Here is a 68,240-nt window from a genome sequence, read left to right as displayed (position 1 = left end):
TTGACAACGTATTAGTCTTCAAAGATTTGTGCAGAGCTTCTTCTCAATATGTAATTTTCGACCCCTTAGTGTGTCTTGGATCCTTGTATATATAGACTTCCAAATCCATACCTTTGGATTGATTTGGCCTTAATTTGTGTCTTGATTCGTCTATGGGAGAATTAGGCATATTTTGTGTCTTAATTTCAGCCACCTTCCTCATATTAGTCGAAATTTATAGGCCTTGTTGCCTATTTGTGAGCAATCTTCAATTCTTGCTTATTTTGTGGAGATGTTTTAGCTTTCTTTCCAGTTTTGAGAGATTTTGGGCCCCTTGGCGATTTTAAGGGGGATTTTCTCCTTTCTGCCAAATTTTGGGAATGTTTTAGACTTTCTTTGCTTGATTTGTACCACATGTCGTTGATGACTTGTCCATTTGTGATGAGTTATATGCCACGTGGAGTTTTGTGATGCATCATTTGTATGCAATGAATTTTACATGTCTACATAGGGTTTTGAGTATAGCACGGAATCATGTGAACTCCCTTCGTACTGCGCCTTTATGGTGCTTGTGATCATTTCTTGCAGTTGTTGGATAGAGAGATCCCATGAGCGTGGTAGCTCAGTCCACCTCCAGCTTCTATTCGGCTTTCTCCACCAGAGGCTCCTCCTTTTCGTCAGTTTCCTCCTTTGGTGGATCAACCTTTGGGTTAGCTTTCTCATTGTGCTACGCCTCCAGACGGTTGACAAGTGTAACAATTTGCAAGTCTTTTTCCTCCACAGTCTTTGTCAACCTTGTGATTGCTTCGCTCATTTATGCCAACTGCTCTTCAATTGAAGTCACACCAGTAGTCATGACTTGCATGCCTACAGGATACAAGCTGCTGCTTAAGTCGGCATCGAAAGTCAACAACTCGGAGTACCGCCTCGGGCTTTCTTCCCTTGGTGCCCTTAGCGAGGCCAAGGTGATCACGAGCTTGTGCCTCAGGTGCTCTTGCTCATTCGGCAAAGTTGATGTAAGGTTGGAAGGCACGGCAGAGAGAGCTTTTGCCTTGCTTCGAGTTGTGACGCCCAAAGTGCCACCACTTGCGGCAATGATGTTTTTGTTCTTCGCGTTGGTTGCGGGAACAACTTGATCCTTTCTTGATGACATGTGTGTTTCTTGTGGATTTGAAGACAGATATGAGAGGCTGAGAGGTCCCACTAGGCGTGCCAAATTTGCAAACATGAAAATTTTGTAACGAATGAAACAAGAACATATGCACAAAGTAGATTTGTATTGATGAATTTGTAGCGTTACAATCTCTGTTTACAATTTTCCTCTGATTCAATCTTCCAATTTGATGTAGATGCGTAGGTTGTTAATCCAAGGGTTGCAATGACTTGATCTCGGATGAACGATTGCTTCAAGTTTTTAAGCTTGAAACAACGCTTGGATGATCTTTACCTCAGGTTTAGGGCTACAACAAAGGTGATGTTGATATAGGATTTCGTTGATTCAAGGATCTTGGCGACTTAATCTTGAAACAAACGTCGTTACAAGTTTTGAGCTTGCAACAAAGTGTTGAAGGAATCGGCACGAGTGCTTATTGATTCTTCAAGGGAATGCTTCGGCTTTGGTCGAAAGAAAGCTTCGGCTTTGGTCGTACATTCTTCGAAGAGAGCTTTGACAACATATTAGTCTTCAAAGATTTGGCAGAATTTCTCCTTTTGTGTGAATTTCGGCCTTTTAATGTAGAAATTGTTGACATTTATGCTTGTCTGAGGACCTTGTATTTCTAGACTTCTCAAAGCTTGCCTTTGGATGGATTTGGCTTTTATTTGCGTCTTGATTCGTCCATGGGAGAATTTAGGCATGTTTTGTGTCTTAATTTTAGCCACTTTCCCTTGCTTGGCCGAAATCTATAGGGCTTTCTTACCTATTTTGCAAGCAATCTTCAATTCTTGCTTGTTTTGTGAAGATGTTTTAGCTTTCTTTCCGGTTTTGGGAGCAATTTGGGCCCCTTGCCGATTTTAAGGAGATTTCTTCTCCTTTGCCGCATTTTAGGAATGTTTTTGAGCTTCATTTGCTTGATTTGTACCACATGTCATTGATGACTTGTCCATTTGTGAGGAGTCATATGCCACATGAAGCTTTGTGATGCATCATTTGCATGCAATGAAATTTACATGTCTACATATATATATATATATATATAGACACACACACACATACTCAACTCAAATTGAATTTGAATATATTGGAAGAAGACTAATGGTATTTTTGTTTGTTTAGGCCTAAATCCAACTAAATCAAATAAGAAAAACTAAAAACGATAGTTTTTTTTTTTTTTTTGATAGTTTTATCTAGTTTCTTCTATGTGATGGAGTGGAAATAGGACTTCAAGTTGCCACTCAAAGAACTCTAGCTAAACCTGGCAACAAAATAAGCAAAACTAAAGTCTAATTATCAAAATTTTCATCGTTGCCAGTGCCGTTATGTACCCAAAACATTTTAGAATTTAAGATATTGTTATAAATAATAAATTTTAATGATCTTATTTGTATAGTAGTGTATACTAAACAATATACCATTATTACACACTCTATCGTGATATACTTCTTTTTTTTTTTCACTATATGATGATTAGTAATTACTAGGGAGCTTTAGATATACGGACAAAACATTTCACTATATTTCAAAGAACTCCACTAATTTTAAAACGTGTCAAGGAGAGACGAAGATATGAAAAACAACTAAAGCTCAGTCCAAAAACATGGAAACAATGTTTAAAATACCAGATATACCCCTAAGGCTTTAAGGTTGTTAATAGAACCCAACCCTCACAACTCCAACAAAATTAATGTGTCATAAGCTCAACCTAACCCTTATTCGACCATTTTTGCATAACCAGTTCAACCAATCCTCGACCATTTTTGCATAATCAGTTCAATCAGTCTTCGACCTTTTTGCATAATCAGTTCAATCAGTCATCGACCATTTTTACAAAATCAGTTCAACCAGTCCTCAACCATTTTTGCATAATCAGTTCAACCCTTCTTCAAGCATTTTTTAATAAGCAGTTTAACCCGTCATCAACTATTTTTGCATAATCAGTTCAACCTGTCCTCAACCAATTTTGCAAAATCAGTTCAATCAGTTCTCAACCATTTTTACAGAATCAGTTCAATCAGGCATCAACTATTTTTGCAGAATCAGTTCAAATATATGCAAAAGCAATTTTGGTATGCTTTTTAGTACGACCAATTTGTAAATGCATATGCTTACATTTAGTTGCCTATTACACTATCTCCAATGGTGACCTAAAACCTAAAAATATTTAGCCCAAACAATTTTTCTACTCCAACCCTTCTGGCCTAAAATTTTAGCCTCAGATTATCAAAGAATGAATTAAGGCTATTTTTTTTTAAATTAACTTTAAAAAAAAAAATTATGTAGACTATCCTAAATTAATTTTATGAACATTTTAACCTATAAATATTTGAATTCCGATAAATTTTGAAAAACCACTAAATCAATACATGAAAATCATGATAAACCACATAAACTTAAAAATAAAAATAAAAAATAAAAAAAATAAAAATAAAAAATAAAAAAAATAAAAAACAATTAATAAACCATATAAACTTAATACAATCGAAAACTCATATAGACTACATATTTTTTATTTGCATCTTAGTTATACGTGTGTGGGTGTAAAGGGTAAGTATTGAATTAAGTAAGATTATTAAGTTTGAATTAGTCTAGATAAGCCACTGCCTTCGAGATATGGTTTGTAGATTTTTCTCTAATTTTGTGGGACATTTGCTACTACAGACACCATCGCCAGCTTATTATGCGTGCTCGGGCGTGAAATAGGGTTTAGGAGGGATATATAGTGCGTGGGCGTGATTGGAAACCCTTCCTGAATACTAGTTAGGAGCTCCTTTAGGGAAGATGCTCTAAATGCCATATGATACTCCTTCAAATACTCTGATACCAAGATAGAAAGTCAAAGGGTATGATTTTGCTCGATGAATTTACAAAGGAAGAGTTTTAACCACAATAGAACTCTTTTAAACAACCTGATAATTACTAGATAATTACATAAAATAGATTCACAAATTAAAACTTGATTCTTCACAGGATTAGGATCGACTTTGGAACGAGTCTCACAGTGCTGTGCTTCCAGCTGCAACAGCTTTGAAGCTGAAGGTTTTCAATTTAAATTTGGCGGGAGATTATGTTGTTAGCCTTATAAGGTTATACAATTAAAACACAAACGAAGGAGAGACAAACTTGATTCCAGTTGTAATCATGGTACTTGAGCAAGGAAGGAGAAGGGGCACGACAACACCAATGTCTTCTATAAACCGAATACAACTACTCTATGGGAAGTATTATGTTGTATGTTCTAGGGCTTATAGGGACCGGTGTTTTAAATAGGCTAAAAGTTAGGGTTTCCATCCATAAAGGAAACCTAAACTTTACTTTCTTAGCCTCCAAGTCAAGTATCATAATCATATTTAATTAAGGATTCCATCAATCCTCTTTCCAATATAACACCTTATATAGGATTGTTATCTTCAAGAGATCAAATCATAATCAACATTATTCTCTAATATTACATTCCTATTACATATAGTAAACCACTTAAAAGTTCATTTATATTGGATAGATCCAACATTCTCCCACTTGGTCTACAAAATATTACATTCACGTTTATACTTGAGATTGGAGACTAATGTCACTTTAGTGGCCATGTAACAGTGATTACATCTCCTCCTTAATGCAATTTATGTCAAATACATTTCTTAACATGGAACTAACAAGGTTGTAGGGTTGACACAACCCAGAACCTTCATAATCACACATGCTAAGATCCTCATTCACATGAAACACAAATTACGATCAAAAGATGAAACTTTAATTAAACTTTAAATTAACCAAAATGCCTTACTTTATATCATCTCAGGTCCACCTTAGTATAACTCACAAGTTACACTTTATGCTCCTTCGAAACCTTAAATCTGCCAATACAAATATCATTCATCTAATGAAACCACCATAACCTACAAGTGTGAATACATCTCCAAAACAATCATGCATCATTTTCATTAGATTTGTAACCAACGGACACAACTGAAAATACCAAATAGGCACATGTCCAAGTGAAATATCCCAAAACTTCATAAAACAAATTAATTCAACACCTGTGAGCAAGATGAATTAATATGTTTTTGACATTGATCTATGCACCATACCAGTTACTTTCATAGTGATTTCCAACACCTACGAGCAAGATTGAAATCCTCACAACTGAGGCAGTGCACAAACCATGCCATGCCATTTAATATGCAATTTGATAACAACTTGATATCCGATATATATTTCATCAGATAATTGACTAGCACGCGAAAAATGTGAATTAATGAATCCAACTGGAGATTAAATTGAATACATGGATTCTATACATACCTTATAGGTCATCTGCAAATGTAAGGCATTATTAATACAAAACTCAAGCTCCCACTGATCTGCAACATCGTTACTTAATTTGCAAATCAATACTTAAATCATACTTTTGAAAATATGCCTTTGGGAATAACCTTACTTAGTCAAGTCAATGAATGTGTATTACCTCAATGAAAGGTACAACTAAGCATGAAAGCATTCACTGCTATTACACAAAAATATGCATCCAACAACCATCTTATATGTATTAATAAGTCCACATTTATGCTAAGTCCGTATGAGCCCCAAAACAAATGATGAATCGAGAAATCTAAATGATTGCAAGTAATAGAAATATGTACACATGTACCAAGTAGCTATTCATGCAACTTAAACATACTATTGTTGTTTGAGTAACACAAATTCATGGAAGATAGAATAACGCTTTAATAGATTCATGCAAGTCCACTTAATGCTCAAAATTCTAGAACAACTCCCACTAAGTTTTCAGAGTTTATACTTGCAAATAAGTTAATGAGTGTGAAGCCCAATTTTCGTTCACTAATTCTCCCACTTGGGCAAACACTCGTTAATATATTCTTTCAAAGATGTACCCAAAGAAAATTGCTTTATATTTTAGATATAATAAATAGACATCACAACCAACATAGTCAAACAGAATTTCAACAATGAGTTACACTTACTTTAGAATTTATCACAATTAATTTCAAACTTGAATGCTACCAAATTTATAATGATCAAAATAGACTCACTAATCTTCATAAAACAAAAATATAGAGCTGTTTTGGGTCAAAATAATAGTCTAAAGTCACGTCTCAAAAAGACCAACACAATCTGCCAGTAAAACTGTCTATACGAGTATGGGTTACTAGTAAATTCACCATAATTAAAATAAATGGAAGAAAATTACGAAAATTTGCAGACACATAGTAGACATCTATATGTTGAACATGTCCACAATTCAGGTCATTTGGTGACCATTAGATGTGTCATTCACCCGATTTAAATCACAACACGCAATCTACCAGAAACAATTATATGCATCTATCATGAATTTATGCATCCATAACAAATTCAATTTCATATCATTTCAATTTCGAAGTCCAAGGGAAACTCAAGTAGTCAAATTTCATCCTCTAAACCGACATCATAGTTCAAATTGAAAAGATTTACAAGCATAAGACTTAAACAATGCGTACCTTAGCAATCCTTGATTAACCTTCATGGGTCCAATACTTTGCATCAACAAGTATCATGAAGAGACACAAAATACGTCATGATGCAACCGTTTTCCATGCCTTAAAACTACAACCCATTATGGGCTCATAGTGGAAATATTTTAACTGATGGCATGGAACTTTATCCCCAATAAACTTCATGAAACTAAATTAATTTACACCTGTAGGCAAGAAAATTAACTAGTTTCTAGTACTCGATTCTATGTCACAAAAGTACCTTCATGAAAACTTCAACACATGTAGGCAAGATGAAGATTTTCACAACTTTTGTGAAATAAAACCCATACTATGCCATCTTAATTAAACTAAAAGAAGTAATCCACACCTGTAGGCAAGAAGATTATCCCTTTTATTCTAATCAAGATGCAAAGTTGACCGAAGTAGCTCAAAAACACAGTCCCATCATCAACTAAGTCGTTGCAGCTTGCTTTAGTTGAAAAGACATTTATCAACTCCGCCCTGAAACAATACAAAAGTCACATGGATTAATTAACCATACGTGACAAAATTATGATAACCTGATTCGAGTTTCGAGTCTTGCTAACAAATGGCACTAATTCCTTCACGACTCCCTTTGACATTAAATTAATCTCAAGAAACTTGACAACATACTTGAAAAAGATTAATAACATATAGAACAAGTTTTATTCCACCACAAGAATGTCAATACTTATCATCATGAAGTCAATTACTTAATAGAAATACTTTATGTAATGGGAAAGAACAATACATTCCTTTAATTTAAAAGCTAAATCGCTCAAATATATATCAAACGGGTTCCTTTCCTTTTATATATTTCTTTCCGTAGTACAAAACTACTAAACATAGTATTAAAATCATGCATTAGCATTGTAAATACCAAATTAAATAAAAGGAACAAACAAAATTATTTTCTTCCATAGAAAACATCTCCAATATATGCCCTACATTAGCTTTGAAAAGTTTCTTTTCTTCTCCCCTTATGGCACATAAAAATTTACTAATGAAAATCCTGTTTAAATTCTTTAGGCATAGGAATAACCACAAACAATAATACATGTTTGAAATTCATGCTTATCAATTAAATTGCATACTTTGAATGGATTACATACCCCATACCTTCATATGTTCACCACTTCTTTGTAAACATATATATAATCACATGACCACCATAATTCTCATACAAGAATAAATGAGAATTGTCACATAATTACTACAAACCTAATTCATTTAGTATTCTTGTCCGTGTCACTGGATGCTTTTTGTCATTCTCAGTCAATCCACAAGTTATATATCAATTTCATAGTTAACTAGTCATGTACAATTAAATGACTATATTGAGATAGGAAAGCAAAATTGTAGACAAAACTAATTTGATTAGTCATGCAAATTCCTTATTGAGTTATCATTATAAAGCTTACTTGAATTAATCCCAATCATACTTAAGTACTAGTATACTGCATTACTAATCTACACGTGTGTCTTTACATGAGATCATCTCAAGCTTAAAGCAATATAGGACAACCCAATCCCTTTAATAAAACACACCATATGTCAATTTTGCTCCATGTTTGCATATTTAAAATTGAATCCATATTAGATATTTCCTACAGCAACCAATGACATGGCTATTTAATTCAGTCTATATATATTTCCTACACATAATCATGTAATGCAAAAGGAAAACAGAACCTGCAATAATCTGTGAGGCATTTGAAGGGTGGTTAGTGTCCCCTTGTCGCCTGTCCACCCAGGACGCACCTCACACAGGTGTTCTCGCGTGTGGTAGTAAAAAAAACCCCCTAAACCTGCGGCTGGAGCTTTTGATTCCGGCAAGCTCGCTCTCATGTGGCATTAACAAAATTAGCCGCGAACAAACAAGATAGATTTGACATTTACATACTTCTTGGCATGTCTGCATTTGCCATTTGCCGACACTAATGTAATTATTTCTTGTTAAATTGGAGTATCACCTCAAGCCATTTTGTAGAGAACAAATCACTGAATGTGTAATAGAAGTTTATGGCAACCAAATTATATCATAACGCTACCTTTACTGAAGTAATAATTCAAATAAATTCCAAAACCTTAAATTTATCATTGCTCTTCCTGATCGAAATGAAGTATATTATTAACATATACCAGATTAAAAATTGATAATCTCAATTCTTAGTCAAATACATAAATCGTGTGCCTATTTTTATACAGTTGCCAAACATAAAATAATTTGATCCATATTCATGACATACTTAACTGAAACATGGTATTCGATGTATGTACATGCTCTACAATAATTAGCATATCACTCATGCGAGTATATCTTTATCTTATTACCAATTTAAGCTTTCAGGGATCAACCCAAATTATATATCAACCAAAATACCCTAAACCATCATGAAAATCAGAGTCAATGAAACAAATTATTTTGCTTTGGTAGATGACTTCGTTCTGCTTGCTAATTGGAGGGGACTCTTCAGTAAGGTCAGAACAAATATAGCACGCTTACAAAAATTGAGATCATCAGTGGCACATGGTAAATCATTCCAACCAAAACATTAGCATGAAAATTGAAATAGAACGAAACTGCTATTCTTCTCAGTGCCTTGTTCGTGGTTTTATACTTGTGACTTCATGTGTCCCTGACGCAAGTTATTTTCAATGGCTTAATATGGCTGGTCAAAAGGAATCACTTTGAACTATATTTGAAATAGAAAAACCTCCCATGATTTCCATTGTAAAAAAGTTATGATAGCATGATTTATAGACAAGGATTGATGCCACGATTTGCTGCTATATCCTTGATTAATTTTGTTTTTGGATTCGTGCCATAAAATTATTAAAAATTCTTTACTAAAACCGAATGGTTATATAACCTTTTTACAAATATCAATTGCACTGATTGATACAACATGGTGGTGTTGCCAAGTATATGCAATTATATGCGGAAACGTACTGATCCTGTTTCAAAGGAGGTCCGGCATGGTGGTGTTGCCAAGCATATGCAATCACAACTTGGATTAAACACATGTAGTATGAGAATATTATCACTACAACAAAAATGGCCACTCTGCACAATAAATTATAGGGTATATTATCAATTTCCCCCCTGAACTTGTGACCATTGGCCAATTTCCCCCCTGAACTTTAATTTTGGCCAATTTCCCCCCTCAACTCTCATAATTAGTCAATTCCCCCCCTGAACTTTAATTTGGCCAATTTCCCCCCTCAACTCTCAAAATTAGTCAATTTGCACCCTACTGTTAATTTTTTTTTTTTTTAATTTTCCATCTATTCTTTTCTTAATTTTCAATCTTTCTAATAGCTTCCAACAAAGTACTAAAATTAACATAAACTCACCTGCATAATATAGGGTAAAATGTACAAAAACATAATACAGTTAGTATGTGACATGGGTTGATTATAAGAAAAAGTTATGAATCGGGTTTAAAGCATGTAGAAGAAGAAATAATAATCCTAAACTCATGGATCAAACCTATTTCAATAAAATGGGTTATTCTTAATAAGGAGTCGAAAATTATGAATAGACTAGCCATTTTTTTACTAAAGCTCGATTCTCCGCAATTTACTTGAACTTAGCTTTCACTTTTATAAAGAAAATTGTATTCACATACAAAAATTTACACATCAATCCTTTTTGTTATCAATTTTGTATAGTCAAAAATCAAATAAAATTACTCCATACTGATTTATTATGACTAATAATACTATCTATGATAAATTGTAAAATTCTAAATTTTAATCTATTTGTAATAGGATAAAGATATAGGAACATGATTAACATACATCTTATTTAGTTTCTTACACACACTTGTTTAATTATGATCAAATTAAAAATTTAACAGTAGGGTGCAAATTGACTAATTATAAGAGTTGAGGGGGGGAATTGGCTAAATTAAAGTTGAGGGGGGAAATTGACTAATCATGAGAGTTCAGGGGGGAAATTGGCCAAAATTAAAGTTGAGGGGGGAAATTGGCTAATGGTCACAAGTTCAGGGGGGAAATTGATAATATACCCTAAATTATATGCGCCCTTTGAGGCCAAAGAGCACCAACATATGTGTCCATAGACCAATAGCAACAGTGCAGCAACTTTATTTGTATTTGTGCCCTCTATGGGCGTCACCTTTGCTAAAAAGACACAATAGACTGTTTGGTGCTCAAAGAGGTAGGCACATATGGACCCCTATTTGTACCTTGTTTCTGACAACTTGTCAGATAACATTTTCCAGACAAGTTGGCACTTCATATTGTAATTGTGCCAAATGAATTAAATATTAAAAAAAATCAAAATTTGAAACTAAAATTGAGGAAATGAAATTTTTTAATTTTCTTAAAATGAAAAGACCTACAACACATTCCCAATCTCACATACATAATGTAATGTTCCATGTTTTATCTCTAATACAATAAAACTTGAAAGCACATATTTTTGGACAGATGCCTTTTCCCCAGCAACCCTTGCGCCTCATCAGAAGCCATAACAAATATAGTCGAATTCAAAGCAAAATCAGTCCAAAATTACACCTAAGATGGAGTTAAGTTAAAATCAATACGTAAAAGTTTCAGATCTGCCATATCAAAGATTCACCTCTTTTTCCAACTTGGTGGATAGTGCAATCATCTTCCTGAAATCCAAATGAAAGTGAAAATGAAATAAAAAAAATGAAAGGACCTATTTCCAGTCATGTTCAAGGACCAAAACTTTCAATCGGCATTAAGAACTCAATAGCAGTGATGCATTGCTACTTTGTTATACCAAATTACAGCGAACAAAATATGCAACTAAACTGAGCAGCTAAACCATCATCACTAGCAAACAAGATGTACAAAACAATAAAAGTTTGGACAATCATTGTTATGACATTAATTTCTAAGATAGAAACTGCTAAGAACATTATAGCTAGGTTCTGCAACTCACAAGCTAATAAATAAATATTTTGAAATCTAATTTTCAGCTTTAGTGAAGTCTTTCATGTTTCCATACGGAAAGATAAGATTCATGGAGCTGTTTAGTTTCTTAAGACTGAGGTTTCCTCACTGTTCAACCTCTCCTAAGAGCAACCTAAACACTTAACTACAGCTAAAAACTTGCAACAAAGCCCTCAAGTGGGTACTTGTAGGCTGTACCAAAGTAATATATAGTCCATCCCTCTAAAATCCTTCCCCACTATTAGTTGTGTATAAACAGCTAAGAAGCTACAACATAACAATAGCATATGTTCATTTCTAACAATAAAATCATCCAGTAAGAAGCATACTCCTTATTAGACATCGTAGTGTTTTAAGGAGTGAAAACTCAAATCCGATCTTCACACTTCTGCATGCACTTTTATTATCAACATATCATCATCATCAAGAAGTTAAATGAAGATAACAAATTAAATTTATGTTCATTTGCTAATAATGAAACAAGTAACCAACATACTTCATAAGTGATGTTTATTTGCCCCAGTTGTCAAAACCACAGCTTTCCTGCAAGGCATCAAAGAAGAAACCTCTTTTCCTTGAACGCGAAAACAGTTAGGATTAAAAAGAAAAAATTGACGGGCATGGTAACAGTACAAGAAATCAATCCAATGCAATGAGACAAATCCGACAAAATTCACACCGAATGCCACATGAATTTTAGTTATTGAAATTTTGAGAAAGACTGAAAATTCGTCATAATGAAAATCTGCTTATCAATGAGAGTGCACAACATTGTAACATTAGATCAAGAAAATAGTTTTGATTGGTTTTGATAGGAAGCATTGTAAGTTAATCCCAAACATTTAATTCATGCTTCCAAAATTAACAAATTCTACAACTGCAAGAGAAACTCTACTTAAATATCTTAAATGCCAAAACCAAAAACTGCCCTTGTCTGCTGGAAGATAAGATCCTACCATCTTCTCTATATTCTCCACCAGTCACATTCCCGTATCTGCATTACCAAACACATAAAAACAAGGCAATCAAATCTCCATCCAAGAAAACAATTCAACATTGTTATGACATTATCTTTCTGTTTGCTCCACAAACGAACTAATAATATATGCAGCATTTGGACCTCTCATTGCCAAAGTCATGAGTAGTATAAAAAATTAAAACCATCGATCTAATTCATTAAATTTGATCAACAAAAAAACACACAAAAAACAAGCCAAGCTATTAGAAATCGAAAGAGGGCTACATTTAGGGTTAGGGTTTCTCGGGTTCTTACCTAAATCCAAGAATTTGAACCACTTTCTTACAGTTCAGCTTGAATTCAATCTCCCAAACAAAACCACTAACCAAATCTTCAACATGCCAAGTTAAAACCGAATTAGTCCTGAATCTCAAGAATTTTTCAAATCTAAAAGTTAAAATTGAAGAAACCCACTTACATAGATAGGAAGCTCACCATGAGAGGATCACTTTTCTCTATTGGATCGAGATCTAGTTTTGGCCGAAACTTGGCCGGCGAGTCCGGTTTGGTCGTTTTAGAGGGAACAGAGAAGGAAGAGACGGAACTAAAAATAAGGAAATATGAAGGATAAGTGTGGGTTAAGGGGGGGGAGAGAGAGAGAGAGAGGGAGAGAGAGATGGATGGATGTGGGTGGGTTGAGGGGAGAGATAGTGGGGTTAAATATAAAGGGTGTAGTGGATGTGGATGTAGGTGGGCGGGGAGAGAGAGTGGGGATAAATATGGAGGGTGTTAGTGGGTTACGGGGGGAGAGAGAAAGTTGGATAGAAGTAGGTGGGTTAAGCAAAAAGAGAGTGTTGGATGAATGTGGGTCACAAGTTTTTGAAAATAATAATAAAGAACAAAGAATTGTGTCTTTAAAAGTAAACTATGGACACAAATAATATATTAGAATCCATTTTTTTCAATAAAGCTATCAGATAATGTATTTGTGCCTATTTTTTCTTACAATGGGCACAATCCATGATGCCCTTTATGGAATGAGAACTGTAATGGGAACTGTTTCAGTCTTTTGGTGGTCAAACAGACATAAAATTCTTAATTGTATCCTTTGTTTTGTACCCAAAGCTCATTTTTGTTGTAGTGTATGTAATCCAACATTAAACCTAATAGGTTTTAATTATATAATTAGTGACTCTAATACCAACTATTAGCCTTATAAGGTTATACAATTAAAACACAAACAAAGGAGTGACAAACCTGATTCCAGTTGTAATCATGGTACTTTAGCAAGGAAGGAGAAGGGGCACGGCAACACCAATGTCTTCTATAAACTCTTAGCCGAATACAACTACTCTATAGGAAGTATTATGTTGCATGTTCTAGGGCTTATAGGGACTAGTGTTTTATATGGGCTAAAAGTTAGGGTTTCCATCCATAAGGGAAACCTAAACTTTACTTTCTTAGCCTCCAAGTCAAGTATCATAATCATATGTTTATCACAATTAACATTATTCTCCAATATTACATTCCTATTACATGTAGTAGACCACTTAAAAGTTGATTTATATTGGATAAATCCAACATATGTTTATCACCATCTATCATCCACCCATGACATGATATGGCTATAGCTCCTACCATTCACAAGTGAGCATTATGGATTTTCTTTTTTTTCTTTTTCTCTCTTTCCTCTTAATTTCTACCAATCACAAGCAGGGGCAACGCCACTAAAATTGTGCATTTGAAACACCAAAATTATCTGCCCTTCAACACCATTGTTGAAAGGAGTGATTTTCACAATTTTCTTTTCGTACATTCCTCCTTTTTGTTCCTTATTCTTTTACATAAATAAGGATGAATCAAGGAGAAAAAAAAAAACAATAGAGTGAAAAAAGGAGAAAAATAAAGCGTGTAAATGACTACATTGTTGCAAACTAAAGCTTTTGAGTTCCCTCTAAAACACTCAAATTATTTTCCAGCATTCTAATGTTTGACATGAATAACCAAAACATGTAAAGCAAAGTGTTCTGTGAGATAAATTTTTATGCGTAACACGACGTAACATTACAAAGATTGCATGGCCTAATTATTGTGGTGTGCAACATATAGTTTGTGGCCATCTGATTTTAAGTTACTGAGAGCCTTTGAAAATCACTTTTAACCCAACTTACAACAATACTGCGCGCTTACTGTTGTTGTGTTGTTATATCATTTGGTGCACGGACCATGTATCTGATTGGACATATCAAGCCATAAATTTGTGTTAGCAGTAAAGTTCATATGAGCTGCCAGGTAAATATATCGATACTAGCCAAGTACTATACACCAATAGAAGTAACAGTTTTCCCCTGTCCGTCTCTTTCTCTATTCACTCCATCCAATTCTCTAAGTTCTCATTTTTTCACCTTTACCTGGATCATTTGACTGAAAACTATGTTAAAGTTCCACATCGGTGGTGGGAAAGAAAACCAATGGTTTTAAATACGATTACCCCACTCTAACTAATACTGAGGTTTTTTGTGGTAAAACCTCACACCTGACGAATTGGGCAGGTGGTAAAGTTAGGGACAGTATCGGTGTCGTTAGAGTAGGGCCCTCGGGTCTGACGATCTAAAAATATTTCAACATGGTATCAGAGCCCCCAATTACTTGCACATGCAAACTGTGACGACCTGTCTCGAATAAATACATATTTTATCCTCGAATGTGTGAAAATGACGATTATGCTCTCGTTGGCTGGGTGACGTGGATGTACGTTTATAGTTTTAAATTATTTTTCCCACTGACATGATTAAATTGTACTCAACGTCACAAGAGCTTTGACGCGAGCTAGGCTCAAATCGGAGTTATAACGAGAAAGTTATGAATATTTAGGTGTGTAAACGAGTAAATTTTGGACTAATTATATGGGCTCGTATTCTTTTGGGCCCAATCAGATCATATTATTTTCTTCTGTTGCCCAATCCCATAACACACACATGTACAACCTCACCCTCTCCGTCCTTCTCCAATTTTCTCTTGTCCATACAACCGAGAGACCATCACCTATAACATTAACCAAACGTCACGGATCGAATTGTTGAAGTCCACCATCGTATTCCTTGTAGCATCACGAGTTGAGTGATACCTTTAGGCCGTGGTATGGGTCACAAGAACCTGAGAACTCTCGAACTTTGGCAAGGTGGTTGTTGCTCCGTCGTGATAGAGGCCTTTTTCCAAGGTTTTAAGGCTCGAGGAAGCTCCTAAAGAACTTTATAGGAACCTTAGAAGGGATTTAGGACAAAGTTGACGTCGGAGTAGGCGTTTTCAAGAAGTTTCAGTTTAGCTGGATTTTTCAAGAGTTTTTCCGACCGTTTTCCGTCAGTTCTGGGACTTAAAATAGGTAAGATGATGTTCTCCTTGTTGAGAGCTTCAAATCCATATAAAATTTGTGAATTTTGGTTGAGAAATGAAGTAGTTAAAAGCTTTAGAATATTTTCCAAAATCCAGCGTTGCAAGTGGCGGTTGGCGGCAGTTTCCGACGAGTCACAGGAGAAGACAAGGAATATTCCATCAACCTTGACGGAATATATTGATGGCATCAAGTAACTCCGTTAGTTTTTAAACGGAATATTCCCTAACGTAGTTAGGGATTCCGTCAACATGCCAGGCACGTGCCTGGGCGTAGCCGGCGCGTGGGACATTAGAAAGTTTTTTTAAAAATATGGGGATGCTCGTGGTGTTGAATAGGTCACGATGGTATATTCAAACACCTCAACTGAGCAACGTACGAGAAGTTATTACACCGTTTGTTTATATGCTTAAAATTAACGTTAAATTAGTTGTTTCACATATAGGTGAGACGTTTCCGGACGACAAGCGTAGCTAGGTGAGGCTTGGGGGTTACGACCCTGCTACATACCAGTGAATGGGCTTTTGGTTTTCTATATATACATATATATGCTTTACATTTTCCCAAAAACTGTTTTAAACAAGTGTATTCTTCTAAATGCCATGTCATGTTTGCACTCCATTTTATTATATGCATTAGCATGTGTATGCATAACATTGTATGATGATGCAGAGGCCAGGTAAGTTTTAGGTGAGTACTATGTGATGATATTGGTTGCATTGTTTATGATTATGCGTAGATGCATTTAGAGATCATTATCCTGCACCCTGGCGTTAATGCTCCCGCCTGTGGCCAGAGCACAGTCCTTCACATGATGTTCACCTCCCGCATCGCATGCTCACCTTGGATCCAAGTTTGGTGCACAGCCCTATCGTATATACCACATTAGGTGGTTCCGACTCGTAGGTGACCCGCGATTCATCGCACAGCCTTCTTATGATCGTAGCACTTGAACGTACTTATTTACACCCAGTCCTGTCGTACATACCATAATAGGTGGTTCCAACTCGTGTGTAGGAATTGGTTTATGAACTATAGGTTCAGCTGTACAAGTCACGTTAGGTGACTCCGGCTGGCATATCATTTTATATTGATTCACATCACCTGGCTTACATATTTGTTACTAAGATACTTGGCATGGCATATATTTTGGTTTTCATTGTGCTCAAGCATGATTTTTATATACATAAGTATTATTATTTTATGGGAAATTATACAGGTTTTATGGTGGGATGAGAAATGGTTTTAAAAAGCTTTGTTTTTGCCCACTCACGTTTTCTGTTTTGTGCCCCTCCAGGTTCTAGTTAGAAGTTCGTTTTGGTGGCTTACGAGAACCCTACGGCGGTTCTGACAAACTTCAACTAATGTAGGAATTTCTCTCTTGTCTTGTATAATTAATATTTAGCCTACTAGACTACATTTAGGTTAACTACGCTCTGAGTACTTGTATTACTACTTTAAGTATCTTTGCATCCTTTTATGGTTATCTTAGTGTAAATTAGTTAGTTTTGATTTTTAATTACTCACATTTTCATATCGCTGTCACTTCCGCACTGCGCTCATGCCTACATTACCCGCTCGTGACAACCAGCATGCCTTGATTCCGATCGAGGTGTGTCACAAGCCATAGGCTTCTCATAGGAAGTGTGGGCTTGGAAACAAGTTTGGACTCTTAACATAGGGTCGCCCTCTGAGTTCTAAGAGTCTCTTCCTGAAAAATATTGAAAACAAGTTTGGACTCCATTGGAGCCAACCTCTAAGTTTCAATTGCTGATGTGTGGATTTGCACATGTGAACAACTAAATAGGGTTACATGTGAGGGGGAGTGTTAAAGTCCCACATCAGTGGTGGGAAAGAACACCAATGGGTTTAAATATAATTACCTCACTTTAACTAATACCGAGATCTTTTGTAGTAAAACCTTACACCTAACGGATTGGGTAAGTGGTAAAGTTGGGGACAATATTTGTGTCGTTAGAGTGGGCCCCCCGAGCCCGTCGATCTAAAAATATTTCAACAAATAATATGATTTTGGAATGGTAGGTTGGTACTGAATGGTAAGTTGCCCTCTTGGACATGTGTTTTCTGTCATGTCCATGTGCATCTGCAACCTCTTTTATGAGTCAACTCAAGATCAATTAATTGGCGCCACAAGTGAGAAATTCTCATGTCCGGCAGCCTATATTGAGCACCGCCCTCACAAGAATTCTTCCGTATAAGAGCGGCCGGACACACGTATGTATCTTTCCTCTCTAGAGGGGGCTTCTAGTTTTTCCTGACCATAAAGTATCAATACCTCTTTCCAGCCTAGTGATGAGTGCGCTTCAAAACTATTTTTGACGTAGGAGTTGTGTAATACAAATTAAGACCCATTTAGATCCGTTGTTTACTTCTTTTCAAATACAAAAAGTAATTTGGTAACATGGTTCAATGAAAAATCGGGTGTCTTATGTTGGTGTAAAATTGATAATTCCTTACAAAGTGTCTGAGTTTATAATGTTTTAGACTAACTCATGTTTTCAGTTGTAATTATTTAATTCCAAGTTTGTCTCTTGTGCTCTCAATCACAAAAATAACAAGCGTTTCAAAAACATCTACTCATGTAAATTTGTCATGCATAATGCATTCATATAGTACAGGTTTTGGTTGGTTCAAACACAATTAATTTGGGCTGCATGGGTTTAGGTTTACGAACTGGATGATTAGGTTAAGTTTGGACTTAACTATTGTTTTTGGACTTGGTGAAAGATTAATGGATCAGACCAACCTGCTCTTTTATTGTTGTTGTACAAGATGTATCGAGAGCAAAAAATTCTGATAAGCAGCCCGTGAGCATTGGGAGGAAATTTCCAGATCATTTGGAGCGAAGAAAACCAGTTTTATAGCCGTGTGCTTTTAGAGAGAGATTTGGTTTTTAATCACTGAAATCAATCAAAAAAATGGCCCATGTGCTTTTCTCGGTTGGTCTACTACAGTCGATATTAGATCATTTATTTCATACATTCTGCAAGATTGCCTTAATTAGTATTCAGCAAATTCGAGATGAAGGCGATGGCCGCATGAGTATCTTGCCTCTTCAACTCGAAGGCTAAAGAGAGGTAGCAATGAGCGGAGATAAAACTACCTACTAGAGTATGTGTGTCTAGTTTATGAGTTTAAAGTCTTTGTGCACTTATTTCTCTTAGTGTTTGTCCTAACTTGGAAGCACGAAGATTTTTGTAATGATAGATTTTGCCTCGTTAAATTCTACACCTTGTGTTCAAATTTTTAGTTATGCTTGTTATTGTTTTGGAGAATATTTTCGTATGTGATGTGGATGTGAAACTTAATTTAAGAATTGAAATTGAAATTGAAATTGAATTTTTGAGTTGGAACCTATTTACCCCATCTAAGTTAACTAGTATCCATCCTAAAACCAGGGGTGCCTCTAAGATTTCAAGGGCCGTGTGTGAAAATTAAATTGAGGCCCTTTCATGTACATGACCTTTTTTTTTTTGGGTATTTAAAAAAAAAAAATTTCCTCTATGGTACATGTATGAGTACGAAATATAATATGAAAGTCAACTTTGTAATACAATATCGTCTGCTGAACAACAAATATAGAAGAATTTTAAGAAAAGTATATGTCAAAGAAATGAAAATTTTTAACCAAGAAATAAGATGGTATATAAAAAAATCCAGTATTGTCCGAAACATAAAATAACTTAGGAAATTTTTCGAATTTGTACTTAATTAGTTATATGCATATATATAAATTTTTTTGAATGTATGGAACTGAAATATATATAATTAAAAGTTGGGGTCCCCTTGTAGATGGAGGGCTCTGTGCAGCTGCTACGACACTGTTCCAAACCCTCCACTACCTAAAACTTTCATCTTATTTATTATTTTTAACAGATTACTTATCTTTACAGCTTCCAAATGACATTCTAAAAAGAGACGAGTAGTTGGTGTTACTGGCTGCGGATGTCACATTCTAATCCGAAACACCAAGAACCCAAAAATATGGCCCTTGAGCCAGCAACCCAACACTCAGGATTTTACAGTTTCCCAAGCACCGTTTAACTTAGCATAAACTATGGTAAAAAAGAAGACGAAATAAAATAGCTTTTACGAAGCACAAATTAAACAAAAACATGGGGACTTGTAAAATAAAATAGAATGGGGGCCATAGATAGCTAAGAGCATCTCCCATCCAAAGAAAAATATCAAATGTTAATTTGATGACTGATGTAGTAATATTAAATTTTTTCTTTTTTCAACCAACGTGTTTTTTTGTTATATATAATATTTGTAGGACTTATTTTTAAAAGAAATTAATTAAAATAAATTTCAAGATTTTTAATTAGTGCATTAATGGAATCCACGCAATAAAATAATTAAAAATTATTTGACATCATCTTTGCTTATATGTCAAAGTTGACATATGAAAACTTATATGTCAATCCACGTAGGATTGACATATCTGTTGGAACTTACTCCTACCTTCAAATTTGATTATATGACATTCCACTTAGGATTTGATATCTCCTTTGGAGATGATCTAAGCAAGCTTTTAATTTCTTGGGTACTCTTAAAGAGAACAAGAGAAATTTACCTAGAATGCTGTTATATTTGTATCTCAAATTAATCACGTATTTTTATGCATTTTAAATTTCGCATGACAATACATGATTGCTAATTGATTTGCATATGATTTTAATAGCATTCTAGTTGTAAGGATAAATTTTTCATTATGACCGGAACACGGGTGGTACACTATGTATTTTAATATAAGTGGTGAGAAAATTTATTTTTTAAGCTATTAACTTTTTAATACACATATCCTTCCATTTGTACAATAACATATAGTGTACCATTCCATATTTTAGTCACATTGAAAAATCTCTCTATTTTTAAGAAAGTTCTCCTCCAAAAGGCACCACCTTTTCTTATAAGAGTAGAGAAAGCAAAGGTCCCCAACTAAAAGCGACGCATATGATAAGATGAGTTCTATTCTTGATTCTTCTACTACTCGCTCAACTTCTTCCTAGCTAGTTCCTGCCAAGCAATACAGAATCTGGTTCCTCCACTCACTCATGTTAACAGTGCATTTACACTAAGAATAAATTTTAACTAATAATTGATAAAATTCACATCCAAACCATACATCTAAAGAAACTTCCCAGTTTTTGGTTTTTTTTTCCCTCCTCTCTCCTGCTTTCTCTCTCTTCAGTTACCTGTTAAATTCTTTCTTGGCCTCTAGTTTGGTAGGACAAGGTGGAGAGGCAGGTGATGCTGATGACACAGTAGGCCAAAACTGAGCGTTCTTCACCTTTGAGACACTGGCAAGGACACTCAATGGGGTTACATCTCCAGTGACTGTCACCTTCTTTGCTGCGAAGTCTATGTTGAATGATGTCACCCCTGCCAACATAATTCACAACAATTAACTTTGAGTTTATATATTCATTGGTAAAACTAAAATTGCCATAAGTGGATGTTAAATTCACTGAATGAGCTCTTATTACAGTTGAGAAATGGAATTGATTTCCGCACAACCTTTTCTCGTTTCTGCACACCTTTATTTATTGTTGTCTCTTAATTTTCTTATAGTTTATTCAATTTAAACGCAAAAATAAACACCAATGTGCATGAGAAAAAAAGAAATGGTGGAAATCACTTCTTTGAATAACACAATCTAGTAAAAAGGTTTTCAGCTTTAAGGATTTAAACAAATTACAAAATGGTAAAAAAGCAATTACCTTCCATTCTGGATAGATGTTTTCTCAGTTTTCCTACACACCCTTTGCAGTGGAGAGACACCATCAATACAACAACCTGCAAAAGAAAATCATTATCACAAGTAATCATTAAAATAATTACTCAAGGCTTTGATTATTCCTCGACCTGGGATTCACACTCTTGACAATTTAAACCAAATTTGGAACCATCAACATTGTTTAGCGTTACTTCTGTGCATATAAACTAACAATTTGAGCAAGAAAAAACAGAAGAATTTGGACATACCTGGTTGGAAGGGGGCGACGGCAGCGGCGGTGGTTGTGAGTCTTTTGTCAGAGATGAGGAAGAGATAATTGGAGAAGTGGTAGATTCATTTTCTTTGAGTATTTTTACTGCATTTTGGCTCTTTTTCTGCCCAACTGGAACCAATGCCGAAACCGGATCGTAATCGGATAACCCATCAAAGATCACAGTATCACTCAAAAGGTATCTGGTGGAGCCAGGAGGAGTGATGAGATCAGTAGGGTTTGCAGAGCTCTTCCTCACAACAACACTCTCACTTAGAACAGAAGAAAACTTCTTCACATTTTCATCCAACTTTCCTTGTAAAAGATTACTACTCTTCCTCTTCTGGTCGTTTTCTTTTGCGGAGCTCTTTTTCTTGTTTTTATGATCAGTGCTTGGTCTTGGTGATGAGGAGGAGTTTTTTTTCTTGCTCTTTGGGAGTTGGTGGTAGGCTTTGGGGTTGATGGGAGATTGGGAAGAGCATGGAGCAATGGGAAGGGTTCTGGAGCTTGTGCTTCTTCTTGCATCTTGGATGATGGGGTTGTGGCGGTCGAGGGCTCGGCCACCGAGTTGAATGACGGAGGAGGAAGAGGAGGATGCTTGATTCTCCATGCTCATGCATATGGCTGTTGAAGCTTGGGATGCACAGAAGATGTCTATGCCTTTCATCTTCATATTTGATATTGATAACACAGAGTGGGAGCTAGTGGTTTAGAGAATCTGCATAAAAGGAGGAGCGAGAGAGAAACAGAGAGAGAGAGAGAGAGAGAGAGAGAGAGAGAGAGAGAGAGAGAGGGAGGAGGTTTAGAAAGATGGCCGGTAGTTTAATTTCTGCTTTTGAGCTTGAAGCTTCCTCTTGGAGATAAAGGAGATTGAAGAAACATAATATGGTTGTAGATTCCAAGCAAGTTATAAAAAAAATATGATTTTTTGGTAAGAAAACTGATTTAATTGTATGATACACCGGAAAGATAATGTTGAAAGTTTTTCACAAAGTGATTTTCGCCCTTTCGGTAGTTTTAACTTCGCACTACTCGTCTCTTTGCTTTTGTCTATTTTAATCTATTCAAATTTATTACTGTTAGAATAAGAATTAGAGTTGGAGGAAAAATGAAAAAGAGTGCAAAAATCACTTTCATATAGTGCCAATATTAAATTAGACTATTCCAATACCAAAAAATGAAATGAAACTCCCACATATCATGGGGCAGTACAAGGAGGACTTGGTGCTGAGACTCTGGTTAAGAAGAAAAAAAAAAAAAAAAAAATTGAGGGGAGGAAGGAAAGCAAAAAAGTAGTAGAAGCATCCTTTATGATATACAGCTAAGCTATCTGCGGATTCAATGGATGAAAATGATGTGTAGTAAGTGCCTAGTTTTATTTCCTTTCCATGCATGTGTTACCATTTACCAATTGTATTATAAGTCATAAATTTATGCATTGTCTCATTATTATTTTTAGAGGAAGACACATGCAATTTCGACATAAAAGTGAGTCATATATCCTTAAAATTTTCAAGACAAAAGTATCCACTCAATTTTCACAAATCCACCTCAAACTCAATTTTGGTTTTCTCCGATGGGATATCTACAGAATACAGCAACACTTTCTCACTACAATGTGTCAGTTGTAATTAAATATTAAAGACACTAAAATGTCTAAAACTGGATCGAACTTGAGATTTCTTCCCCTTGGTAACAATCGTTGCGAGATAAAAAGCAAGCTAATTGATGAATCTATAATTTGCGGTACAGTTGTTTATTTATTTTTTATTTTTTCTGAAGTAGAGTATGACGTTCATTAATGGAGGTAAAAATGAACAGGAACAAAAAGAGTGAGTGTCCGCACCAAAATACAAACAAATTTACATCCTCTAATAACAAGTCGACGATCAACAGGCAGTTCTTTAAACTAAATGGTCTCTCGTTCTTCTCCGACTCCATTTCGAGTTAGTCTCTCTGCAATTAGATGAAGTAATTTATGAGTGTCGGTGTGCCATTACATAGGTAGTTGTATAACTCGTATTTTGAAATACTGTTATCTTTTTGGTATTCCTTCATTTGGTATCATGTTTTTCTTTCAAGTAATTAAGGAATTGCATCAGGAGAGCATCAGATATTGCAGATGGTGCACTAGGACCAATAAAAATACATAATTAATTAGAGCATTTGATGGTGTACTTACAGAGCTAAATATCCTAATTTTGGCTTGGAGAAGAGTGGAGGACCCGTGACAGTTTTCTTTGGATGCTTTAACCTTAAGGTTTATATAACATTGGAAAGTGAAAGAAATTGTATCCTGCAAATCCTAATTTATTGTATAGTCTGATAAACTGTTGGCCTGGGGCATACATGCCCAATAAATTTATATTCACTACTTCTTCACACGCTTGGCAGCAACTTGTCCCCATGAGATTAGTCTTTGAAATGAAACAAACAAAAAATCAGAAGAAACAGACCAACGGCTTCCTCAGTTTCAGCGTGACTCTTAATTTTATGTTATAAATTCACTTAAGTTATAAAACTTGCATATCTTCTTATTAAGATTGTATTTCAAATCCGTGATATATCAATCATGTTGCACTTCATGTTATAACGCGTGGCGAGGCAGTCACACTCATAGCAACTTAGTACATGTCGTGAGTTCAAATCATATTAAACTTTTTAGTCAAAATGGTCCTTGAGATTTGCATAACACATAACTTTGGTCCCTGATATTTAAAATCAATAGAAGTGGCCTCTAAGATTGTCCACTATCCATTATTTTGATCATTCCGTTAAAAAACTCCGTTAATTTGAGGGTGTAACACATAACTTTAGTCCTTGAGATTTGCATAACACATAATTTTGGTCCCTGAGATTTGCCTAACACATAACTTTGGTCTCTAAGATTGTCCACCATCCATCATTTTAGTCCTTCCATTAAAATGCTTAGGGACCACTTAACGGAGTTTTTTAATGGAATGATCAAAATAATGGATGGTGGACAATTTTAGGAACCACTTCTATTGATTTTAAATCTCAGGAGTCAAAGTTATGTGTTATGAAAATCTCAGGAACCATTTTGACTAAAAAAACCTTTTGAAATTGCAAGATTTTGTAGCTCACTTAACTAAAACCATTTCCCTTTGCAAATGAGGTTACAAGTAAAATTGAGATTACGAGTTTAATTCCACTTCTCTCGTATCGCTTGTCTTAAACAATCATATTATAATTAAAATTGAAAAGAAAAATATAAGGATTTGAAGAATTAAAGAACAAGAAGAAGGTCCTACAAAAACGTTCTTAAGAAGCCAAGCATACCAGCAATGGAACAAAGATATGAAAGGAAAGCTTTCCAGATGATATTTATCATGCAATTATTTAGATTCCTATGGAATAAATGTTGCCAGCATATAAATGGAATAAATAAAGAAAAAGAAGAAGGGAAAACCATTTGGAATTTTGCTTTCTTTTCTATGGATGGATGAGACACAGAGTTCTCACTGTGAGAGATATTTCTACTCGTCAAGGGTTGTGGAATCAGATGCTTATATAAATGGCTACCATCACTCATTAACTCCTTTCCTTTTCTTCCTTTATATTCCCTGCCTACTCTCCACTTTCACCAATTCAGACTCCCAATTCCAAACGTTTCCATCCTTTTTTTTAAATATATTTATTTATTTTTCCTGCTGTCTGATATTCTTGATTAAGTGTCTCTCCCTCTCTCCAATCACTTTGCCATACGTAACTTAAATCAATTGGTTAAGACAATGTGTCTGCTTTTATGCAATCAAGTTTAGTCTCTTTCGTTGTAAGCCGTAGTTTAAGAGAGCAACTTACGTTAAACGAGTTCATAGTTATCATGGCACTCGGTCTAATAATCAATATACATGTCAATGTGTTACTGGATGAAGACATCACGTAGCGGTGAATCCTTTCCATGCAAGTCCAAATAAAATAGATAGACATTTCTCTTCATCTCAGGTCGTGACGGATCTTCTCAATTCAAAGATTTCTCGTAAGTCGTAGTTTAGAAGAGTAGCTTACATAAAACGAGTTTATTAGCAATGTCCCGGTCCAATAATGCATTAAACACATGTTAATGAAAAGCAATGAACTTGGTAATCCCATGTCTTTTGTTTTTTGACTTAGTCTAGAACTTCAATTGGACTTGCATGGAGGTGGAAAATGGTGGGGTTGTTTAGAAGGTAAGCTTTCTTCTTTTTTGCTTTAAAGTTTGGTCAAAACTTTACTAGAAAATTATAAATGCGTTCTGTAAGTGAGAGGGCAGCTTTTTCGTGCCTTAGATGAGATGGTCCCAGGAAGGGACTCTGTGCAAACCATGCATGGCAATATGACATGGAATTTGATCCCAAGTTCCAAACTTTTACCTACCAAGATTTCAAATGGAAGAAAAAGGCCAAAAAAACAAAAAACAAAACAAAACAAAACTTCATTGGATTTTAGTCGGCAGAACAAAGGGTTTGGGATTAAAATTTAAAGCGATTTTCTTGTATATAAAAATTATCTGAAGTTTGATGGATTTTTGTCATTCTTGCTAAGCAAGTAAGATAGTTATCATTCTTTACCTTCATACCAAATGTTATCTCACCAAAAGCACTTGTAACTTGGAGAAATTTGAGTCACTGGATGAATACTTCTCTATGCCTATACATCTCGTTATGTGATCAGAAAGACAAATAGAACAGCTCTACAGATCCAGTGACACAACAGAATCTCTTGTTAGTGCGGCACAAACCGAAGCCAATGCCAGACATCAGTGGCGAGCATGGACTTGATATGTTGGTCGATTTGCTGCCCAAGGTGACAGTACAATATGACTTGGAGTGATTTATAGGCACTCTAATGTTATGATATTCCTTCTACACACCCACAACATTTGACAAATATACTAAACGCAAACCTTAAATGGAAAAATCGAGGGAGGACTGAGGAGCCAGCAAGTCTCCGTCTTCCCCACTCCGATGACCCATTTTCCTCAATTCCGGTCAACCCCTCCCTATCATCTTTAAAGCTTCGACCAAGTTGAGAGGAACAGAGGAAGGGGTTCGCGGTGATGACAAGAGAGGGGGAAGCACGTACCTAGAAAGGGCGGTCGAGGCGAAGCCGTTTCATTTTCTTCGTTCTAGTTTAGTTTTAAAAATGTCAAAAAGAATTCAGACTACCACCTCTTATCAGTATTAGAATTTTCTGCAAGGAGAATCAACTTTCGTTTCAAGATACCAAAAAAAATGTCAAAAAGAATAAAAGAAGATACATCCTTCCACCAACACAATGTGTGCCAGAAAATGTTGTAAAAAAATTCATCTAAATCTAGTGACTGTAGACTCTCTGCTGATCAAGCACGGCCGTTAAACAGATACATTTCCTACAGTGGCATTTTGCTTGAATTGCCAGGTAATGTGAACTGAGGATGACAATAATAAACGAATCGATTTGATACAGTCATGCTTCACACTATACATACCGGTTCTCCTCATTCTTAGTTAATCCCTTTTCCTTCATCTTCATTTAGAATGCGATTCTGGAAATCACTCACCATTAGGGGCAGTCCTTCCCTCAGTGAGACTTTCGGCTCCCAGTTCAATAACTCCTTGGCTTTGCTAATATCGGGCTTCCTCTTGTGTGGATCATCAGCAGTGTTTGGTCTGAATTCTATGGTCGCACTAGAATCAATTGTTTCTTTGACAACCTGTTCATCAGGAAAAACAGAAAATTGAGAATGTCATCGTACAATCACTCTGTTGCGAGCATAAAAATTACTTGAGAATACCAAATATTGTAACAAACAAACATAAAAGAAAGCAAAATGCTAAAAGTGCTTTATAAGAATTACCTCCCAAGCATCTTAATATCATATGGCATTTCTATGTCTAAATGGAGTGTCTAAAATACATTAAAACTATGGAAACACGATTAAGACAAACCTCGGCAAGCTCTAGCATAGTGAACTCCCCTGGATTACCCAGGTTGAAAGGTCCCACATGTTCTCCATCCATCAATGCCATCAGTCCATTGACCTGTCATTGTAAGAAGTGTTTTATAAGACCCATCCATCACATCATTTCGCTAATTTATTCACTGCCCTTAGGATTCAAAGTCAGACAAAATGGATATTAAAGCTTTGCAAGCCTTCAGAATTCAGATCATGTCCGAAACTTTAACTGCTTCTAGAATTGCCTGGTGATCATGAGATCTATTGTTTCAGCCATACAATGTACATGTTTCTAAGTACAAAAATAAAATGTGGCAAACATGAAGAATATGCATAAGTAACGCGGCATGTGCAAAAGTTGCAAGGAAAGAACTATATAACAATACAAAAAGTCTGGCATACCAAATCAGAGACATATTGGAAGCTTCGTGTTTGTTTACCATCACCGTACACAGTCAATGGTTGTTTGCGGATAGCCTGCACAGGCAGCCAAGGTAGTTAATAAAACAATGAGAATCACATTGCAAAACATTTAGTCCTCATGAGTTATTTCATTGAACAAATTTCAAAATCACTTTAAAAGAAAAGGGTTGTATTAACCTGAGCAACAAAATTGCTAACCACACGCCCATCATCTAAACACATACGCGGCCCATAAGTGTTGAAAATTCGAGCAATACGCACCTGAAAACAGAAATCTTTATATGAGTTTGACAAGTCAATTGTGGAAAATAAGTCGATGAATATCCTACCTTACTTTTAGCCACATTAGTTAAAACTTCTGCATGATAGAAAAGGATTTCAAAAGGATTTGGATGAGAGAAAAGGTTTAGAAATGGAAGATGACTTGTATGCTTCACTCAAGGATAAATTAAAATTGAAACTGGTGCAGGGTGAAAATTTGCATCAAACAACCCATACATGGAAAAAAACCCATATAACAAAATTTACTTGGCTAGGGTTCAAGTTGGCATTATCATATAGTTCAAGATACCGTAAAAGGAAAGCCCAAGCAACACTTGACTACTTGCAAGTTGCAACCCTTAATTTTACAAAATCCTAATGCGTAAGTCCACCGAATCAACATTTATAATGACAATTAAAGTATAGAACAGAATAGTTTTCAAAGGGAAAGAATATGTATAAAGTAGAATATGTGGAATGAATTAAAAGAACAAACAAGGTCACCCAAAGTCGAATTTCACTATAAAAGCTCCCAATGCAAGGAGGGAAATGGCGGGCGGGTACCACTAAAGTGAAAAGGCATGCAGTTTCTCAAGAATAAACAGGTTATGGAATACCAGATCGGAGATATCAATACAAAATTTCAACATAATCCTACTCAAATGTAAAAGAATGACATTAACATTCTACATCTGCATGCCTAACAATCCAGGCACCAAGTAATGGATTTCAAAACAGCTCATTTACAGGTAAACATCAGAACCATAATTTCAGTTACCTCAACATCTGCACCTCGATGATAATCCATTGCCAATGTCTCTGCTGTCCTCTTTCCTTCATCGTAACAGCTCCTCTCACCTACTCTTTCCAACCACACATGTGCATAAACATATTAAGCAACAGAAATCCATTGTGGACGCAAACATCTAACATACAAAAAGAAACTAACAACACACCTATAGGATTCACATTTCCCCAGTAAGTCTCCTTCTGAGGATGCTCCAGCGGGTCGCCATAAACCTCACTGGTACTAGTAAGCAAAAACCGTGCCCCAATTCGCTTGGCAAGTCCCAGCATATTAAGGGTACCCATCACATTGGTCTTGTAATCACAGTCAAGGACCTCAAAACCCGAAATTTCAGAATTCAACACAAAAAATCAAGCAAACAACAACAACCCAAATGCCAAAATTCAATAAAAACTACGATAAAAGCATAACTAGTTGAAACGGATATAATTGTCTTGACTGGGTTATACTTGTAATGAACAGGGGAGGCAGGGCAAGCCAAATGGTAGATCTGATCCACCTCCAACAGAACCGGCTCGACGACGTCGTGCCGAATGAGCTCGAACCTCGGGTTCCCGAAATGATGCACCAGATTGTTCTTCCTCCCAGTGAAGAAATTATCAATCACAATCACATCATTACCTCTGTCAAGGAGCTTGTCAACGAGGTGGGACCCGACGAACCCAGCTCCGCCGGTGACGACGATGCGTAGCCTCCGCTTGCCGAGGGCAACAGGGACGCGACCGACCTTGGCATGAGTGGGCTTGGAGACGAGGTTGTGGGCGGTGGAGAAGGATCTGGAGACGGTGTTGATGGCGGAGTTGGGATCGGAGGGGCCAAGGCGGGAGAGGGTGGGCTGGAGGATGAAGAAGGTGGAACCGATGAGAATGCCGACGAGGATGAAGAGGAGGCGCTGCTCCTTGAAGAGGTAGTTGATGGATCTGGGGAGCGATCGGGGGTGCTTGAGAGCTTTGGGGGAGTAGGGAGAGCTTAGGGTCGATGGGGTCTCTTCGTCCCGCCGGTGGTTCACGCTCGATTGCTTGTGCAGTTGCTTCATCATTACAATTTAGGGAATTGGGGATTGAGATTTTTTCTGTCTCTTCTGGTTTTCTGGGTCTGGGGAGAAAGACAGAGACTTTCTGGTCCAGGTGAAAAGGATTAGTTGGGGACTGCGTGTGTGTGTGTGTGTTTTGGTATTTGGGCCAGGAAGGTGATAGGTCTGTTTCTGAGAGGTGGTTATGGTTATGGTGATGGCGATGGAATACGCTCGAATGTTGGGGGTTGCTTTGAGTAATTAGGAAGGGATTTGCATTTTGATTGGACCCAGATTTGATGATGAAGCGCGCGGGTGGCAGTTGGTGTGTGGGAAATTATGCTACGATAAAGGGCATGAGTTAGCTTATAGCTTCGCTATGTTTTGAAAAATGAGCAGTGAAGTAATACACTTACTATCTGTGGCATTATTTATATTATTTATTAAAAAGGTAGTACAAATAAATAATAAGAATAGTATTTTTGTATAACAAATACTATTTTGTGCAAGTATGAGCACGACTATAACATTACGTGAGTGTAAATTGTAAGAGGAAACTGTGATTTCTCCCCTGAACTTTCACTTAATTTTTGATTTCCCCCTTAAACTTTTCAATTGAAAAATTAAGGACTTAAACTAATTTGTTTGGCCAATTTCCCCTGTTAGAAGCATGTGCACAACATGTGAGAGTACTTCGATCACTTTGTTCTTTAAAATAATTAAAAACCATAGATTTCTAGAATGTCAACCTATGCAAATTTGTGTGATTCTATCATTTTATAGTTTTTATGTCTAAATGTCTAGCGAAATGACACTTTTTTTCTCAAATGAGAATCACGTAGTGTGCATGTGATAAAAGTTAACGTTAATTTGAATGGAATATGGAAAACTAACGGTAAGGGGAAATTGGCCAGAAAAAAATTAGTTTAAGTCCTTTCCAATTATAAGGTTTAGAGGAAAAATAAAAAGCTAAGTGAAAGTTCAGAGAAGAGATCGGCAGTTACTCTAAATTGTAATACTGTGCGAGTTAGTATTACCATGTTACCATAAATTAGTGAATTAATTATTATATTTTGATTTGACCAAAAAAAAAATTACTATATTTTGAAAATATTATTGTGTGGGTACAAGAGTGATGCAAATTATATAACGTAAGTAACTATATGGTTTTATTAATTTATTCAAATTATAATACGATGACACACAAATTATTAAACATGTTGTAATAATATTGTTACGATCCATTTCAATAATTATTCTATTTTATTCTTATATGCCTAAAATGACCAAAAATCCTCTAGAAGAGAAAGTGTTGAATATTGTGTCATAATATGTATGGTGAATTATTTTAACATATTTGTGTGGTATTCGTCATCATGAACGTGTGAATACAAGCTAAATGGATTTTCAGAATTCGAATGCGGAAATTATGAATTTTCAAGTTAGTTAAAGTTTGAGCAATTCGCCAATAAAATTACATAAATCTTTTGGGGTCACTTTTGTAATAGTTGGATAGAGTTCGATTACACAAACGCGTATGTGAAACCGTTTGTAAAACAGATTTGTAACAAAGGAGAAACAAGTGAGCAAAAGAAGAACAAATTGGTCTTTTGGACCTTCTATATATAGCAATCCCCCGTAAGTTGAAGCAGCCTTTCCAATTTTGGAAAACCAACCCGAATACCCGACCCAAATTCCCCCATTGACCCGCGAACTGACCCCAGTTCGTTCAACCATTTTCAAGCACGTTTTCCGGTCGATTTCTAAAGAAAATTGTCACCACCACCACTATTAGAATTCTTTCGTTCCGACGAACAAAACCCACTTAAGAACCACCTCTTGAATCACCGTACGTGGTAGTGCTGGCCACGAAGTTCGACGGGTACCAGCGATCTTACCTTTTTTTTTGCTAATCCAAAAAGCGGCGACCTATGTGACCACCCGGGCTTTGTAGCCCATCACTCCAAAAGTAAAACTCGACTAGTTTCACTTTCATTGGACCTCCGAAGGTGGCGCGGTGAGCTTCAGCAGTTTTGGACACCCATCGCCTTTACCGGCGAAATTGACTGTCTTCCATCTATTATTGGACTTCCTCATATATATGAAAGTTGTTCCTTATTTAAGATCTACCTTCCTGCAAAATTTGGTAGAAAATGGAGTTAGTTGGAAAACTGAGTTTCCGTTCGCTAGAAACCGCCACGTGCAGCAGCACGTGATCAATGACGCGACCGTGTAAGTTTGACGCTCTGAATTCATTTTAGATATTCTTTTCATGTAATTCCATTGTTTAAGCCTAGTTTCGTAAACGACCTCCATTTGACCTTTATGGTAGGAAAAGATTCGGCCATTGGATCAATAAAAAAATGCAGTATGTTATTGTGTAAGTAATATAAAACTTGTGGATCAGCAATCTGATGTACAAATCTTTTAGATTGGAATAGTTACTGGTGTTCACTTTAACAGGAATCACCCTAACCAAAGTTTGAGGCTTAGCCAACATGTTCTAAATTTTGAATATTAAATGGGGTGTGATATCTACACACCCCATTTTACTTCTCACATACCTTTTCAATTTTCGACCGTTGAATCGGATGAATTGAAGAATATTAACGGATAGAAATTATCAAGGACACACCCCTATTAAATTTAGCATTACTAGAGACCCGATAAAACCTAGCGGGCCTAACTCAGTCAATGTGCCACCTTGGGCAGCTTGATTTGCATACAAAAGGCACTGTACCTTGATTTTGTAGATTAAATGATTATATAATACGAAAGCCCTATTGAACTTGGCGCTATATACTAGTATGTGTTAGAGATAAATGTAGTGATAATGTGTGATTTCTAGTATGTTAGACGAGTCAGGGACTCTATTAGAATTTCAATAAAACTAGTATATAAGAGCATTCCACGTACTATGCTTGGTATAACAAGATACTTGGTTGATATGTAGAATCGACATGTAATGCTTATAAATGTGCTGTTTTGGTGTATGATGCATGATGTGCAATAATTAGCATGCACCATATAGCAGTGTGGTAGATGAATGGTTCTGCCCAATCAATAAACATTAGGGGACTATGCGCATTCTAGGGTTTGGGTTTCGTTGAGTTGGTCCTGAACCTTACATTATTAGGATTTTCTGAAATTGGTCTGGATTCCTGGTTGTTAGATTGATTCGTCTTGCAATTTTGGAACTCTATACTTTCATGCTAGATAATTTCAGAAGAATTTTAAAAGCCATTGCAAATACAAGATTTGAGTTTAATACGTAGGCAGTCTAACTCAAAAGTTAGATACAGCCATAAGATTAAATATAATTTCAGTTACATTTACAGGAAAATGGACTTTAGGAGTTAATAACATATCGTATTATGTACGATTATATTTTAGGCTTACACGTGTGTGATTTGTGTATGATTTATATTCATACACGTGTAAGCTAGATGTCATGTTCATAGAATAGACAAGTTGAATATAAATCATACACGTGTAAGCTCGATGTCATGACATGATTATACACGTGTAAGCTGAATATAAATCATACACGTGTAAAGAAATAAAGAAGTCATTGCAATTGCCGGAAATACTAAGCCCACTAGAGGCACAAAAATGGAGGGGAGACTATTGAGAGTAATCATAGAATGGGTACCTCAATTTAATATTTGTACCTGTTATTTATTGTTTTATATTTTAACCTTATCCTTGTATTGTTATAAAGGTATCTTATAATTCATATATAATTGTTATATTATACTAAGTATACCTAAGTGAGTATATATATACTTAACAGGAATAGGGAGTCTATAAGTACATCTTTTAAGAAATAGGGGTGTGATATCTATACACCCTATTTTACTTCTCCCACACCTTTTTAATTTTCAGCCGTCGAATCAGATGAATTGAAGAAGATCAACGGACAGAAATTATCAAGGGTTGTGTGAGAAGTAAAATGAGGTGTGTAGATAGCACAACCCAAGAAATATAATAATTCAACTCTTCTTTGTTTAGTAATAATTTAACTGTTCAATAAAATACTTCTCGTAAAAATCTCAATAACCCGTTGGTTTCACATATGAAAAAAAATTCTATATTAATTAGTGAATTATGACACAAATTACATATCTATTAATATGTATATGGGAAAGAATAAAAGTAACAAAGAATAAATAAAGTAAAGAATAAAAGTAACAAAGAATAAATAAAGTATATTTAGCTTGTCCATGCTACGAACATGACATCCAACTTACACATGTATGATACAAGTCAAATCCCAGATGTAGAAATATAAGAAGGCATATCCCTTCTCCATCGAAAGAAATTGTGTGATATTATCGTGGATACACCACATAAAATAAAGAATTAACATGTGCAAGCTAAAGATAAATCATACACGTGTAATATATATTTTCAGCTTGTCCATACTACGGACATGATATCCAGCTTACACGTGTATGAATTTATATTCAGCTTGTCCATTCTACGAACATGACATCTAGCTTACAAGTGTATGATATACTATTAGCTCGTAAATACGTCGAGATTACTTAGTAATGACGTGGTTATACGTATATACTTTCAACTTATCATTATGTTGAGATTACTTCATAATAATATGATTATATCATTATACAGATATACTCTCAGCTTGTCATTACGTTGAGATTACTTTGTAATGACATGATTATACATATATACTCTCAGCTTGTGGTTACGTCAAGATTATTGCGCAATGACATGATTATACAACCATGCTTTTAGCTTGTCATTACTCCGCAATGATATGATTATACAGTTACTCAGTTTGTCATTGCTTCAAGATTACATAGTAATGACATGATTATACAACCAAGCTGTCAGCTTGTCATTACTTCAAAACTACTTAGTAATAACATGATTATATTACTACCCAGCTTACAATAGCTACGGGTGGTGTATGATATTGTACGCTATGTCACCAGAATCAGTAGCAACAATAGTGAGCATATTCAACGTTGAGGCATCCGCCCAAAGCTTTGACACATTATTACCAAGCAGGTTATCTACTCGGCTTTATTAGTAAACCTTGTATTTCCAAAAATATGCTTTGAACATTATTACGCATGTAATAGAGGATTGGAGACCTATTAGGTGTTTTAATTTGGGCTTATCCCTATTTTTGAGGAAGTTGTGTTGAATTTTCGATAGATTCTAATTGTTGGTAACTTTAGTTAAATTTTCATGCACATCGTGATGGCTTTGTCAACTAGTTTTGGTGCCCACTAGACAATAAGGTCAAGGTATGTCAAATATGGTATTATGTTAATTAGTGCATTAAGGGTCTACAACTCTACATTTGTAAAACATTATGTATGAGTATATGAACTTCGGAGGCGCAAGAATTTCGTCACAATGAAAACACACCTCATAATTACTAGCTTAATATAGCTTATAATCCTTAGCCTTCTCCTTTGAATTTGATTAAGTTTTATAAAGTTATTTCATCACATCACAGTGACTTAGAGTCAGGATTGATTAGTAAAAGAAAGATTAGTAAAAGATAAACATACATATTTGGGTCATTCAAACTCATGATCCATAGTTACGACTTTATCTCGGATATTGAGAATAAGTATTGTAACAACATGTGACATGTTGTCGAAGAAATTTAAGTGACTAGCTTATATTTCTTAGCAATGTGACAAACCAAAGACACACATTTATGATAACTAAAAGGAAATTTGAGATATTAATTGCATGTTAAGTCGTAGATATGATTTGAGAAGAGTGTGAGAGAGATGTACTTCAATTGTTCGTCCTAGAATATGATGTAAAAATTAGCTAGAGTTGCACCAAACTGCTCCCAAATCATAAACCGGGCCAACTTCGGGCCTACCTGGTAATGGACAAGATATATATCCTCATGGACGGCCCAATATAAAATGGACTGTAAATTAGATCCCGAAAGGATGAATAAAATGTTAAAATAAAAATGCAAACATTGCGACCACAGTGGGAGTCGAACCCACGACCTTTTGATCCGAAGTCAAACGCGCTAATCCACTGCGCTATGCGGTCAACTTGTTAATTTATTGCCCTTTTGGTTTAATAGACATAGAAATCGCTTGAACAAGTTTTGCTTCTTTGCATATGTATTGGTTTTCGTTTCTTGTATTAACATGTATATTGGGTACAAGAAATTATAAGTTTATCAGTAGTTCTTCTAAATGATTGAGATCGGTGTAGTATTTGTTTTAATTCTTGTGAATGACAAATTCGGTATCAATATATTTCTTCACCCCTACAGTAAATAATATCATTGTATTAAAATTATAATGGATCAGGTTCATTTTAAAATTTGATACATCAAGTTTCTTGGCTTTATTAAATGTCAAAATCATGATTGTTTGAAACTCTAGGGTTTACCCACTTGCCAAGCAATTCAATTGTCAAGTATGTGATGATGAGGAGCCATAAACATTATTTTCATATGACACGACTTTCTGCTTTGAGAAGGAATCTCATAATTATAAGCTCCCAAAGGCCAACACCCTTAATGACAATATGAATGCAAGGTTTTGGTCCAGCTTTAGATGTACAAAATTTCAAACTAAAAATGTCTGTGCTCAGTTGATATAATTACATCTGGTTCTCATGTATACATATACATATATTTGTGTATATATCTTTATATAAAGTATTGGTTTAGAAAGTAGCTAGAATTTTTTTTTTTTTTTTTTTAAAGATTAGCTAGTGGTTTTTTCACAACAACCCATCCTTTCAGGACGTAACATGTAGAATACAAGCCTGAAATTCAATCCCAATCACATTAGGTTTTTCATTGTAGCAAGTGTGCCCACACAAAGATCTGCATGGACCATATATTATACTGTTCATCAATGGTGAACGCTAAAATTCAACGATGGATAGACTTGGCAAGGGCCACATACGAGCTGAGTCTGAATCGACAACACAAATTTTCAATTCAATTATTTAAATCGTAATTAAGAGCAAGATGCATTCACTATATGATACTTATGCAACAAGGGTTCACTTCATAACTGGAGAATGAAGAGGGTTGGCACCGTCCTAGTGTACCAGATATACCTCGCGATATATGATCAGACTCAACCCTCAAATTGATGAGCTAGTAAGCCTACTTCAACGGAAGATGAAATATACACTTTATTGTTGAACTGATAGTTATGATGATTATTGGTTAAGAAAAACCAATGGTGGTTATTGACGATCCAAACCGTCTATATTTAATATATCATTCATAGATTATTCTTGAATAAAATTTAGACAAATTCAAAATCACTAAGAATTCATTTATAGTGAAGAAAATAGATGAGTACGGTTTTACAAGGAAATGTTAAGGGCTCGTTTGGATGTACTTTTAAAATAGCTGAAAGCGATTTTAGAGAAAAAATTTGGGTTCCAAAAGCATTTTAAGTGCTTTCTGCAAGAAGCACCAGTTATGTGTTTCTTCCAGGAATCACTTTAAGTGTTTTTATAGAATTTACTTGCATTTTTACTAAAGATTGGTTCCCAAAATATTTTTACTAAAAGTGCTTTCAGTTATTTTAAAAACACATCCAAACGAGCCATAATTTTAATTCAACAGCCATACGGTTTTAGATTTGGGTAAATTTTATACACATGAGCTTTTATGTTTTATGTAAAAGATAGACGGTACTACATTATGAAGTGAATCCTACATAAATGGATGTTAACTGTTAAAAATGTGTGTGTGTGTGTCTATATATATACATATATATATATATATGTATATAAGTATGACATTCCATTCTTTAAATAAAAGGCGTTACAGATGCATATTTATCTCCAAAATTATCCATGCAAACTAAATTTAAAAAATTACAATAAAGTATGACCAATTGCAAAGAAATGTGTGGAGATCATGTGAGAACAAAAACTCGGTACTCATCAAGAATCTCAAAATTACAAAGATTAATAGAATTGCTAAATTTTGTGTTATATGGAGATCACGTGAGAGCAAAAACTCTCAACTCATATTAGTATAAGGAGTACAATAATCATGGTCTAACCGAATCACCATGACCCCAGAAACCAAGTGAAGTAATTAAGTACGTACAACAAATCAAATAGCTTCATTCTTTCATACATAGATTTGAAACTAAAAGGACAAGATATTGCCGCCCTTCACATTCTCCAGGTATCCTGAAGAGGGCCACACTGTGTACCATCTAAATCTATAGGCCCTGTTTGGCAGATCGGATAAAGGATCGGATAGGATTAGTTATACGGACTCGGGTGTTTGGCGTTCACTCGTACTAAATAAGCGCCGGATTAATTTAACCGGTCGGATAGGATAACACGGTATACACCCGCTTAATAAAACCAACCAAAACGCCCAGATTATTTAGTCGGGGAAGAAGAATATGGGAGAGAAAGGGAGGGAGTATGGGGGGTGTGGCGGAGAGAGCTGGGGAACAATTATTTGGGATTCTTCTGTAGTCAGGGAAGAAGAAGGGAGAGATAGGGAAGGTGTTTGGGGGGGGGGGGTGCGGAGAGATATGGAAACAAAAAAATGATTTCACTTTTTTTAAATTTTTTTTTTTTTAAGTTTGATTCCTCCTATCTTGTATAATACCAAACATAGTATAAATAATACGGTCACTAGTCCGATACTACACCAAACACCCGACTAATTTAGTTAGTACTATCCGGTGGCTATTTATCATATCCGACAAAAATAATCAGTACAGTCCGAGCTGCCAAACGAAGCTATAGTGTCACGTCGGCTAAACCCGAACCCGTAGCAATTCAACAACTTCCACGCCTTGCAACTCCAAATCCATATTGAAAGCCATAAATGGAGCCAAAATTTTGTGCTACCAATGACTTGTAGTTATTACCCTCTTTTCTTATAGTGGGCACTGAAAGTCATTTTAGGTTGAATTTCCGTTGCAAGTGCACATCAAATATTTCAATCTCGCATCGCCATCAATTTGAAAAACTCATCACAAATTTCAGTTACGTGTACGGAGTCCAAGACGGTGTACCGTACACACCGTCGAAGAAAGGCTGAAGGGGAAAATTCTTTAGTTTTTAAAACAATTAATCTATTAGATATTAAAGAAAGTGAAACTGATTGAGTTGTTGAGCCAAATAAAGTTGATAGAGACTAGCCACCTAATAAAAATTGTTGTATTTTGTTTTAGGGTGAGCTCTTTAAAAATAGATCTTTGCAACTAATGTTTTTTAAAACAAAAACTCACTTAATGTTAGAAATGCGAGTTAACTCAAATATTAAATAAGCTGCCATGTGGATAAATAAGTGGCCTATTATCACAAAATATCCTAATCATGTAAATTATCATAATAACTCACTCCAATCGTGATGAGCAATTAACCCCACATGAAACGTCATGTTATAAATATTAATAATAATATATATAGACACACACACGCACACACCTACCAATAATATATATTCTCACATAAAGATTTTAAAAATACAAGTTAATTTACGTATATTTTGTAGATTCGTTTGTTTAATTTTTTTTAATCAAACAACATTCCTATATTTTGTAGGTAAATTTATTATTTTTTTCATGTATTTTATTATTATAATTATTATGTGCAAATAGTTTACCTATATTATTTTTAAAATGTAGGTAAATGAATTTTGATTCAATTAACATTTTTTTATCTGGTAGATAAATAAGTGACCTATTATCACAATATATTTACAATTTATGCCACAACGCCCCAATCATCTAAAATACATATTAATAGAACTCTCTTTGTCAACCAAAAAATGATGAAAAAAACTATTTAGTCTTCTATCACAACAAAAAAAAGGTAATGACAATAACATAATTTCACAAAACAAAATTTTGCTATTTTTTGTATAAGAACTTACAAGTGATTTTAACATCTCTACTTTTTTTTTAAAAAAAACCTCTTTCCCTCTCTCCCCACTCTCACGTTCTCTCCCACACTCTTCCTCCCTCCTTCAATTTTGAAACAAAATAAAAAATTTAAAACACACTTTGTGTGTGGGCATATACTAGTGTCAATTAACATAATAACTCACCTATGACAAGCAATAAACCCCACATGGAAACTTGTATTATAAATATGAATAATGTATACCTACTAATAATATATATAATAACAAAAAAAAAATTAAGAATATGTAATTAATTTACCTATACTTTGTAGATTTGTTAGTTTAGGTAAATTATTTTTCATTTATTATTATTATTATTATATGTCTAAATACTTTGTATGTGTAAATATTTTAATTTATTTTTTAAATGGAAATGAGAGAGGCCGAGAAAGTGGGAGTGGGAAGATAGGTTTTTTTAAAAAAAAAAAATTAATATTTGATATATGCTAAAATGACATGTAGGTGAGACAAAATTTGGTTTTTGTTGTGGCCTATATTTAACTAACAAGGGAGAGAGAGGGCATGGCTAAGATGATCAAGCTGGGTCTAAAACCGATAAAGTCAGTTAACCCACAGTGACGGGTTGGTTTGGATAGATTTTCAATTTGTGTGAAGACGAAAATACATAACAAATTCTTTTCTCAAAAGCTACAGAACGTAGCACCAATATGAGTAATTGCTCAAAGAAAAACACAAATGATGTAGCTCAAGGAGAGCACCAAAGAGCAGCTACTACCTTCTCCAAATGGTGACCTTGTTTTCCTTTCATAATGTCATTCCTCTCTGCCTTTGGCATATAAAGGTTGTCTTTTCTTTTTGCTATTTGCTTTTTGAATGAAAGGAAAATGGACTCTTAAACTAATCATATTTTATTTTTATATGGTGGATACAAAGTAACTCGTAAATAAATAATTATTTATATTACTATACGTATTAGTTATGGTTATAAAAATAAATAAGTATATACGGGTCGATTCGGTTAACCGCATCCAAAATTTTTTAAAAACCATTTGCCAAACTAATTAAGATTGGTGCAGTTTGATTAAACCACCAAAAATTTAAAAACTAAATTAAATTAAATTAAAAAAAAAAAAAAAAAAAAAAAAAAAAAAAAAAAACCCCGAAACGGCTGTTTTTTTTCAAATGCCCAGCCGTACTTTCTATACTATAACCTGAAAAAAGCTGCCATCAAAGGTCAAATGTACAGAACATATATAATATAATTCTTGTCTATTTTAATATAGCCGTTATCAAAAGTCAAATATGCAAGTAGCATTGGCTTAGCTTTCTATTAGGATTCCCTCATCTTCTATTTTCACTCATTTTCATCTCTTTTCCTAACATTCTCTATTTTATCTTTTTTTTTTTTTTTTTTTTTTTTATAAAAAATTAATATAATATATTGACATGATTTAGTTATGACCGTTTAAATAAAAAAAAAAAGAAAGAAATGAAAAAAAAAAAAAAAAAAAAAAAGAAAAAAAAAAAAAGGGAAACAATCCTTCTCCGGCTTGCCTATATTTCAAGACTCTGTCTGGGTGATGCTACCTGTCCCTAGAAGTGTCAACTACAAGTACTATAAGTACAATTTACATTATTATGCATGAAATACCTATTTGAATGTCGCAAATTTTGCCGCTTGGATTTTGAGCTTGTCGTGTCGTGTCGTGTCTCTTTCGGTTGATAGCATGATATGTGGTGTCGAAAAATATTAAACTTTTTGTCAAAATTTTCTTTGAAATTAACATAATTTCTCGTTTTGAACGTTGCAAATTTTGCCATTTGGATTTTGGGCTAGTCGTGTCGTGTCTCTTTCGGTTAATAGTATGCATGTGTGGTGTCGAAAGGTATTAAGTTTTTAATCAAAATAATCTCTGAAATTAACATAACTTCTCGCTTTGATTTTTGAGATTTAAAATTGATAGATTTAGTCTCTGAGTTTGTTTATCGTCAATAATTTTGGTTATTCTTTAAAAAAAAATATCCATTAAATAAGGAAGATAATTACAAAAACACACTAGATCTTTGTTAAATTATTTTGGCATATTATTTGTTATTGATGATATTTTTGTCACTGATCATTATTTTAACAAAGACTTTTTACAAAATAACTAAAATGATTAATGATAGATAAAATCAAACTCAATGAATTGATTTCAAATCTCAAAAGCCCAAATTAAAAAATTATATAAAACATCTTTTACTCAGACTTAATTTGCTCGACACTATTCTCCTTCATTTCTGAATTTCTCATCATACAATTTTGTCCACCCTTAATTTTATGTTGTGAATGACATGTATCATTTGTCCAGTATTGCAGCATACCTTTTATTTTAATCAACTTTATATATGTCGACGTACATGCCAAGGCCAGCTTGTGGATGTAATATTATATAATTGGAATATAATAACTTTAGTCAAACAAAAAAATGAAAATGAAAAGTTGATTAATCTAAAAAAGATACCAGTTTGATGGTTTCGCTATTACTGTTCACTTGGGTCAGAAAGACTTATAAAGACATTTCAATCTCACCTGACTACCATCGTGTGATTCACCAGCGTTAAGAATGAAATCCATAATGTACTGTGTGGAATACATGTTTAGAATTCGTCTCCAACTACTGAGGTCATCCATAGTGGTTAAAAGTTAATTAATCTAGGTATAGCTTAAGCTGTTATCAACGCGAATTAAAAAAATGACTCAGACGTTAGGGTCAATGCATGTTGCGTAGCCATATTGTTAATTAGGGGTTTTAAAATCAATCGAGTTAGCTCTCAGATGATCAGATCCAACTTGCTGGAGTTACACCTCAGAGTATAGGAAGTTGAGACTTGAGATCATGGCTGTCTTTGAAATTTTGAAAGTTTCATACAAAGACTATAAATTGGGTCAGAGAGAGAATGAGAGAGATGTTTTGAATAGATGGAACAAGTTCGAGAGACTGGCTAAATTTAAATTAAAAGAAAAGGGCTATGACAATTTAGTCTTGTATATCTAAATAGTTATAGGATAATATTTGCATTCTTGCTTTGAGATGAGTCTATTTTCTCACTTGCAAATAATGTATCATAATCATAAAAATTTCATAATTGAACTGTTCAATCTCTTAATCTTCATTTAAAGATCATCCATATCAAAAAAATTATTCAGATTGGAGATCGTTTAATCATCCAAATGTACCAAATAATTGAACAGTTCACCATTGATATGCTACTTGGTACTTACACCGGTGATTTATTTCAATACATGTGGATGACTAAACGATCTCTAATTTAAATGAATTTTTGAAGAAATAATTTTTAAATGAAAATCAACAAATTGAACAATTCTAATTATGAAGTTTTACAACAACTGTCACATCCCGGCCCGGGACGGATCACTTCCCGAGCCCGCTCCACCACCGTAGCACGATATTGTCCGCTTTGGGCTTACCATTCCCTCACGGTTTTGTTTTTGGGAACTCACGAGCAACTTTCCAGTGGGTCACCCATCATAGGATTGCTCTAGCGCGCTACTCGCTTAACTTCGGAGTTCCTACGGAACCCGAAGCCAGTGAGCTCCCAAAAGGCCTCGTGCTAGGTAGGGATGAGAATATACATTTAAGGATCACTTCCCTGGGCGATGTGGGATGTTACAATCCACCCCCCTTAGGGGCCCGACGTCCTCGTCGGCACATTTCCGGCCAGGGATTGGCTCTGATACCAAATTGTCACATCCCGGCCCGGGACGGATCACTTCCCGGGCCCGCTCCACCACCGTAGCACGATATTGTCCGCTTTGGGCTTACCATTCCCTCACGGTTTTGTTTTTGGGAACTCACGAGCAACTTCCCAGTGGGTCACCCATCATGGGATTGCTCTAGCGCGCTACTCGCTTAACTTCGGAGTTCCTACGAAACCCGAAGCCAGTGAGCTCCCAAAAGGCCTCGTGCTAGGTAGGGATGAGAATATACATTTAAGGATCACTTCCCTGGGCGATGTGGGATGTTACAACAATGGTATGTTATTTGTAAACAGGAGAATGGCTTGTTCCTCCAAAAGGAGAATGCAAGTATTAACCATAGTTTTATTGCATGTTATAATGCTTAGAACTCATTGCTTTTATGAGTTTATCCACAAAGGCTAATTAATATTAATATACATGTAATGTGAACAATAAATAAACATTTTTCCAAATATGTATTAAATAGAGCCTTTGATCATTAACAAATAGAAATAAAAGGGATATGGCATCAATTTTCCTAGTTGGGGGACGTTTTGATATAGGTGTTTTGTTTTTTAATTACTTAAACTAAACATCTGGTTCTTTTAAAATTTTGATTAAACATTCTCCTATAAATTTGGGGATTATTAATTTCATTTTAGAAAATTATCTCGTTTTCTTTTCATTATTCGTGCATTTACAATTTTAAAAATTGTCATTAGTTCATAAAATTATGAAAATCTGAAATCTTCCAATACTCATATAACACTGGTGTTTTATCTTGACTCATGGAATGTACCTAAAAGACAACTTGCAAAAGTTTTTTCCTTAAATAATTGGCAAATACATAATACACACATATAAAATGTAGATACAAACAACAAAATAGAAAGTTACTAAAACATACATATTTGTACATTTAAAATAAACGTACCTAAAATCCATCAATACACTTTGATTTAACATGGGTATATTTTAATTCAGCATGATTACATTTTAATTTACTATGAAGACTTTCAATTCAGCATAGTTACGTTTTAATTTAAAAATAACTTGTTTTGGTACATTTTAATGCTTTTGTTCAGAAAGATGACACATTAATTTCACCTAAATCGTAGTTGAATTCTAACGAAGAAAATAGAGAATGAGAAAGAATATTAACGCTTACAGTAGTAAAGATTGTACCAAGTTAGAAACGATTTATATATATTATCCTATTGAAAGTTCTTAATAATTTAAGTCTCTCGGTCCTCAATTAATTTGGTTATTATCTATTTGGATATTATTGAATTTTTAAATTGAGGAAAGGATAAAGATAATAAATTAAATAAATATTATTTGAAGGCATTTCTAGTGGAGAAATTAATTTAAAATAAATTTGAAAAAGTCTAAATTAGGAATCTATGTGGAATAGATTGTTTAATCAAAAGTTAAAACACCTAAATCTAAAGTTAAAAATGAATGAATTTTTAATCTATAAATGTTTAAAATGAGACATATAATTCTAATTTTCTCTTATCATTGCCACATGAGATCGTATCAACGCTGATGTATAAATCTAACAGCAAATCAGTTTAGTAGGAGAAATTTTAGGATATGACATCTAGACCACGTGTCTATGAGCGTTGTAAACACACAAAAATTTCCTCACCGCACCCTTGATTTATTTATTTATGTTCAACGGGTCTCATTCGTGTCTCACAACACAACAGCCATAGCCCACCACCATGGATCATCTTACACAACATCTTCTCGTCAAGTAGACATGTTGAGTAAATTAATATTATGCCCACGTGCTGGAATCACAGGCCAACACGCAAGCTCCAAATTAAATTTGAGTCCCTGACCCTAACGGAAGGACAAGGATTGTACGACCTTCCATTTTCGATATCCTTCCGTGCCCTCTTGTTTTATGTGATTACGATTAAGTCATCTTAACATTTTATATTATTTTTTATAGAAATAATAAGACAAAAATGAATAGTAATATAAAATATTAACGTAGCTTAACCGTGACCACATAAACAAGAAGGCACCGGAGGGCACTGGAAGTGCAAGGGTGGACAATCCTTGTCCCTAACGGAATCCTATCTCCTTTAGCCCGATAAATTTTGAGTTGTGACCAGCAATATGAAGGGTATACCACGTGTTTTTATATAAGTGATGAGAAATTTTATATTTTAAATTATTAAATTTTTAACACATATATCTCACAATTTATATAATGATATGTGATGTAGCATTCCGTGTACCGATCATATTGAAAAATCTCTCTTTTAGCCCAAATCTATCACGTTTTAATTACAAAAATGCCACTGAATTAGTCAGCCTAATTCTATAATAACATAAGGGTAATATTAGGAAGAATAATTTTGTAGAGAAATTTAAAACCTAAATGATGTGTCGCCAATAAAATTAAGCATGTTTAGTAATTCTTAAGTAATAATCCAATCATCAACTTTTATTTCATTTATTTTACAAAATTTTATCTACAAATCTAGTCTCTCTAACATTACTCATAAGAAACATCCATTTATTTACAAATATGCCATTAACTCACTAAAGCCGAAAGTCAAGTACCCAAAAAAATTAAAATTATTTTTCTTTTTATAATCAACCCATTCCCTTAATTATAAAATTTTTTATTGGGAACTTAAAAAATATAAGGTAAATTACACAGAACTATCTCAACTATTGGTCATTAACAGTTTCATACCTCGTCTTTAAAAAGTTTTAATGTCATACCTTATCTACAAATTTGTTACAATTTCATACATTTCGTCAGTTATTTGTCAATTCCTCCGTTAAAATGTTGACGCGGCAAGTGACATGACCCATTTTCTATTAAAAAATTAATTAATTAAATATTAAAAAATTAAAAAAAATAAAATCATTTTTTTTTTTGGCATAGGGACCCATCCCTTCCCTCACCCTTTCTTCCCCCGCCCCCTTATCCCACCCAAAACCCAAATCCCTTCCCTGCAACCCTCGACCCCTTCCCCACCCACGTTAACATCTCCACGCACCACTACCTCCTCCTCCCCCAACCCCTTCCCCACCCACGCCAACATCCGTATCTTCTTCTTATGTTCTTCCCCATCCACCCGTGTCCACCCCCCCCCCCCCCACCCCAACACCCCTAACCTTCCTTCACCACCCCACTGTCACCCTATCTTCATCCATCTCCACATCCTTCCATCTCACCCATGGATCCCCTTCCCTTTGTCGATCTGCACCCAGGCGCGCGAAACGGCGAGGTCGACCCGAACCCAGATGGGGTTTTTGTCAGGTCGGGCGTGTTCAAGAACGGCGCAAAAAAGTGGGTCCTGCTTCAAGACACGTCAGCATTTAACAAAGAATTAACAGACAAAATGACGGAAGGTATGACATTGCAACAAATTCGTATATACGGTAAGACATTAAAACTTTTAAAGACGAGATATGAAACTGTTAATGACCCAATAATTGAGGTAGTTCATTGTAATTTACCCAAAAAAATACGAAAGCAAGCATCATTATCGCTCCCTACTACTAATGTATTAAATGTGAATACATCCTAATCAAAAAACATGAATAAAATACAAAATTTGAAAAATCTAATAATTCAACAACAAAACGAAAAATCCAATCAAATTAAAATTACAAATAAAATCACTCAAATTACATAGTAGCAATACCTCATCCAATTATGATCTATAATCAATTGTCTTGAATTGCCATCTAACAACTCGCCTTGTTATGTCTAGCAATAATCTCAAATTACATAATAACAATATCCCACCCAATTTTCACTTGGTATAAGCATTTTCAATGAAATCATGATAGTTATATATAATCCATTTGTCATATATGTATGACATCTCTAATTTTTGGGTTAAAATCTAAAAATTTTAGCCCTGAAAATTTAGGCATTAATCCAAAAACAGCTTTTATGCTCCAACTTTTCTGGGTTAAATTTTTAGCCCTAGATTATAGAATGTGTAACAACCCGTTCCTAATTTTACCGCCATTTCGTGAGGCGTGCGAAACATTCTCTTATCATATCCTTGTAGTACTTGATGTTAAGAACGTGTAGGCGCAAGCAGAACTGAATTCGAAGATACGATGAAGATTTTACAAAAAACCGAATACCAAGGGTATTTTAGTAAATTTACATTTACAAAAGGTTTTTTTGTTTTGTATTTTGTGACCTTGTTTTGTGAGCCAATAGGGCCCACACCCCATTCTCTCCCATCTCTTATGTGTCTCCAAATCTCTCGGGATTTCTCTTTCACCTTTCTCCCTCTCACCTTACTCTTCCTCTCTTTCGATGCCACCTCATCACTCTTTTTCTCTAACCTCTCTATTTAAATCTCTATTGCACTCATTGCACAATGTAGTGAACTAAACCTGACCACCATCACCTATCGTCGTTGTTTCTGACAGGGTTGACACACCACCAGACCACCATCATCTTACCCTACAAACTTAATCTAAGCTTTGGGTTACAGAAAGAGTGCACAAAGGCTCACACATAGCTCTGTTTTAAACTTAAATTTTTAGGCGAGAATCTCACCTTTACGGCGAAGGTAAGGTTTCAATGACCTTAAACTGATTACTTGTGATGTTCTAAGTAAATGTGTTGAATTCCCTATGTGTTTTGACGATGAATTGATATAGAGATAATTCAAGGAGGTTATTTTCTCAGTTTCTGACGAAGCTTGAGATTTTGGCAGGCCATTTCCGACCAACTTTGGCCACGGCGAGAAACCACTATGGTATATTCTTGTTCCTAGTGTCCTTTTTTCAATTTGGTTTTTGAATCATTGAAAATGATTGAGTTTTGAACCCAAATCAAAGCTTGGGAAGTTTCCTGACCAAACTAGCCCAGATACGGCCTTCTTCTATGTTGAGTCCAGCGGGTGCAACCCACGAGCCCAAGCAGGTTAACCTGACCCGATACCAAAAAAAAAAAAAAAAAAAGAAAAAAAAAAGACTCAAAACTTGATCCATGAAGGGGCCCAAACCTATGACCCATTAACCCTAACCTGAATTCAACCCGACCTATTTCCGAATGGATTCGAAATATTCCTGGAATATTTCTTGGAATATTCTCTAGAATATTTCTTGGAATATTCTCTAGAATATTCCTTGCGTTGACCTTTTCGAAATTTTCTCAAAAACCTTTATAAGCTAATTTCGACGCCTGGAGTCCGTTTTTGACATATGTTTAGTGAAATTTTAAAGTTTTAATGTAGTTGACCGTCTCGGGGGCTCAATTGACTTTTTAGGGGTTGACCGTTGACTTTTTATGAAAATTGCCCAGGACCCTTCTCATATTATCTCGATGCCTTGATTCCAAATCTGCACTCTGTTTTCCCAAATTTAATCGTTTTCGTTGAGTTTTACTAACGGGGTCCTAATATTATACTTATGTGTGATTACTATCGGAGACTCTGCTTTCCTAGTTCGAACTGTTGCAACCTCGCAAGTATATGTGAGTATGCCTTTTTTTTTTTTTCTTTTATATATATATATATATATATTGTGTGTGTGTGTGTGTGTGTGTATGTATTTAGTTTTGATACATACTTAATAATGAAATTTCTACGTGATGCCATAATTAAATTAACTTTTATTAGAAATGTCGTATTGTTGGGAGATTATGAAATAATCCTACGGGATGCACATGTAAGCTTACTATAAAGGGAATGCCTTAATTAGATTTACAGCTATGAATAATATTATGTGACTAGAATTATCGAATTACTGTGGCATACCATATTTACGTTTACTACTCATCATGTGCTACACTGGTGTTAGTTCTTGGCTAGGCCAGGGCCAGTCTTCACTTGTATGCTCACTTTGGATCCATTGTAGGTGTCAATCCTATCCTAAATCACTATAGGCAATTAGGACTCGTATGTGATGCGTATAGTGTCAGTTTTCACATGATTGTAATACTAGAGCATAAATCATTTATTTACACGCAATCTTGTTCATGTTAGAATACCTTTGCATGAACTCGTGTGTCAACATATGTCGATGAGCACTCGATATGATATTTTCATTTATGCGAGATATTGTGATTGCGTGATGTTATGTGTTTGATTACGAAATCTTGTGATGTATTTCATTCTTGAGATATAGCTGGCTATGGTAAGTATCTTCATATTATACGAAGTATGTTATATATACTTGTTTTACAGCGAGGGGTTATTACGTTTTCAAAAAGGTTTTTACAAAGCTTTATTTTTAGGCCCACTCACCTTTATTTTTTTCGCCCCTCCAGGTTTTAGTAGCAGAGTTTTTGGGTCGACAAGGAGTCTTGGAAAATGTTGGTATAGTAGAGTACCTTCGATGGTATAATTGTTATCCTACTTTTACTGTACTTTACTTATGCTTTGACATCATTGGGGTCAATCCAGCTCACTTGTGCACTCTTACATTTAGACACTTTTAGGTTTAAATCTATTCACACTCTCCACATCACTACACGTTATGGCTTCGTCACCTTCCTGTTGTCAGCCAACATAGCTCGATTTGGAGTCCAGGTGGATATTCCAGGTCGAGGTGTGTCAAAATGAATTTAGGCTAATTTTTTATTTTAGGAACTTTTTCTTAAAATATATATATATATATATATATGGACTATCCTAAATTAATTTTATGAACATTTTAACCTAAAAATATTTAAATTTTGATACATTGAAAAATCACTAAATCGACATATGAAACTCATGAAACATTATGGAAGAATATGAACCACATGATAGAGATATATAAACACAAAACACATGAACAAATACATGGGATTTTGGAAGATGATAGAAAGAAAAATTGGAAGAATTGTAGGAGAAAAGGGAATTTTGTGTGAATGTTTGAACAAATACATAGGTATTTATAGTGTTTTTTAGGTGAATTTTAAGTTAAATAATTATTTTAATTATTTTATCCGTTGGATTTAAATTTGGATTGTTAGATTTTTTTCTTTTTTTTTTACTGTTAGATTTAATCATATTCGATCTCAGCCTTTGGGTTCAATAAATTTATAAATATAAACTACAACAAAAAAACAATCTGAACCTTGGCCCAATGAATCAGAGCCCTTGGATGAGAAAAATAGTCGTTGGGCTCCGATGGGTGGCCGAAAAGACCCACGTGTGTGGGACCTTAGCCTATCACGCTCCAACTCGTGAATAAAGACTATTCACAAGTGGGTGTGAGACATATCTTAGCTATAGAAATAAATTCTACAACCAAGATATGGGAGAAAATAAAATAAAATAATTTGTAACGATTACTCAATACATCGTATAACAAAATTTTACATACATAAAATTTATTGAATACGCAGTGGAATAAAATAGTGTACAAATTACTTTACAACCGAAACTACCAACAAAATAATAACTAAAATGTGAGAATTCTTGAAAAAGCATAAAATATATGCAAATAAGGTGCATAAATGTACTCACTCCCTTCAAACCCTGCTAACACATACCTAAGGCATCTAAGCCTGCATGTCTCATATCATGCTTATACCACTTGGCTCCGAATACCTTAGAATATGAGTTAACTCCCGTTCATCCCTTAAACCCAATTTTTCATAATTAAATTCTCAATTTCCACTTTATTATATAGGAACTTCCTCCGACGCCCAATTGTATATTCAAGCGTTTCCCTCGACGCCTGACATATACAAGGTTCTTTATTTTATATTCAAGGCATTCTCCAGCCCTTAAGCATCTTCACAACTCAAACACTTTACACAAGTGAGCACTTGACACAACGCACAACTTTTTTTCTTGCTTTGCATTCTTATGTATATGCAAAGTAATATGGATATCAAAAATCGCATGCTACAATCTGCAACACTAATCAAAATAGTTAATAGCCAAAATTGTATTATATTATCAATAATAAAGTATTGATAACACACAAAAATATAATTGAGAAATATTACTTTACCATTTTACTCCATCTCTCTCTAGGTGACATTGATGCATAACCCCATTTGAGTTTCACAGATTTCCAAAGTGGTTCATGTAGAGTGGTAGCCACAGTGGCTTCATCCATCATCTCGTTCGTCATGGCTGCCATTGGTGAGTGTGACTAGCCAAGCATAGCAGTTGTTGTATCGTGGTGGTGGTCAGACACATGTGAAAAATGAAGAAGACGGATGTTGGATGCCTGGACTATTTATGTATAAAGCTGTAGTTCATTTTGAAACTCAGTACTGTTCTATTAATAATGGTATGTCAAAATTTTGGTTTCAAAAGTGAAGAATTGTCTTCGGGATTAAGATGAAAGCTTGCAAATATGGTAATAATGAACAAAAAGATTTAAGTGGTTCACCAAATCGGCTACATCCACTAGAGTTGCATATGCATTTGCACTATGTAAGAGAAATATACAAAATACAATGAAGATGGCCTAAAGTCTTTACATACGGTAAAAGAAAGGGATGGTGGGGAGAGTGGTCTGAGAATGAGAGATCTTTCTTGTTGCTGTTAGGTTCTTGTTGGTGTGTGCTCTTCCTCCCCGTGTTCTTTCCTCCATCTGCCTTTATAGAGAAAGAAATGGAATCCTCAATTAAGCCTTTGAGGACACGTTTCAATTCTTTTGCAACACTTGGCTATCAATCATTGGAAACATTAGTAATTGATCATGATTATAATCATTACAATGCATGTGGACAAATGCATAAAGGCCATGTCCAAACTATAAGGGATATAAAATCCCACCTCTCCAAATTTGGGGGATGAATCATCACCAATCATTAACTTCTAAATTCCTAATGGTTACAAACTTGCCAATTCACCCTTATTTGGTAAAATTATCAAGCCAATCCCATATAATCACCCTTCTCCAATTCAAACTAAAAATATCTCTAATTATATATGAACATGAAATAATACTAGCTAGTTTTTGAAGTAATGTTGTAGCAAAAAGAATTGTACGTTGAGACTATTTTACATATAAAAAATATAGGTTATTGTGCACATGGCATATAAAAAGAAACTCAATAAAATCATTACATAAAAATAACTTTGCACATACAAACACATAAATATATCATTTTTTTTAATATAGGGTATTACACAACCACTCAGCTCCCAGCGCATTTCATGCATTGTCCCATCTTGCTTGCTTCGCTACTCTATTTTGGGGTGCGTTCATGTGCACTTGCAGGCTCCTCCCACTAACATGGGCTTAAATCATGGCCGGAATTTGGGTCAATGTGAGTTTTAACCCAAAACCAAAAATTTGCCCAAGGGTTGGAAGGAAATGGAGGAGGAATACAACTTAAATTTTGAAACTTACTCCAAGGGTTGGAGTGAGTCTAAATGGTAACTTGCCTTTTTGCAATTTCGTTTGCTTTAAGCTATGGAGTTCTATAAGTAGAAGTACATTGAGGGATGTGGTCTTTTGTTGGGAGCCTTTTTGCAACAAAAAGTTGCCTTTCATATGAAATAATTATTAAACTTAAGGAAAACTAATGAAAAAGACTTGAAAACTTTGAGTTTTAACGATAAAGACAAAATAAAGGGTAAAGTGAATAGTACTGTTTGGGCACAAAATAATATTATTGGGCCAAGCGTAGGTTTATGTTCGGCCCAAAGCTTTTTCAAATTATGGGCTGTTTGGTGGTCTTAAGCCACTCAGTTAGGGTGGTCGAGTCCTATGGCAAGAAGGAGTGATTTGGATAAGAGCGGATCGGTCGAATTCCTAGTACGATAAGGGGTCCTAATGCAATGAGGATTCTTGGCTAGAAATGAATTCGGCTTGAAAAAGGGATGAGTTCAAAGTCCTAATAGGAGTATGATTGGTCGAGATAAGGTTGGATCAGAATAAGAAGTCCTAATCCGAATATGGTTTCAACTCGATCTTAAGGAGGATTTGTTGCTATAAATAGATAGCTGAGTGCATCATTCAAGCCCCCTCCAATTCAACACACAACTGCCCTGTGCAAACCTCTCAAACATCTTGAGATTTTTTTTATTTTCTTTTTCCACCAACACACATTCAGTTTGGATAAACAGCACTGTTGTCATAGAATCAACCGACCAAGGAGCACCTTCAATTTAGATAACCTGCACTACGTCGAGGCCGACTGGTTAACTATCCAAGTCTCGATCGAGAAGGGTTTTCGAATCCTTATTAGCAGAGGTCATCTCACTAGTCTTCTTGGCAAAGTGAGGTGTTACAAGTTACCACATTCGGCACATTGAAAGCCGAATTTGATATTGAACTTCGCAGAACTAGCAGCCTTATCTTCAGGCTCTAGAACCCGAAGGCCGAGACATGTTCCTTTCTCTGCTGCAGTCGCAAGTTCAAGAAGTCAACAACGCGCTCAACGCAACATCAACAAATTTTACTCCGGCCGACGAGTTGGCACGCCCCACACACAACCGAAGGACGTAGTTAGCTTATTAATTACTCATCCTGCTCGCCATGTGGGTTTGGTAGTTTTTAGGGTCAACAAATACCATAATTGACTTTTTAGTGTAAAAATGTGGTTTTTCGTTAAAGTAAACAGTACCGGAAGCTTTTCGTTAAAGTTTCCTTAAATTTATTGTCCAAGAAATGGTTGCTTTATCTGGTACACATATATTCAATATACAATTACTAATTTTTGTATTGTCTCTTAATGATCAGCACAAACAAATTAAAGCAGATCAATTAGAATTAAACCCTGAGTCGCTCAAATATGATTCAAATGCCTCGCAATACATTAATCATACAAATAATACAGCTATAACAAAGAGATTTGAGAACAAAGATTACCGACTTATCAGTTGAAACGTAGAGAGTGAAAATTGCCCAAAACTAGAGAGGAATCCATATCGAATTCTAAAGAAAGACAATTGAGAAGTTTATGGGTAAGGTGGCATACCTTCATTGTCACAACAATGATCTTCAGCAATCAACAACGAAGTATCTGAGTTCTACAAACACTCTACATTATCTCTGTCTCTCTCTGTATTTGAAGAAAAATAGAATGTTGAGTTCCTTTTGTTGCTACAACTAATGGAAACACAATGGACTGGGCTAAAAAAATGTCAAGGGAAAATCGAAAACACATATCTTGGGTCTGTATCATGAGGCTGGTTTGATATTGGATTTTGTCATACCATTAAATAAAGTTGTTTGAAAGTTTTTCATTAAGATTTAAAGTTTTAGAACCCTTTTTATTAGTTTCTCTTTAATATTACTACTTTTTTCAACCAATATAATCTTCTACTAATAGCACGTATAGTCTTGGTTTTTTCTCACTTGGGCACATCGACTAAGTTTCTCCACATTTTAGTTCCATGTGCCAATTGATATGTAAACCACTAGTTAGTAAATTATTTTATTTCATAGTCTATATTTTATCTCATTGATGTTGATTGATGTCCTATATCACATTGCGAGTAAAATGGTACTTTTTCAAGGTAAGATACTCTTTAACAAAACGCCTACTTATGTGTGATGTCTCAATTTTTAACCCGGAAATCGTTGTCGCAGCCACCTTGCCAGGGACCATAAGGGTAGTTGTCCTAAGAAAACTAATTTCGCGTTAAGTTCGACGAAAGTATCACATTGCAAAAATAAATAAATAAATAAATAAATTAATTAATTAATTAATAAAATAAAATAAAATAAAATCAGCTCTCAACAAGGAAAAAAACCCCACCAAATTTTGCTACTAAAACCGCTATTCTGGAGAGGAGCCAACATATCTGAACCACTAACATAAGCTCTTGCAAGTAGAACCAAAAACCAAAATCAATGGGAAGGGAATGGGGCTAAAGAGGCATCTAAAACACCATCACTTTGGGCAAAGCCATAGCAAGTTTTGCCTCGATTTGTTGACATGTGGGTTGAGTGCAGGGCCGTGAACGAAGGAACTGCATCCTCTCTTGAGTTCAGGATGGGGATCCTCCTGAGCAGCCCATCCGGGCCATTAAAATTTGATCCAACGGCTCTAAACATGAGGCCCCTCTAAAAGTTATAATTATTGTAGCCGTTGGATCAAGTTTGAACACCCCGGATAGGCTGCTCATGAGGATCCCCATCCTGAGCTCAGAAGATGATCCAGTTCCGTGAACAAAGGGCTTAAATCTGAGGGAAAACAAGTGTGTCACTTTTAGCTTTTAGCAGAGGTTGTGGGAGGGATGACAACCAAGAAGGAAGAGCAAAATGACAAGATGAAAGATGATGGATATTGAGGGTTGAATGAGGGGGTTGCAGTATAGAATTGGGTTTTTAAAACGTAGAAAAAGTAAAACATTGAGAAACAACTAAAAGCGTAGAAAAAAAAAGGCTCTTTAGATATAGACCCTTGCAACTTTTATTTTCTAGACAAAAACTCACCTAGTTATAAACTTCCAAATAAAATCCAAATTTGAAAATGACTGCCAAGTAGAAAAATAATTGACCTATTATTACAAGATATTTACAACTTGTACCACAATATTCAAAATAAATCAATAAATGTAATTACTCACCTTAATTACAATGACCAAATAGTTATTACACATATTATTACCCCTAACATACACACACACACACTCACACACATTCAAATGTATATAGTACTACCATAAGCTCAACACACACACACACACACACACACACACACACACACATATTTAGGGTAAATTACATAAAACTACCTCAACTATTAGGTCATTAACAGTTTCATACCTCGTCTTTAAAAAGTTTCAATCATATCTTATCTTCGAATTTATTGCAATGTCATACCTTCCGTCAGTTGTCTGTCAATTCCTCTGTTAAATGCTAACGTGACATGAGGCGGGACCCACTTTATATTAAAAATAAAAAATAAAAAAAAAACGAAACCTAGATCCCATCACCCCCCCAACCCCCGAAACCCCATCCCCTTCTTCATCTTCATCTTCCAGTCACACCCCCCCCCCCCCAAAAAAAAAAAAAAAAAAAAAAAACCTTCATTCCAAACATAGAACCCCACCCCCACCTCCCCCACAACCCCCCCTTTCTCCCTCCTGAGCCTCCCACCCACCTCCCTTTCCTCCACTCTCTTCACCTTCCCTCCCATTCAAAATCTAACAACAAGAGCAAACCCTTGTGCACAATATCTGGCTTATAGTAGAAGCTCCGGTGCGAAGAGGAGAATGAGGTCTGGCCAGGGTTGGAGCTTGGGTTCGGGTTAGGATTCGGATCCTTACTGAAGGAATTGAGATCGTTGCTAGATCTCAACCTCTTCATTTCTCCCCCAAATTAAAAATTAAATCAAAAAAAAAAAAAAATTGAAGAGGTAAGGGCTTTTGCCCATAAGGGAGGTCAAATTGACGGGGATTTCGACAAAATCTATTTGGAAAGAGAGCTGGGGTTGCAGAGAGAGGGGATAACCGACGGAGGAATGAAGGTTTAGGAAGAGAGAGAGGTGGTTGGGACTTGGGAGGGAGAAGGGGGGGTTGTGGGGGAGGTGGGGATGGGGGGTTCTGGGTTTGGAAGGAAGGTTTTTAGGGGGTGGGGGGGGGGGGGGGACGGGAGGATGAAGATGATGAAGGGAGTGGGTTTTGGGGGTGGGGGTGATGGGATCTGTTTTTTTTTTTTTTTTTTTTTAATTTTTTAATTTTTAGTTAATATTTAATTATTTTTTAAATATAAAGTAGGCCCTGCCTCATGCCACGTCAGCATTTAACAGAGGAATTGGCCGACAACTAATGGAAAGTATGACATTGCAACATATTCGAAGATAAGGTATGACATTGAAAGACGAGACATGAAACTGTTAATGACCCAATAATTGAGGTAGTTTTATTTAATTTACCTATATATATATGCACAATACTACATATATATTCAAACATATTATACTAATTAATCGACCTATATGTAAATTTAGAATGAGCAACTAATATATATTTTGTAGGTAAATTAATGTTGAATCAAATAACATTCTTTTATCAAATAACAAAGAAAGCTAAGAAATAAAGTTGTGACTTCTACTAATTCTCAAAACTTAACAAATTAAAACAATAAACAATTAGCTGCCCTTGGTGGGCTTGGGATAAAATTAAAATGAAATGGACTCAAGATTTAAGTGGTTCATCCCTCAAAACTAGGCTACATCCACTACTAGAATTTTATCTGATTTTTGTGGTAACCATTAAATAAAGTTGTTTGAATGCTTTTAATTAAGATTTACAGTTTTAGAACCCTTTTAATTAATTTATCTTTAATATTACTACTTTTTCAACCAATATAATCATTTTTGAAGTAAAAGAAGTATAACATTAAGGAGAAAAATCACATTTCCAACTGTTCCCAACATAATCAAACTGAAAGTAGCTAAAGCAAATGAAGGAATACAATGGTCTCAAATATGACGATCAGAAATAATATAGCTCTGACGAGCAAAGACATCAGCAACAAATTTGGCCTTCTTGACAAGCAAAGCCATCCCCAATACAATCATCTACTAATAGCATATATGGTCTTGGTTTTTCTTACTTTGAAGCATCGACTAAGTTATTCCACATTTTAGTCCCATGTGCCATTTGATATGTAAACCTCTAGTTATAAATGATTTTATTTCATTAATCTATATTTTTATCTCATTGATGTATATGTCATATGTCATATTGCGTGTAAAATGTGGTACCATTTCAAGGTAACATACTCTTTAATAAAACGCCTACTTAGTATGTGTGAAGTCTCAATTTCGAACCTGTTGGAGAATATGGTCTTATATAAAAAACATAACAAAATACTATACATTAATTATCTAGGGTCCGACTTACGGGGATCGAATTTGCTTCTTCTTTTTATTGAATTAGAGAAGCCCAATACAATTACATCAAACTAACCGAATAAAGTGCGGATAGACAAAGGCTATTCAGCTAAAAAGGCAACAAAAAGGTCTCGCATTACAAAAAAATTCAACCCTCAACAAGGACAAAAACCCAACAAAATTTTGCCACCAAAACTGCCACTCTAGAGAAGAGCTGACAGATATGAACCACCAACACAAGCTCCTACAAGTAGAACAAAACCAAAATAAATGGGAAGGGGACGGAGCTAGAGGCATCCAATTTACGTCCCGTTTGTGCTCACGTGTTTGTGGTGACAAGTACTGCTTAAGTAAGACAAGAAAAGAGATAAATTATGAAAAGAGTTCAGAGGTTAACATAGGATTTTCATTTAGCCCATCAGGGGGTCATTTTTCATAAATTTACAGTGTAGGGGGATAGAATACAATAAATTGTGGTACGGATGTAACAGGTTTATCCATATAACCAATTCAGAATTTAGACATTCAAAATTAATTGAGGATGGACAATAATTAATTAATGAGTATATGACCTTTCAAACACTTCACGACTTCCATATTGCTCGATCGATATTCTGAACTATATGTACAAAATTATAATTTTAAATAAATACCTATACATATGCGTGAAGACTTATGCGTTGAAGGAGTATCAGTGGTGAATTTATATATGGCATAACAAAGCCGTCTTAAAAGACTAGTATACGTAATTAAGTATATAGAACATCCATTTCTTAAAATTCAACAGTCCGATTTACTAGCATGTGAAGCAATTGGTTTGTTAAGGAAAAGACCCATAAATTTTATTAGTCCACAAGGATTTAATATCTTATAGCCGATTTCTCACGGTTTGAGTTCATATATATGCAAAGATCGGAACTGAGGAAGGCAGCATTCCAAGACTCCAAGTCAGTCAAACGAATGCCAAAGACGGTAAATTCATAATAATATTTATGTGCAAGTCTTCGTCACCAACGGTTTTTATTTTGACCTGCCGCAGTAGTGGTCTGCAGCAGCAAAATAGAAAAGTTTCAAACATGTATACAGGAAAAGAAAGACGCGAAGCTAGGTTTTATAACTTTATATAGTATATACTATATATACACCCCCCAAACATGAAAAACCAAAACAATTAACGTACCAATCAATTGGCAATGCTTAAATGACATTTTAAAAGCACTTGAAGTGTGTGTGTGTGTGTATGTGTGTGTGTGTGTGTGTGTGTGTGTGTGTGTGTATAATTCTAAAGTGCTCAACAATATCAATGAAGAAAGAATTGCATTGCCAATATGATGGTGCGTGTATGTTCTAGACAGTACTTCTGAGTAGGGGTTTATGCTTTTATTGTCATACAACATTGCACCCAAAGTACCTAAATAATACATAATAACAACTTAATATTATATCTAAAGACACATTTTACTAGAAAACATCATTATTTCTTTTATAAATCTCAAATAGCATATGATCTAACCCCTGATGGATGACAGGGTTTCAAACCGCGCAAAAACCAATTAATTGAGAATGTGAGAAGTGCATTGTAGTTAAGTTATTGCAAGTTTCTTAATACATTCTTACAACTCTATGATAAAATACTTATACCACATTCACATTCTTACACTCTAGACTAGTTAATTAGACTCTTTGCACTCAAAGCCTCCCCTCCTCTTCAATTCTTAGATATATTTTTACTATTTTGGTCATTGAGGGAGGGGAGATTTGGACCTGTTTTTCTTCAACATTAATTTGGAAATAAAAGTATCATTATATTAGACGAGTAGTTAGTTGGTAGCTGGCCTTAGGCCTTTAGATCTTCCTAAGACCAATTATTTGTGTTTCTTTCTTATTTTCTTAAATTGCATGCTATAAGCTACGCGTATTCTTCCCAGTTCCCATGCAAGTATATTTGTTAATTTCTCTGGTTGGCATAATATACACCAGTATATAATCGATGAGCAGCCCAAGAAAAAACGAGTTATTATAAAAACATGTGCTTCAATCCAATTAACTATATATGAAACTAACTTTGAATTGTATTGCTTCTCGATCGTCTAGAATCTGTAGATAATGGATTTATGTATATATGTTCTTTGTTGGATAATTTGTATCACACGAAAATAAAGGAATCAAACCCTAACAGCGGTGGGTGATCCAACTCCAACAGCTCAAAATGAGTGCTGCATACAGTGATCACTGCTGATGCATGTACGGGCAAGGAGCCAAACGACAGAGTAGTCGAGACGAAAACAAAACTCGACTAATAATTTTTGCCAAAACCAAAATCGCGTTATATATGACTATGACCAGAGAAGAACTGGAAAAAGTGAAATAAATTAAAAAATGATGAAAATTTATGAATATTATCATATATATATATAAATTTACAGACCCCTTATCTAAAAGGGATCCCTAATTTTTTTTTTATAGAAATGGGGAATATTTGTGCGTCTCACTTCATATCGAATTTCTAAACAATTTATTTTTCACGTTGCACTTCATAGATCTTCCTTACAAAATATTAGCCAAATCGAAGATGTTTGAAGCATCTAATTAAGTTAAAACGAATTGACGAACACTGTGTTCTGATAAACATTAAAATTTCATCAAGACAATCAAATGAGTAAATTGGATTGAATTGAATTTTTGCAAGATGAGCTATGAATGAAGACTTAAAAAGTAGACGGTTTAGTTGTTTGGTGTAAAGTGGGTCCGCCAACTAATCTCCATTTTTATAAAAAAAAATGGGGATCCTTTTTGGATAAAAACTCGGTATATTTATATATAATTTGTATTTGAGAAGAATGTTTATGATATTAAAATATATGCTTGTGTGGTGAAGGATGCACAATCATCACATAGTGATGAGGATTATATGTATTATTCTGCACAGAAGTTTCTATTTCTTGTTTGTTTTTTCTTCTTTAACTTTTTGTTGTTGAAGTTGCAACATGCATCCTCTTACAATGATCAAGTTGCAAGGTGAACAGAACTTGACTTATTAAAAAGTGAACCATATGTCATTTAAAATTAACTTTTAATTTGAGTAATCATGTTGGAATACAATGATCAACTTCGTAATAATATATTATCGGGGCAGTGAATGTCGTCTAAATTAATAGCGATGCAATTGAGATTACCTAAAAAATAAAAGAAAATTAATTAAAAGGATTTGAAAATTTTGAGTTTTAATGATAAGGACAAAATAAAGGATAAAATGAATAGTACTAGGATTAACTTTTTAATATAAAAATATAATTTTTTATTAAAATAAACAGTATCATGAGCTTTTCGTTAAAATTCTAAAAAAATAATATATAATGTTTTCCAGTTTGTTCCCAGAATTTGTAACAAGGCAGCGTATTGTTTTGCTGCACATGTTAGGAGAGAAAATGGCAGAGAAAATGGCAGTCTGTGCGGGAGCATTTTGCATTCTTTAATTAATATCTTTGCTGTTGATGCTAACGTATACGGGTGTGGAAGATTACTTAACTATTCTACTAATTAATATTATGTTCGAAGGATTCCATTCACGGTTTCCACCATAATTTATAAGATGGAAAACTGAAGTGGGAATTATTAAATCATCAAGAGCATGTAATTATTACCTGAAAATATTTCAGGCTTACATTGCACGCTGACTTGTTTTGTCTTCAAGCATTCGAGAAGGTGCATGTTTCTGCTGGGAATTTGAAACTCCACCGCTGAAGCAATATACCTTCGCGCTTATGAGTCAATAACAGTAAAATAGTTGAAATGTTTGGCCGTCTCAATAGAAATTCCTCCCTCTAAATAGAAACAAATGAGCAAGAGTTTGTTTTCTCGCTATATATTGATGAGTTTTGTATTTTTGCGGTAGGAGTCTTGTATTCTTTTACTAAGCAAGTTTGAGTTCTTAAGCGTACTTTATAGACTTCTTGTGATTGCTGATTTGTATATTGACGACCCTTCTCATTTCATATTGGTGGCTAAATCGAAAGTTTACCTGTGGTTAGCTGTGTGTTATAATCTCAAAAGTCTAATTATTTTGTTTTTGTAATATTATTATATATTTTCATTCCAAATTACTTTGCCTCCATAATAAATATTTTACTTTATTGATATGCTCTTCATTTTCAGCCATGGATTTATATTTGACTTCCTTAAATGATAATTATACCTGAACGTGGAAGTGAAATGAATGGCTAAAAATGTATCCTCGAAACGGCCTTTCTATTCTCTTTAATATTGTAATGGTTTCAAACTTTTTTCCTCTTCTTAATATTAGTAATTATTAAAAAAAAACTTCTTAATGTAAACTAATTAAAGATAAAAATTAATTAACAAATCCTATTGTTAGTACAATCCTAAATGAAAAAGTATGGCAAAACCCTACTCCATGGCCCCCCACCTCATCGTATAAATACCTCCATCTCCACCAAATTTTGGTAAGTTTTTCGTTATATAGAAAACTCTAAACACCCATCCTATTCAAAGTTACTGACTTAATAGGCATCGGAGATCCATTGGCCAAACCCCCTCCCCTAACTCCTCGTGGGCACGTGATGTTTTGGTCTTTTATCAAAGGTGTTTATTGTTTTAGAAGTACATTTTCATCAAGACTAAAGGAGGCGGAAATTGACTACTACATTATTCATCTTTTCTCATAAGTTCAAGTTTAATTCACATTTGATGACGTATATATGTTAAGTTTAATACTTAGTTATGACTAGCTCATTGTGCGATTAGTTTGTTTCTTTAAAAGTAGAATACCATAGTCGAGTAGTACCTAGGTGAGAGAGTGTTACATCACTTTGAGATTTATCAGTCGGTATCAATAATTAATAAAATGTAAATTCAAGGTATATTGCTTCACAAGCTATGTCGCCTAAGCTGCCTTTCTGTTTCCAACTATTTTCCATTTTCATCAATCCTTGGATTATAAGTTGGTGCATGTATGTGATACTTTTCTCGAATTTATTTTGTCCTCATATAAAGTCCTATTCAATATTTGCTTCCACGTGTTTCTATGTTAGCGAAAACGTCATGCCCTACCTAAAGTAACTTGGGCTGATATCATGCTATGTAACAGTGCCTCTGAAATGATATATGAGCTTACGTCCCACGTGCAATACCAATTATCTTCCAACTTATAAACAACAACTTGGAGAATAATATTGGAATATTAGTCATAAGACTCGCGGTTCCCTTGATCATAAATTAAATATTATTTTTATAATTAATTAAGCACCCAATTGCGACTAGAGTTAAAAACAAACCAACAAAATAAATAATCTTTTATTATTTTCTTAATCATAATATTTTTAATAGTATTTTTATTATTATCTAACCTGTACCGTTCATATGCTTCTCCCGAATTATTTGAATATATTTGCGTCTCGTTGCGAGCAATTAGTTAATCTCCTACATTTGTTTGCTCCCGGTACGACATTGTCGTTTCATTTCTCAAAACACGTCGTTTAATTTGTCAATACAAACGCGTCACGGTCAAACACATGCCTTCGTTCTCTCCTTCTACAGGAGACACGGTCGTCGATCTCCATCTCCCTCTCTCTATATATACCCCCTCCCACTATCCAGTCCCAAACATAACACCAACCCAAACACAATCTCCCTCCTCCCTCCAAATCCCACACACAACAGCCACCAAATTTTCTCGAGAAACAAACAGACCGACCTAGACAGCTCACACCAAACCAATTTTCTCGAGAAAATTGAACCCAGTCCAAGCCTGTCAGATTACTAGAGTGAAATGCCAACAAAAGGAATGAGGAGCCTGTTATTTCACTCCAAATCGCCGTCGTTCGCGGCCTACTCTTCTTCCCCTGCTAGACTCCCGGCCTTCTCTTCTTCCCCTTCTAGGCCCTCGATTTCATTTCCGACCCCGCGGCGCGTTCCCGTTGCGAACTTCTCGGAGGCGATGATTCAAGAGATCATCGAGAACGGCGCCGTGCTGATCATGAAGTGGAACCCGGACACCTCCACTTACGCCAAAGTCACCTCCCTATTCTACGAGAGCAAAAACGAAGCCCGGCAGTTTATCCGGTGCGTGACGGACCTCCAGAGTGTCATGCACTACCTCGTCCAAAAGGAACCCACATCCGAAAAACTCGTCCACGCGCACGGCCTCATGCAGGTGGCAATGAAGCGTCTCCAGAAGGAGTTTTACCAGATCCTCTCCATGAACCGGGCTCACCTCGACCCAGAATCTGTCTCCACCCGGTCCAGATCCTCTCTCGCCTCGACCCGGTCCAGCACCTCCGATTACGACGAAGACAGCGGCGCCACCACAGACGACGACGTAAAATTCGCTGGAGACGCCATTTCCGAAGTCGAGCACGTCTCGGCTATCGCCATGAACGACTTGAAATTAATCGCCGAGTGCATGATCACATCGGGATACGCGAAGGAATGCGTTCACATCTACAAAACCATCAGAAAATCGATCATCGACGAGGGAATGTACAAGCTCGGCGTCGAGCGGTTCAGCTCCTCGCAGATCGGGAAGATGGACCGGGAGGTTCTGGATTTCAGAATCACGAGCTGGCTGAGCGCGGTGAAGATCTCGATCTCCACGCTCTTCGACGGCGAGAGGATCCTGTGTGACCACGTATTCGCGTCCTCCGCTTCGATCCGCGAGTCCTGCTTCGCGCACATTTCTAGCGAGGCCGCGAATTTGCTCTTCGGCTTCCCGCAAGTTCTCGTGGCGGTGAAAAGCAAGAAGAACTCGCCGTCGTCGATTGACATTTTCCGCCTCCTCGATATGTACACCACCATCTCCGAGAGGTGGCCGGAGATCGAATCCATCTTCGGATTCGAATCCACCGCCGCCGTCCGATCTCAGGCTCTCAACTCGCTCATCAAACTCGGCGAGTCGGTGCGATCGCTGATTTCCGACTTCGAGTCCACGGTCCAGAAAGACTCGTCCAAATCCGTCCCCACCGGCGGCGGGATCCACGATCTGACGGTCCGCGCGATGAATCACCTCTCGCTCCTCACCGACTACAGCAACATCCTCGCCGATATTATCACCGATTGGCCTCGCCCGGCTAAATCGACACTGCCGGAATCGTACTTCGACAGTCCTGTCTCCGATAATTCTCCAGCGCCGGCTATCTCCGTCCGCATGGCATGGCTCGTCCTCGTCCTCCTCTGCAAGCTCGACGACAAGGCCAAGCACTACAAGGACACCGCGCTCTCGTACCTCTTCCTCGCCAACAACCTACAGTACGTAATCTCGAAAGTCCGCACGTCGAATCTCCAGTACCTCCTTGGGGAGGACTGGATATCAAAGCACGAGGCGAAAGTGCGGCAGTTCGCGGCGAATTATGAGAAACTGGCTTGGGGGAATGTGTTATCTTCGCTGCCGGAGAATCCGACGGCTCAGATTTCTCCCGAGGAAGAGAGATTGATCTTCCGGAATTTCAATTTTGCCTTCGACCAAGCGTATCGGAAACAAAGAATGAGTGTCGTACCGGACCCGAAACTCCGAGACGAGATCAAAGTTTCTGTAGAGCAAAAGCTTGTTCCGGTTTACAGGGAGTTTTATGACACACACAGGATGACGGTTGGCGGCGGGAGAAACGCGGGGCTTTATGTCAGAATTGCCCCTGAAGATATTGGAAATCACTTATCCGACCTGTTTTTTACGCCCGCATCCGGCGGCTCTTCGTCATCAGCGTTGTCTCGTCGGCGGAGTCTTTGAGACTTCAGAATTATTTTTGGCGCCGAGTTTTTGTTTTGTATTTAATCGCCGGTTTATTGGCGATTGTTTCCGGTGGTATATATTTTTTGTTTTCTTCTGTGTAGAAAAAGCGCGTGCTCACACGTCAGACAATTTAAATAAGTTAGCTGTTGTTGCCAAGTGTAACGACATTTTGAAAACTTTTACTTTGTTACTTATACAATCACCCCCTGTATTTCTGTAAATTCAAAACACTGCCCAAGACGTTCATATTCCGTTCATATTTGTAAATTTTTACTATTTATTTGTATTACTATTTGTATCATCTCTCTGATAGAAGTAGAGCCCATTAACATTTATAGATCTCATCTTTATTAAACAAATGATACAAATAGATGGTTAGAATAACATTTTTTTATTTCTTTTATTATTTTTTAATTTTTTTCTAACAAGATGATATTCTAAATTCTAATTTACAGTCAAAGCTAGAATTTATTATGTTCAAGTTCATAACTCGCATCTTTTATTCAATTTTTATAATTGATCAATTATCTTTATATTGCTTTGTACTTATTTTCGTTTGTTTGATAGGAGGTTCGACAAACCCAAAATTTTCATAATCCTAACTTATCTAAAACTTACATGTATAATCTTTGCACAAGTGTGATGTTAACGAATTGGCATACTACAAAAATGAGACTTCATACGTTCAAGGACTTGAGGAGGAAACAAAAAAAGGGGAGATTCAACGTCTTTTGAAAAGAGATGTAGCTGTGTTGAAAAGACAATTATTTCACTTGCAAACCACAGTTTCTTTGGAGAATTGATGGTGCAAGTACACTGTTACTGTAACATTCAATATAAGTGATACAATATTGGGTATAAATTTCTTTTCACATTACATTACATCATTAAAACGATACATCACAATAGCTTGGTACTTGCCCCTATAAAGTGCTCTCTTGGAGCTTCAATTTGATTATGACCCCCAAAAAAAGCTGGTCCCCAAATTCTGTGAGTTTAATTCATATTGATTGTTAAATTGAAGTGGAGTTCCTCACCTAAACACAAAAGGAAAACACAAGGAATTGCCTTTTTTGTCAAATAAAGGAATGGACCACATAATTTGTTGGTAGCTTCTCAGCCTTGTATTTGTTGTTTAATCTCTTTATTTTTCTAACAAGATTTTGTTGTTGGAAGCTGATAGCCTGATAGATTTTGTTCAACCCTTAGTTATAATTAGTACTTGATTAAGTGGGAAAAAACCTCAACCACCAATCATGTTAAGTTTGAAAGCTCATGGAGTCTTGACAAAAAAATAGAGCCGCATAATCTTGTGAAGGTGGACAAAAACGACTTGGTTCATTCGTGAGTTCTCTCCCTTTTACTCAGAAGAAATTTTTATAAGTTGTGTTGCATGTATATCATTTTACATGTTATAATAAGGATGAACGATATTTTAAAATTATTGTTATTAAAAGGAGGAGGAAAGGGTTGGAAGTTATTATAACAATTAAGGGGATGAGGGAATTCCGAACTCGGGATGCATAGATGAAAACCTGACACCTTATCCGCTAAGATACTGGATCACATGCAACGACATGATTAACATGTCTCACTCCTAAAGTATATTAATAAAAAAAATCATATGTTCTATACAACTAGAAAAAAAATAAGGGAAAATTTGAAATAGGTCCAATTTTATAGGTCATATTTTGAAATAGGTTGAATTTTTAATTACTT

The 68,240-nt window shown here is 35.4% G+C and overlaps 2 protein-coding genes, 1 long non-coding RNA gene, 1 other non-coding gene and 1 pseudogene across 8 annotated transcripts; 1 reads left to right on the top strand and 4 right to left on the bottom strand.

The window, feature by feature from the left end:
- Window positions 1-10,975: 10,975 nt before the first annotated feature.
- LOC137721791 (uncharacterized) lies at window positions 10,976-13,264 on the bottom strand. Of its 4 annotated transcripts, none has more exons than XR_015961654.1 (5): window positions 13,055-13,260; window positions 12,875-12,950; window positions 12,098-12,595; window positions 11,931-11,998; window positions 10,976-11,297 (listed from the first exon to the last, which is right to left on the bottom strand). It is a non-coding gene; the product is annotated as an uncharacterized LOC137721791 (long non-coding RNA). The 4 variants fall into 4 exon arrangements; XR_015961655.1 differs by having other exon boundaries at window positions 11,931-11,989; XR_015961653.1 differs by having other exon boundaries at window positions 11,931-12,595; window positions 13,055-13,264.
- Window positions 13,265-20,854: 7,590 nt separating this feature from the next.
- LOC137723443 (protein SODIUM POTASSIUM ROOT DEFECTIVE 2) lies at window positions 20,855-23,308 on the bottom strand. Its single transcript, XM_068462640.2, has 3 exons — window positions 21,960-23,308; window positions 21,695-21,770; window positions 20,855-21,356 (listed from the first exon to the last, which is right to left on the bottom strand). The coding sequence occupies exons 1-3, from the start codon at window positions 22,632-22,634 to the stop codon at window positions 21,166-21,168; spliced, it is 942 nt and encodes a 313-aa protein (XP_068318741.2). The 5' UTR covers window positions 22,635-23,308; the 3' UTR covers window positions 20,855-21,165.
- A 3,842-nt stretch (window positions 23,309-27,150) lies between these two features.
- LOC137722550 (UDP-glucuronic acid decarboxylase 1) lies at window positions 27,151-30,808 on the bottom strand. The gene is made up of 7 exons (XM_088692599.1): window positions 29,819-30,808; window positions 29,540-29,687; window positions 29,362-29,441; window positions 28,500-28,583; window positions 28,302-28,376; window positions 27,892-27,984; window positions 27,151-27,656 (listed from the first exon to the last, which is right to left on the bottom strand). The coding sequence occupies exons 1-7, from the start codon at window positions 30,428-30,430 to the stop codon at window positions 27,447-27,449; spliced, it is 1,302 nt and encodes a 433-aa protein (XP_088548725.1). The 5' UTR covers window positions 30,431-30,808; the 3' UTR covers window positions 27,151-27,446.
- A 5,578-nt stretch (window positions 30,809-36,386) lies between these two features.
- TRNAR-UCG (transfer RNA arginine (anticodon UCG)) lies at window positions 36,387-36,460 on the bottom strand. The gene has a single exon. It is a non-coding gene; the product is annotated as a tRNA-Arg (tRNA).
- A 27,943-nt stretch (window positions 36,461-64,403) lies between these two features.
- LOC137723676 (exocyst complex component EXO70H1 pseudogene) lies at window positions 64,404-66,772 on the top strand (annotated as a pseudogene). The gene has a single exon (XR_015961652.1). The product of XR_015961652.1 is annotated as an exocyst complex component EXO70H1 pseudogene (transcript).
- The last annotated feature ends 1,468 nt before the right edge of the window (window positions 66,773-68,240 follow it).

Source organism: Pyrus communis, chromosome 4 (genome assembly GCF_041283825.1).
Source record: "Pyrus communis isolate YQ-2024b chromosome 4, ASM4128382v1, whole genome shotgun sequence".
Taxonomy (NCBI): Eukaryota; Viridiplantae; Streptophyta; class Magnoliopsida; order Rosales; family Rosaceae; genus Pyrus; species Pyrus communis.
Note: the sequence above shows the minus strand (reverse complement) of the source record. Positions and strands in the feature narration are given on the sequence as shown.

What these genes read in the sequence shown, in the direction of transcription:
- LOC137723443 (XM_068462640.2), bottom strand. Translation starts at nt 22,634, where the DNA reads ATGAAGATGAAAGGCATAGACATCTTCTGTGCATCCCAAGCTTCAACA. An exon ending in CGTCGCCCCCTTCCAACCAG is followed by an intron (nt 21,771 to 21,959) that starts GTATGTCCAAAT and finishes TTTCTTTTGCAG; the next exon opens with GTTGTTGTATTGATGGTGTC. An exon ending in ACATCTATCCAGAATGGAAG is followed by an intron (nt 21,357 to 21,694) that starts GTAATTGCTTTT and finishes TTATGTTGGCAG; the next exon opens with GGGTGACATCATTCAACATA.
- LOC137722550 (XM_088692599.1), bottom strand. Translation starts at nt 30,430, where the DNA reads ATGATGAAGCAACTGCACAAGCAATCGAGCGTGAACCACCGGCGGGAC. An exon ending in ATAACCCAGTCAAGACAATT is followed by an intron (nt 29,688 to 29,818) that starts ATATCCGTTTCA and finishes GACTGTGATTAC; the next exon opens with AAGACCAATGTGATGGGTAC. An exon ending in TCCAATATGTCTCTGATTTG is followed by an intron (nt 27,985 to 28,301) that starts GTATGCCAGACT and finishes TTACAATGACAG; the next exon opens with GTCAATGGACTGATGGCATT.